The sequence below is a fragment of the Pristis pectinata genome, chromosome 3 (assembly GCF_009764475.1).
Source record: "Pristis pectinata isolate sPriPec2 chromosome 3, sPriPec2.1.pri, whole genome shotgun sequence".
NCBI lineage: Eukaryota > Metazoa > Chordata > Chondrichthyes > Rhinopristiformes > Pristidae > Pristis > Pristis pectinata.
In genome coordinates this window covers 69,058,781-69,113,368 of record NC_067407.1, presented here as the reverse complement: position 1 = coordinate 69,113,368, position 54,588 = coordinate 69,058,781, and the positions used below count along the sequence as shown (strand labels likewise).

Here is a 54,588-nt window from a genome sequence, read left to right as displayed (position 1 = left end):
GTAGAGGGCTATGGACACAGCCTTGTGGGGCACCGGTGTTGAGAATAATCATGCTGGATGTCTTGTTGCCTATCCTCACTGATTGCAGTCTTTTGGTCAAAAAGTCAAGGATCCAATTGCAGAGGGAGGTGTTGAGTCCCAGGTCTCGTAGTTTGGTGATGAGTTTGCTTGGAATTATAGTATTGAAGGCAGAGCTGTAGTCAATAAACGGTAGTCTAATGTAGGCGTCTTTACTGTCCAGATGCTCCCAAGGTGAAGTGTAGGGCCAGGTAGGTAGCATCCACTGTAGACCTGTGTTGGCAGTAGGTGAATTGCAGTGGGTTGAGGTTGTCTGGGAGGCTGGAGTTAATGCATGCCATGACCAGCCTCTTGAAGCACTTCATGATGGTGGCTGTCAGAGCCACTGAGTCAGTAGTCATTAAGGCATGTTACCTTGTTTTTCTTAGACCACTATCATCCCGGTACCTATGATACTGGCACCCAGGAGGCAACACGCCATCCTGACATCTCTTCTGCGGCCACAGAATCTTCTGTCTGTCCGCTTGACCCTACCTTCTCTTTTATTGGCTGCTGTTAAAAACCAATTAACTATTAACTATTAGCAAATTTGCCTCTTAAATTCTTGTAAGGTGAAACTCATAAGCAAGCCCTGAACCCTACCTCTTTTAAACTCTCCTGCTCTCGCTCCAAGTCTTGACTCATGTAAGGTGAAATTCCTGTAAGTGAGACAGGAGAATTTATAACAGGGAATAAGGAAATAGCAAAGGAATTTAACAAGTATGTTGCACCTGTCTTCATGGAAGAAGCCACACAAAATCTGCTGGATATGAGAGAATCAAGGATCTAGTGAGTGGGCTTGAAGGCTGATAATCTACATCCCAGAGTTTTGAAGGAAGTGACTTTGGAGACACTTAGAGTGAATGGTTATCTGGTTGTCATCTTCCAAAGTTAATCAGATTCTGGAATCATTCCTGTCAATTGGAGGGTAGCAAATGTGGTTCCGTTATTTAAGAACAGAGGGAGAGGGAAAACAGGGAACTTCCCTGTTATGTTAGTCATATATCAGTGGGAGGGAAAACACTGGAATCTATAATAAAAGTTCAAATGGAGCACCGTGAGAAAATAGGACTTCTGAAAGGAAAATTATGTTTGACTAATTGGTTAGTATTCTCTGGGGATGTGACTGGTAGAATAGACAATGGGGAACCAGTGGAGGTGGTGTGTTTGGATTTTGATACAAGGTTAGAGCACATGGATTCAGAGTAATGTACTGACATGGATAGAGAATTGATTATTTAGGTGGGATTGAGAGTATGAAGTAAGGAGGCTTCAGGGGGATATGGACAAGATGAGTGAGAGAGTGAGAACACGGCAGATGGAATGTAATGTGGGAAACGTGAAGCGTAGCTGAGGAGTCTGGGGCCAGAGGCACAGGTAGAGACTGGGGGGGGGGGGGGGGGCGCGGGGGAGGTGGTTACACTTAGGCTGAGATGAGAAAAGTTCTCCTCACAGAGCCTGGTGAATCTTTGGTATTCTCTACCCCATGAGATGGTGGAGCACAGTCACTGAGTTAGTTCAAATCCAAGACATTGTGGGAATGTGGGGAAGGTGCTGAAAAATGGCAGCACATCGGAAAATCAGCCGTGGACCTGTGGAACGGTGGAGCAGGCTTGGAGGGCAAATGGCTGGCTCCTGCCTCACTTTCTTATGTACAAATCCCTTCAGCACATCTGGATTAAAGTGTATGTGAAAGAAATCAAGTTTTACATGGACAATAAAGTGTGCTGGGATTGTGGACTGAATTTCTGTCCCTCTCTGATAAGCAGACTCAGTCTATTCCATCTCCCACTTTATCTGTGGCTCCCTAGATTCAGCTCGTCATTGAGGGTGTTGTGGGAAACCCCTGCACAATTCAACATGTGATGTTAATGTTGCTGACCTTGTCTGCTGATGCCACAGCGTGCTGTCAGATATGGAACAGGTTTAAGGAGCAATGGAATGGATGTATTTGCAGTGGATTAACAGTTTCATTTCTATATATTGCTTCAGTTATATGGAAATAGGTCAAAGTAGATTTCAACCACCCAAGCTCACCAGATTCAGAAACCACACCATGTTTGGATTCAGCTCAGCCAGGCCTGCATCAGTGGCTGGGACAGGAATTATATAGAATTGAAAACAAAAGGATTTATTAGGGCAAATTGTCTCTGAATAACTTGAGCATTTTGAGCAGATTGATGAGGTTGAGGTGGATTTGGACTTCCAATGGATGTTGTAGTTTATCTAACAGGAAAACTGAAGTATAAAAGAGACTGGAACAGGAATATGAAACCGGCTAAAGAACAGGGCAGAGGATGGTGGTGAATGGAGACGTTTCAGGCTGTGGGAAGTGTACACAGGTGCTCTCTCACCTCCCGGTCAGGACCATTGGTCATCTTGATAGAGTCCAGTGTTTTGGGCATCGCTTCCAACTCAAAATATAAACAGCAGGGCTAGTAATAAATTTCAGATCGATGATGCAATGCTTAGGCCGCATTTGGAGTATTGTGTCTAGTTCTGGTTGCCACATTATAAAAGGATAGTCATAGAGCAATACAGCACGGATACAGGCCCTTCAGCCCAACTACTCCAGGCCACCCATCTAGTCCCAATTTCCTGCATTTGACATGTATCCCTCTAAGCCCTGCACCTCCATGTACCATCCAAGTGCTTTTTAAATTATACTATTGTACCTGCCTCAACCACTTCCTCTGGCAGCTCGTTCCATATACTCACCATGCTCTGCATGAAAAAGTTGCCCTTCAGGTCCCTTTTAAATCGTTCCCCTCTCACCCTAATCTATGCCACCTAGTTTTGACTCCCTTACCTTGAGGAAAAGACTGTTACCATCCACCTTTTCTCTGCCCCTCATGATTTTATGGACCTCTATAAGGTCACCCCTCATCCTCCTCTACATTCCAAGGAATAAAGACCTAGCCAGGCACAACTCAGGCCCTCTGGTCCTGGCAACATCCTTGTAAATCTTTACAAGGATGTGGAGGTTTTGGAGGGGTTGCATATGATGTTCACCAGGATGTTGGTGAAATGGACAGTTGATGTTTCAGGTCAAGACCCGTCATTTGGAGATAGGGAGTATGGGGGGGGAGGGGCAGTAGGTGGTGGGAAAGAGCTGGCAGGTAATAGGTGGATCCAGGTGGGGTGATAAGCAGATGGGGGAAAATGAGAGTGGGAATAGTGTGAGAAGCATTAAAATGGCTCTGGTGATCCCATTTGTGGCCTCCTCTACACTGGTGAGACCAAGCGCAGACTGGGCAACAACTTCAGCAAGCACCTTCGCTCCTTCCACCATGGCCATCTGGATCTCCTGGTTGCTAGCCAGTTTAATTCTCCTCCCCATTCCCACACCGACATGTCGGACCTCGGCCTCCCCCACTGCCAGGTTGAGGCTAAACACAAACTAAAGGAACAACACCTCATATTCCCCCGGGTAGTCTACAACCCGACAGCATGAACATTGAATTCTCCAGTTTCAGGTAACCTGCTCCCCCTCTCTCCCTGATCCAACTGACCCCAATCACCCCATCTCTTTCCCCTCCACCACCCTCTTCATCTACCACCACCCACACACTCTTCCCACCAGTTCCCCTCCCCACCTCCCTCTTTATTCCATGCTCCACCTTCCTCTCCTATCAGATCCCATCATCTTCAGCCTTTGTCACTTCCACATCACCTTCTGTTGCTATTTCCCCACTCTCCTCCCTCATCTGCTCCACCCCTTCCTTCCACCTTTATCTCTCTTCTACTCTTTCATTCCAGATGAAGAGTTTTGGCCTGACACATCGACTGTCCATTTCCCTCCATAGATGCTGGGTGACACGCTGAGATCCTCCAGCATTGTGTGTGTTGCTTCAGGTTCCAACATCTGCAGTCTCTTGTGTCACCAGGATCGCTGAGGGTATGGCCTTCTCCTGAATTAGGACAAACTTGGGTTGTTTTCTCTGGAAAGTCAGATGCTGAGGGGAGACCTGATAGAAGTTTATAAAAATTATGAGAGGCATAGAGAGAGTCTTTTTCCCAGGGTGGAAATGTGAAATACTAGAGGGCATAGCTTTAAGGAGAGAGGGGGAAAGTTTAAAGGAGATGTGCAAGGCATTTTTTTTATACACAGAGTGGTGGGTTCCTGGGGAAGTGGTGGAGGCAGGTATGACAGCAACATTTAAGAGGCATTTAGATGGACACAAACAGGTAGGAAATGGAAGGATACAGACCATGTGCAGGCAAATTGGATTAGTTTAATTTGGCATCATAGTTGGTACAGACATGGTGGGCCAAAGGGCCTGTTCCTGTGCTGTACTGTTTTATTTAATGGGTTGAGACATCAGATAACATTTGCAGCTGAGAACTTTGAACCTGTATATGTTAGCAATGAGAAAGAGATGTAACTAAGTAAATACTACATAGAGTGGATGAAAAATACGAACTCTGAGAAGCCACTTGAATATTGAGGTTGTTTTTTAAAGTAGTGGATCTTTTTTTCAGAAGGAGTTGTATTGGTCAGTTATGACTGTTTAACAGCCTATGCTGGAATTCAGCTCTGGCAGCACATGGTGAGAGTGAAGAATGAAGCTGTGCTACCCGGGAGACTGTGGGACAGGAGAAGCTGAGGATGTCCTCAGAGCAGAGAAGGTGAAGGGGAGAAACCACAAGAGGCCTGAAAAGTGTCAATAACAATTTGCTTCCATTTACAGAAGGGGCAGTAAACTAGTTGTAAGGTTATAGGCAAAGCAACCAGTAGGAAAACTACTAATGGTGAGTTGTGGTCTGGGCTGCTGTATTACTGGAGAGATTCAATGGTAATTTACAAGAGGAACATGACAAATCCCCACAGGTCTGTGCTGAGACAGCCAGGAGGCAGCAGTAATTGGGAAGGTTACCATGGGCTGGCAGAAGAAGGATGGGCTGAAGTGGTTCTTCTGTGACCGAGCTGCCTTTGGGAATTTCACTCTCATTGATAGTTTCTGGGAGATTTGCAGAAGTAGACAATCGCTGAAAACATCCTCACCCTTGGCAGGTGCCCTCAGGTCTTCACAAGTCCACACAAATGGCTGGTCAGTGACTTCAGCGGTTCCCCACACAGTAGTATGTTGTCTTCCTGCCCCTTGTGCATGCAGGTGAAGCTCTGACACCATGACTGTCTCAACTTTCACTCAAAAGTTGACTTTTTACATCACAACTTTATTTTTATTCTGCAAGAAGAAAGTCATCTCGACACACAATCTGGACATTACAACAGTTTCAGTTAATCATGCATCACAAATAGGCTCTTGGTTGCTCATAGACTGTCCTGGTTTTCAGAAGCTATCTCAGTAATTTCCACAGTACCTGTTAGCAGGTGTCCCACATATTCACATACATCCACCACTGAGTACATCAGACAAATGTCCCCCTCCACATTGACCCAGAATTTGCCAGCAGGCCACTTTCTGGGAGGCTGGGTTGGATTGTATTTTCTGGACATCATCTTCATCAGTAACAATGAGGTGGCTGGGTGTTACCTGACCTGTTGCTTTTATCTCCAGTACCTCACTGACCTCCCACTTCACTGTACAGCTCACCCAAAAGGTCCCTTCCCACTGTTCTCACTGACAACTGGCTTTCTGCCCAGCCACCTTTGTGTTTCAGAAATGTCCCCTCCTTTTCAAGTCTCTCCCTAGCCACACGCCTCCTGCCCAACTCTCCACTTCTTGCCCATCCCCAAGTTTTCAGTGTGCGTGCCTTTAGCTGCCAAGACTCACAGCTCTGGAAACCCCTCCCTAAACCTCTCACCACAAGCCCACCTCTTCAAACAAATTTTGTTGAACTACTTTAATTGCTTGTATGCCCAGGACATGACTCCAACCAGCTGAGTGTTTCACTAGCTGACAGGAGCTGTATAACCAGGAGCTGTTGGCAATGATATAAAGTGGCAGCTTGGAGGTGTGTACAGACTAAGTGACTCAGGGATGACGGAGTTCCACGCTCTGGAAAATGACGGGCTTCATCCTGTGCTTCAAATGATGAAATAAAGACCTAAGTGAGCACGAAACGGGTGTAATTTACCACACCCTTAAGTTATGTTCCGCCTTGCTACCTGACACACTTTGTGCTTTAGCACCAGTATTCTGTATCAGAGTCATGTGAGTAAAGCACTCTCCAACTCTTCAATCACACTGGGGGCACCCTCCACAATCTCCCAGCTGAACCCACCTCCTTTTGTGTGTGTTATTGCTCACGAGCTTCTAGCATAAAACCTCTGGAAATACATTTTGGTCCATTAACGGGACCATGAAATAACAGCTCTCACTTTCAATAGGAAGTTGATTCTCTAACACAAATGCAATTCAATTTACACCAAATTAACACTAGAGCAACGCAAAGCATTTCCACAGTGGATCCCAGAGCCCAGTGTCTTTGGTGGGCAAGTGCAGGAAGATGAGGGTCATCCAAAGTATATATGAAGTTTATCCTAAGTTGACAGTCAAAGTTGGTATTGTATTTTACAGTTGAATCGCAGCAGTCTGCTTTCTGGCTAAAGGTGGCAGTTTGTAAAAAACCCACTCTTCGTCACTGTGATTGAGGTCAGGTTCAGCTGTCTGAAGGGATAAAGGAGGCAGAGAAACCACAGCAGATCCCAGAATTCAGCCTCTGGTGAGGAGGGTGATCGGTGAGCATCAATCAGGTGGGTGTCTTTCTTTAACTGTTTTAGATTGTAACAACTGGTGTTTAAGATAAAGGCCCCTCGTAAAACCAACACTTTAAATTAAAGGGGGGGGGGGTCACAAGGTGCTGAGTCCAAGGGTGTGGCAGGGAAACTCAGACTTGTGCAACTCTCCTCCTGTGATGTGTGGGAGATCAGGGAGGCTTCCATGTCCCTGGTGACCATGTGTGCAGGAAGTACGTCCAGCTGTATCTCCTGACTGACCGCAGAGCATAGCTGGAGCTGCTGCTGGACTCGCTATAGAGCACCTGCGATCCTGGTGGATGGTGCATTTAGTGAGCTGCTCACACTGTGTGCAATGGCTGCACAGGCAGAAAAGTGGTGGGTAATCAGGTGGAAGAGTAGCAGGCGGAGGCAGGTAATGCTGGAGACCCCTGTCACCATCGCCCTCTCAGGCAGACATACTGTTGGGGGACAACCTCACAGGGGAAAGCAGCAACATGTTTGTCTCTGTTGCACAGGAGGGGAGGATAAAGACTAGGAGAGCTCTAGTGATAGGGGGCGCAAGTGTGAGGGGGACAGACAGATGTTTCTGTGGGTGTGAGTGAGGATCTTGGAAGGTGCCAGAGTCAGGGATGTCTCGGAACGGCTACAGGACATTCTGAAGGGGGAGGGTAACATGGTGGTTGTACATGTTGTACCAAAGGCATGAGTAGAAAAAGGATGAGATCCTGTAAGATGCATTTAGGGAGCTGGGTAGCAGTTTAAAGAGCGGGAACTCTAAGATTGTAACCTCTGTTTTACCTCCCGTGCCACTGCTACTGAATTTAGCAAAAGGAAGGTGGGTCGGATGAACATATGGTTAGAGAGAGAGGGCTCTAGATTTATGGATCTCTGGGAATGCTGTGGAGTGGGTGGGACCTGTACAAGGTGGATGGATTGGAGCTGAACTGGAGCCAGTCCAATGTCCTTGTTGGGAGGTTTTAAACTAATCTGGCAAGGAGATGGGACAGAGCAGAAGTACAGGTGGGGGGTGAGGTTCAGTTGAATATAGAAGATAATCTTGGTCAGTACACAGGGTGGACATGGGCAGGATGAGACATGTGGGAGATCAGAAGGCTTAATGCAAGGAGTTAATGCAAGGAGTTAGCACGTGGGAATGTGATATTATTGCAATCACTGAAATTTGGTTGAAAGAAGGGCCGCTTGGAAATGAAAAAGGGGCCATCACTTTGCTGTGATTATACCACAAGCTTCCCAACAGTCAGTGAGAGATAGAGGAACAGATATGGAGGTAAATCACAGAAAGGAGTAAGCAGAATAGAGATGTAGTTGTAGGGGATTTCAACTTCCCTGATATCATCTGGGATCATCTTAATGTGAAAGGATTAGACGAGTTTAAATTTTTAAAGTGTATCTAGGAAAGCCTTTGGTACCACTGTGTAGACAGTCCTTCTGGGGGTGGGGCAGTGCTGGACCTAATCCTAGAGAATGAAGCTGAGCTGGTGGGTGAAGTGTCAGTGGGTGAGTGCTGTGGGGAGAGTAACCATCATCTTAAGTCATAGAGACAGAGCAACGCAGCACAGATACAGGCCCTTCAGCCCAATCGGCCCATGCCGACCATGGTGCCCATCTAGCTAGTCCCATCTCTCTCTAAGCCCTGCTCCTCCATGTACCCAAGTGGTTCTTCAATGATACTATTGTACCTGCCTCAACCACTTCCTCTGGCAGCTCGTTCCATATACTCACCAACCTCTGCATGAAAAATTTGCCCCTCAGGTCCCTTTTAAATCTTTCCCCTCTCACCCTAAATCTATGCCCCCCGGTTTTGGACTCCCCTACCCTGGGGAAAAGACTGTTACCATCCACCTTATCTATACCTCTCATAATTTTACACATTTCTGTAAGGTTGCCCCTCATTCTCCTATGTTCCAAGGAATAAAGACCTAGCTTGAACAACCTCTCCCTATAACTCAGGCCCTCCAGTTCTGGCAACATCCTCGTAAATCTTTTCTGCATTTAAGTTTCAAAGTAGGTACAGAAAGGGATAAGGAACTAAGTGCCTGAATTTGGAGGGAAGAGGGGTCACAAAATATCACTGGCAGATAAGGTTAAGGAAAATCCTACAACATTGTTTACGTAAATCAAGAGCAAGAGGGTAACTAGGGAGAGTGGGGCCTATTAGGGGCCAAAGCAGCAATCTGTACATGAGGTGAGAGTATGTGGGCAAGGTCTTGAATGGTGGTTTCATTTGAATTCACTCTGGAGACATTATAGTTGGATATTTCAGTTGGGATGGTGAAATTCTAGAGCACATTGAGATTTAAAAAAGTATTAGATGTCTTAGCAGATATAAAGATGCATAAATCCCCAGGACCCCATGAGATGTATCCCAGACTGCTATGGGAGGCAAAAGAGGAGATTGCTGGGGCCTTGATGGAGAGGTTTAAATCTTCACTTTCCACAGGTGAGGTGCCTGATGTTTGGAGGACTGAAAATGTGGTTCCTTTATTCAATAAGGGCAACAGGGATTATGCCAGTTAATCTCACGTCAGCTGTTGGGAAATTATTGGAAAAAAATTCTATGGGGCAGCATTAATTACCCTTGGAAAGGCAGGGATTGATCAGGGCACAGATTTGTTGGTGAGAGATCCTGTCTGACTAACTTGATAGAGTTTATGAAGAGGTAAGTAGATGTATTGAGGGCAGTGCAGTTGATGAGGTTTACATTGACTTCAGTGAGTTCTTTCACAAGGTCCCACATGGAAGGCTAGTCCAAAACATTAGAGCCCATGGGATCCAAAGCATGTTGGGAAATTTGATCCAAAGCTGGCTTGGTAATAGGAGACAGGGATGATTGTGGAGGGTTGCTATTGTGATTGGAAGCCTGTGACCAGTGGTGTACCACAGGAATTGGTGCTGGGACCCTTGTTTTTTTTTAAATATACACATTAATGAATTAGATATGAATGTAGAGATATTGATTAATAAGTCTGCAGATGACGTAAATTGGCAGTGGTGTTGATGGTCAGGAGGGTGGTCAGAGGTTACAGAATGTACATTGATAAGTTGATTAATTGGGGCAGTACAATGGCCACATGGAATTTAATCCTGATAAATAGAAGTGGTGCATTTTAAGGGGTTTATTAAGGGTAGGACATATGCCGTGAATGGTAGGGGCCCAGGGTGCAAAGCTCCCTGGAGGTGGCAGCACAGGTAGATAGGGTGGGGAAGAAGGCATAGGGGATGCTGCCTTCATTAGCTGGGGCATACAATAAATTGGATACACAATCAGCTTGATGGTAGGAAGCAGAGAGTGATGGTGGAAGGTTGTTTTTTCCAGACTGGAGGCCTGTGACTAGTGGTGTTCCCCAGGGCTTGATGTCAGGCCCACTTATTTGTAATCTACTGTACATCAATGATTTGGAAGAGAATGTAGTAACTTTGCCGATGACACTAAAATAGGTGGTGGTGTTGACAGTGAAGATGATTATCAGGAATTAGAGGGATCTTGATCAGCTGGGTAAGTGGGCTGAGGAATGGCAAATGGAGTTAATTTGGATAAGTGCGAGGTGTTGCATTTTGGGAAGACATGAGGGTAGGACTTTCACAGTGAATGGTAGGGCCCTGGGGAATGTTGTTGAAAAGAGGGACCAAAGAGTACAAGTATATTGTTTCCTGAAAGTGGCGTCACAGGGAGACAGGGTGGTGAAGAAGGCTTTTGGCATGCTCAGTCAGGGCACTGAGTATAGAAGTTGGGACGTTATGTTGCAGTTGTACAAGATGTCATGAAGCCACATTTGGAATTGTGTTCCGTTTTGGTCACCCTGCTATAGGAAAGATGCCATGAAGCTGGGAAAGAGTGCAGAGATTTACAAGGATGTGCCAGGACTTGAGGAACTGAGTGTATAGAGAGAGGTTGTGAAGGCTGGGACTTTATTCAATGGAATGTAGGGGAATGGGAGGTGATCTTTTATGAGGTACATAAAATCATGAGGGGCATAGATAGGGTCAATGTGCATAGTCTTTTTTCCCAGGGTTAGGGAATCAGAACTAGAGAGCATAAGTTTAAGGTGAGAGGGGAGAGATATAATAGGAACCTGAGGGGCAACTTTTTCACCTAGAGTGTGGTCAGTATATGGAATAAGCTGCCAGAGGAAGTGGTTGAGGCAGGTACTTGGACAGATAGATGGAAAAGTTTAGAGGGATATGGGCCAAATGGGACTAGTTTAGATGGGCATCTTGGTCAGCATGGACCAGTTGGGCTGAAGGACCTGTTTCCTTGCTGCATGACTATGACTCTACGTGGTGAGAGTCTCGGCACAACTTTATAATAAACATTAGAATACTGTGCACTACAGGAAGGCTATGATTACTCTGGAGAGGGTGCAGAGGAGATTCACCAGGATGTTGCCTGGGATGGAATGTTTGGGTTATGATGAGAGACTGGGTTTGCTTTCCTTGGAGCAGAGGAGACTGAGAGGGAAGCTGGAGCTTTACAAAACGATGAGTAGCATAGATCGCGTGGATAGTGAAAAACGTTTCCCACTGTGGAAGTCCAGAGGGCACTGGTTTAAGGTGACGAGTAAGAGGTTTAGAGGGGACCTGAAGAACCTTTTGGCCCAGAGGAAGGCTCACTGCCTGAAGGGGTGGTGGAGACAGGGACTCTCACAACATTTCATAAGTATCTGGACAAGCACTTGAATCGCCATAGCAGAGAAGGGTACAGACTAAGTGGGATTGGTGTAGATGGTTGGCATGGACAAGGTGGGCTGAAAGGCCTGTTTCTGAGCTGTGTGACTCTGTGACCTTCTGTTTGCACCTCTTCCTTACCAAGAGGTACCTTTTCCCCAAACAAAGGCATGATTGTGAACCTGCCATTAGCTCTGCAGGGTACTCTGGACCAATGTGTCATTGAGCATGGTCAGTGACTGGAATGCAGCTTGAAATCAGTCCGCTGTGTGAAATCACTGTGCCCTCCACCAAACCTGGGTCTCTGCAGCTGAGCCTCCTGCTGGATTCATTGTCTTTCAACACACATGGCTATTCCCATACCACCACCGATGCACAGAGCAGCCACCCCACGAGTTCCTCCTGTTCGCTCCAGTGCGTGCAGTAGTGTGACCAGGATACGGCAGCCAGACATTCCCAGGGGGTGGCCTAAGGCGATGGCACCACCCTGGATGTTCACCTGCAGAGAGAGGAACAAAGAACTTAGAACAGTACAGCACAGGAACAGGCTCTTCAACCCACGTTTGTGCCAAACCTTGAATACAACCTAACCAATCCCAGCTGCCTGCACATGGTCTACATCCTTCTATTCCCTGCCTGTTCATTGGCAGAATGAAGTCTTTAGAAGAGCACTGAGTACAGGCAAAGGGGGACTTTAACTTTCACATAGACTGGCTCCCGGCTGAATGGCAGTGAATTTCTGAGATTGATAATCCTCTGCAATAATATAAAATAAAAACAAAATGCTGGAAACTCTCAGCAGGTCAGGCAGCATCTGTGGAGAGAGAAACAGGATGGCGTGAGGACCTTCCAGTTCCTGAACAAAGGCCCAGCCAGTTCCCCTTGTTTACCAGGACAAACTAGAACATTTCCTTCAGCTCCATGCGCTCTCGCAAAATGAAGGGTGTTGCGATGGGAACTCACATGGGCCTCAGCTGTGCCTGCCTTTGTAGAATACACCAAACAGCTTTGTTTCAGTCCAACTCCGGCCCCAGCCTCAACATGCTTTCTGGTAAATTGATGATTGTTTTCTGCTGCTTCCTGCACCTCTTCTCTGTGGTGGAAGTAAGGACAGTTCCCAGATCCTTACTTCCACCACACCAGCTTCCACATTCAACAAATCACCCTTCACAATTTCAACCAGCTCCAACAAGATCCCACCATCAGATACCTCATCTCCTTTCAGCATTCTGTAGAGACCACTCCCCTGGTGATGCCTTCCTCTGCTCTTCCATCCCATCCACCACTTCCCATCTTACAGCACTCTCCCCTGCAACCGCAGGAAATGCAACACCTGTCCTTTCACCTCTTCCCTTCTCACCATCCAGGGACACAAACTGTCCTTCCAGGGGACTGTCCTTCACTTGCATTTCTTCCAATCTAGTGTACTGCAACGTGGTCTCCTCTACATTGAAGAACCCAAATAGACTGGGTGATTGCTTTCTGGAGGACCACAGGGGTCACCCTGAGCTTCCCATTGCCTATCACTAATTCCCCATCCCACTCCCACCTCTGTCTGTGACCTCCTGCATTGTTACAACAGGACTTGAGGTCCTCATCTTCCATTTTTGCATGTTGCCGCCTTCGGGCCTTGATACCGAATTCAGCAGGTCCAGGTAACCAGCCTTCACTGTCTGTATCTGACCTGGCCATGTCTGCTCTAAGTCATCCCACTGTGATACCAGTTCACAACTGGAATCTGACAGGCATTCTTCATATTCTTTATGACACAGGAGGCCATTTAGTCCATCATCTGTGTCAGCTTTAGAACAATCCCATTCCTGTAATTATTTCCCTGTAACCTATTCTGTCACATGACCTTCACCTCCCTGATTCCCCTATCACTGGGAGCAATCTACAGCAGCCAGTTAATCTACACCTTTGGGATGTGGGAGTTAACCAGAGCACCCAGGGTAAACCCAATTAGTCACAGGGAGAACGTGCAAACTCCACGCAGACAGCACCTGAGGTCAGGATGGAACCCGGGTCTCGGCAGCTGTGAGGCAGCACTCTGTGCTGGCCATCGCCTGCATGTTTCCTCTCTCTCTCTAACTTCCCACTTTAACCCATCAACTCAGTGGCTTCATCAATAGTTTATCGCCACGATAACCCTGGCCTCATCCCATGAGAGATATTCCCTTTGTCCTATCCATCCCTCCCCACCCTCTGTGCAAACCTTAAATTAACATTTTCTCTCTCTCAGTTTCAGTGAAGGGTCTTCAATATGAAATATTAACTCTGTTTCTTTCCCCTCTGAGTGTTTAAAGAACCATTCACTGTTATTTCAGATTTCCAGCATCTGCTGTTTTTTGATTTTCATTTTCTGTAGCAAGATGTCAGACCACCAATATAGAATTTGGCAATGTTATAGAGTTCTACAGAATAGAAAAAGGCCCTTCAGCCTAACATGTCCATGCCGACCAAGGTGCCTACCTGAGCTAGTCTGCATTTGATCCATATCCCTCCAAACCTTTCCTATTCATGTACCTGTCAAAATGTTTTTTAAATATTGTAATTGGACACACCTTTACCACTTCCTCTGGCAGCCCGTTCTATATACCCACCACCCTTTGTGTGAAAAGGTTGTCCCTCAGGTCCCCTTTAAATCCTTCCCCTCTCAACCTTAAATCTATACCCTCTAGTTTTAGACTCCCCTACCCTGGGAAAAAGGCTGTGACTATTTATCTCATCTATGTCCCTCATGATTTTATAAAGCACTATCAGTTCACCTCTCAGCCTCCTTCATTCCAGAGAACAAAATCCACAGCCTATCCAGTCTCTCCTCATAAATCAAGCCCTCCAGTCCTGGTAACAGAGAGGTGGGAGTGGACAGTTATCTCCAATATCTCCCTTTGTTCCCTTGCAGCTCTTGAAGATTATTAATTTTCTTCATTACCTCATCAGATCTCCTTGTTTTACCCACCTTTCCCATGAGCATCTCACACTTCTGAGAGGTTTTTTGTATCAATGACTCACCTTGTCTGGGTTCAAACCCAACTCCTTAACAACAGCGATCGACTGTGCTGCAAAAGCTTCATTAATTTCAAATAGGTCAACCATATCCAGCTTCCACTCGGCCTTCTCCACCTGGTGAATTGTTTAAAAATGTTAGCAAGTTTACCAAATGGAACCCAATGATTTTACATAAACTGTCTTCATCTGAGTGCTGAAAACACTCTCTGCTAAAATAACTCTTGCAAAATGCCTTGAAGACTTGTGAATTCATCATCATGGGTGCAACAGCCACAAGGAAATGTGGGTACTACTTGTGGGTACGGATTCTGGGTGGTGAGCTTTCCCCACAGTAGCACATTTATTCTCCCACACCAAGCCTGTTTACTTCCTTCTGCAAAGCTGTCTGACGACAGCACTGAGCAAGTTGGTGGCATTGCAAAGGCATCAAATCAGGAGGACAGATCAGAGGTAAGAAACTAAACAAGGGGAATCATGTATTTGCAAACACGTGGAGCTACAGAAACTGATTTTTATTAAGACAGTCTGTGACCAGTAACTGGGTGAGAACAACTGAATAGAAATTTATCTCTTCGAGCTTTCAACTTGGAATCCAGACTGATGTCAATATTTAGCATCTCGGACTGGTAGTTCTGGAAGAAAAAATGTCCCCAGAGAGAGGAGACTTGCGTGCAGCTCCCGAAGCAATCAACAAATACCCCTGTTTGGAATTATTACAGCTGAAGTCTACACCCAGAGACTGCAGTAACATTGTTGCAACCTTTTCAAGTGAACTAGCGATCTTAAGACCTGGCAGACTCGGGAGTACAGAAACCTGAAGACTCACACTCAATGATTTAGAAACAGCTTCTTCCCCTCCGCCGTCAGACTTCTGAATGGTCCCATGAACACTGCCTCGTTATTCCTTTTTTTTTTGGACTATTTATTTACTTTTATAATTTTATAGTATTTTGTGTCTTTGCACTGTACTGCTGCTGCAAAACAAATATCACATCATCTAGGTCAGTGACAATAAAGCTGATGCTGATTTTAATACTGATATTAATTGAATCTACAGGTTGTTCTGTGCTGTCTTTCTAAAAGATTACTTCAGCAAATGTCCAAAGCCTCCGGCAGTCAAGATCCAACTTTATTGATGAGAAATTCTCGCTGTGGATGAACCTTATTTAAGCCAAATCTCAGAGACTGAATCTGTGACTAAGTTTTTCCTGACGGGTATCCCAAGCCACCAATTACATGACTTCCAATTCATTACACCACAAAATTAAAATACCAAAGCATTTTCAATACATTTAACAAATAATTTTTTAAAAAATTTGTATAGCCCCCTTATAATATGGGAAAATATACCTAGACACTTCCCAGAAACATAATCAGACAAAAACTGACTGACTGAAGGAGAAATGGTTTTAGGAGAAGTGATTAAAAGATTGGTGTCATAGAGTCATACAGCATGGAAACAGGCTCTTTGGCCCAACTCGTCCATGCCAACTGTGTTGCCCAGCAAGCTGTTCCCGTCTGCCCTCGCTCGGCCCATAGCCCTCTAAACCTCTCCTCTCCATGCGGTGAAGGAATTTGTCAGAGTCCAGGATGGCTAAGATAGAATATGCCAGAAGCGAGCAGAAGTGAAGGACTGTCTCACAATGAATGCTGGTCATTTACTGATGTTCCTATAAGTTGCACCAATGTTAGTGCAGTAACAAGTCCCCAGGTACTTCACATCCACAGACTTGGATAAAACTGGAGTTATCAGAAGCGTTACCAGCATTTTGTTTTTATTTCAGGTTTCCAGCATCTGCAGGTTTTCCTTATATTTTCATTTAATGGCAACTTGATCTTGCACTGTGGGCACAGGAAGGATCTATTCTGAATTGTCAGTGATATAAGGAGCCCTCAGACACTTCCCAACACAGCTCAAAGGTGCTAGGCTGTAAGGTTTGTCCCATATGGTCCAATGCACAGATTCTGACCTGTTGTTCCATTGAACACCCACATTCCTGCAGCAATATAGTTAAACACAGAAAAACAAAGAAAGAATGATGGCATGCCCATAATTTGAACTTCTACACGGTAAATGTACCGTGTGCATCAATGACTGAGTCAGGGTGATGGTGAAATAAACAATTGCAGTCTGAAGATGATGGTTGACAGTATTCAGAATTCATAGTTCTCTGCTTTCCGATTTTGAAGAGCAGCAGGATGTGACAACCTCTTCATGCTTGCCCCAGGGCTGTGAACAGTCCATGAGGAGGTTATAGAGTCATACAGCATAGAAACAGGCCCTTCAACCCAACTTGCCTGTGTTTGGCCTGTATCCATCTAAACCTTTTCTATCCATGTACCTGTCCAAGTGTCTTTTAAATGTCACTAACGTGCCTGCCTCAACCATTTCCTCTGGCAGCTCATTGCACTCTGGGTGAAAATGTTACCCCTCAGGTTCCCCTCTTACCTTAAACCTTTGTCCTCTAGTTCTTGATTCTCCAACGCTGGAAGAAGACTGTGCATTCTATCTATGCCCCTCATGATTTTATACATCTCTAAGATCACCCCTCATTCTCCTACATTCTGATGAATAAAGTCCCAACCTGCTCAACCTCTCTATAATTCAGTCCTTCGACTCCTGGCAACATCTTCCTAAATCTCCTCTACACTCTTTCCAGCTCAATGGCATCTTTCCTACAACAGGAGCAGAAGACCATTTGACTCCTCCAGCCTGTTCCTCCATTCTAGATAGTCTTAGGCGTGGTTTAGAGGTCGGCACAACATGGTGGGCTGAAGGGCCTGTATTGTGCTGTATTGTTCTATGGTTCCATACGATTTTTTACTTTATGATCTTTTACCTCAGCGTCACCTTCCTACATTAACCCAATCTCCAACTTCCTGAAAATTTGTCTTACCGCTTTCCTTATGGCTGGGATCGGGCCTGTTCCCATAACAGAAGGATCCAAACCAGCTTGTGCCCAGGATACGATGCGTGCCAAAGGTGTCAGACTTCTCTCAAGGGCCTTTGATTTCTTCATCAGAATCACAGCTGCAGCCCCATCGTTTATACCTGGAGTACAGGAACAGGTACCAATAGCATCACTCCAGTCTCTTGGGGGACAGGCACTCTACTGGAGAGGGTGGGAAGGGAAAGGTGCTCACTCACCGGATGCATTACCAGCAGTGACACTGCCAGTCCCATCAGTTAAAAAGTACGGCTTGAGAGCTGACATGGCTTCATAGCTGCTCCCGTGACGGGGGAATTCATCATCCACCACCTCAATGCAGCCTGAAGACAGAGCAAAGACAATACTGAAAACTCAGAACAGCACTGGTCACAACAACTTCAACAAGTATCCAGGACAAAATGAAGGAAATGTACATTTGTGTCAGAGTCTTGCTGTTACAACCCTAAGTTGGTATAGATCATATTTAGCTGTGGGTTTTATCCAGGAGAATAACCTGTTAACAAGTCTGTACACAGTTCACAGCTCCAGCTGGAGGCCTGTGACTAGTGGGGTGCCCCAGGGGTCAATGTTGGGACCTCTGTTATTCACTATTTGTGTGACTGATTTGGGTATGAAAGTACATGGCACGATTAGCAAGTTTGCTGATGATACTAAATTAGGGGGTCTTGTTGGTAAGTGAAGCAGGTTACAATGAATTGCAAAGAGATTTTGATCAGTTAGGGAGATGGGCTGAGGAATGGCAAATGGATTTCAAATAAGTGTGAGGTGATGCATCTTGGACAGTTAAACCAGGCTTATTTAGTGAACGGCAGGGCACTGATGAGTGTTGTGGAACAGAGGGACCTGGGAGTAGAAGTGCACAGTTTGCTGAAAGCGGCTGCACAAGTAGACAGGGTGGTGAAAAAGGGGTTGGGCACGCTGGCCTTCATCAGTCACAGCATCGAGTTTAGGAGTGGGGACATTATGTTGCAGTTATATAAGTTGCTGGTGAAGCTGCACTTGGGGTATTGTGTACAGTTTTGGTCACCCTGTTATAGGAAAGACATTGTTTGGGTGGGGGGGGGGGGGGGGGTTAAGATAGTATTAGGTGAGTTTAAAGGTCAGCACAACATTATGGGCCGAAGGGCCTGTATTGTGCTGTTCTATTCTATGATTGTCAAGCTGGAGAGAGTGCAAAAGAGATTTACGAGGATGCTGCCTGGACTGAAGGGCAAGAGTTATAGGCAAGGTTGGCCATGCTGGATTTTTATTCCTTGAAGCATTGGAGAATGAGGGGTGACTTCACATAAAATCATAATTATAAAATCATGAGGGGTATGGATAAGGTGGATGGTCATAGTGTTTTCTCCAGGGTTGGGGAGTCCATAACCAGAGGGCACAGATACAAGAGGGGAGAGATTTAAAAGAGACCTGAGAGGTAACTTCTTTACAGAAAGGGTCGTGAGTACCTGGAATGAGCTGCCAGAGGAAGTGGTCAAGGCAGGTACAATTGCAATATTTAAGCGGCATTTAGACAGGTACATGGAGGATTATAGGCCAAACACGGGCAACTGGCACTAGCAGGGAGGATGCCGTGGTCAGCATGGACCAGTTGGGCCATAAAGCCTGTTTCCATGCTGTATTACTCCATGACTCTATGGAAGGGGACTGAAGATGGCGACAGAAAACGGAGCTTTATGCCAGGGACCAGAGGGAGAAACTCCCTTTATTAATGAAAGATCTTCTATGTGATGTTTAATAGAGGTTGAAATGTGGTTTTGATTTTATAATTGCATAAATAATCCTTAGTTTACTTAATATTATTAGTTTAATCACACAAACAATCTTTATAAATGTAGTTTTGATGTTTAAAACACCAAGAGCTGGTGCATTCAAATTACACTTGGGGTTTTCATTCAACAGGAATAATACTTATGATCTGATCACTATCCTGAACTTCATAATGTTTTCCACAGTAATGCAGCAACAATCAGTGTTGACTGAACAGGTTTGCTGCTCTCACTGTAATGTCTATACGGAGTCTGCGTGCACCTGATCTCACTGTGTACAGGCATAGTCTGGAGAGAGAAGTCCTGCAAAGAGCGGCTGTTACATGCTGCTCTGAGCATTAAGCCACATCCTGGCATACCGGCTTTAGTCCTTCTGAGCCAGGATAAGGCTCAGCCAAAATTTCTGCTTCCTGCAACTCAAAGTGTGTCAGGACTGGAAAAGTCCCAGCTACCTGAACATTACTCACAGGCAATAAGCCAGGTCCCTGATGGGCTCGGAATTATGTGGAGACAGAGGGCAACTCTGCAGCAGTCTAGCTCCCTCTCTGAAGCCCACAGCTGGCCCTTGATCAGTGGTGGAGATTGTAGCCACTACACAATGGACTGAGTCAGTACCTTTTCTGGATGGCACAGAGATGGGAACAATTTCTTTCACAAAAAATCCTGCTTTTTGTGCCATTTCAGTCCTCTCCTGAGACTGCAGAGCAAATCTGTCCTGGGCTTCCCGGCTCACACTCCACAACTTGGCCACGTTCTCAGCTGAGGAATGAAAGAAGAACAATGTAATAAACACTATCAAACAAAAAGTTACTCAATCTGGTACTAACTGTTACTGGTAGTAAAGAAGGTGTATGGCATGCTTGTCTTTATTAGTCAAGGCATTGAGTTCAAGAGTCAGTAAGTTATGTTGCAGCTTTACAAGACTCTAGTTAGGCTGCATCTGGAGTATTGCATTCAATTCTGGTCACCCCATTATAGGAAGGATGTGGAGGCTTTGGAGAGGGTGCAGAAGAGGTTTACCAGGATGCTGCTTGGATAAGAGGGCATGTGCTATAAGGAGAGTTGGATAAACTTGGGTTGTTTTCTCTGGAACAGCAGAGATTAAGGGGAGACCTGACAGAAGTTTATAAGAGACACAGAGCAGACAGGCTGTATCTTTTTCCCAGGGTTGAAATGTCTAATATTAAAGGGCATGCATTTAAGATGAGCGGTGGTAAGTTCAAAGGAGAGGATAGGTTGAGCGAGCTAGGGCTTTCTCTTTGGAGAGAAGGAGGATGAGAGGTGACTTGATAGAGGTGTACAAGATAAGAGGCATAGATTGAGTGGACAGTCAGACTTTTTCCCAGGGCAACAATGGCTAACACAAGGGGATATGATTTTAAGGTGATTGGAGGAAGGTATAAGGGGGATGCCAGGGCTAAGTGTTTTTTGTTTTACACAGAGTGGTGGGTGCGTGGAACGCAATGCCGGCAGAGGTTGTGGAGGCAGATACATTAGGGACATTTAAGAGACTCTTAGATAGACACATGAATGATAGAAAAATAGGGGGCCATGTGGGAGGGAAAGGTTAGATAGATCTTAGAGCAGGATAAAACGTCAGCGCAACATTGTGGGCCGAAGGGCCTGTACTGTGATGTAGTGTTCTATGTTCGATGAGATGTGTGGGGCAAGTTTTTTTTTACTACACACAGAGTGGTGGGTGCCTGGAATGTGCTGCCAGCGGTGGTGGTGGTGAAGGCAAATATAAAGGAGGCATTTAAGAGGCCCTTAGATAGGCACATGAATGTGCAGAGAATAGACCATATGCAGGCAGAAGGGATTAGCTGTCTGAGTTCAATTAGATCAGTACAACACTGTGGGCCAAAGGACCTGTTCCTGTGCTGTACTGTCCTATGTTCTATGTCAGAAGGGGACTAGGTGAGTGGCTGGACCTCAGGCAGCTGATTCAGTTACCTGTGAAGATCAGACTATCACCCACAGGCCTTCTCTCATCTGGGAATTCAGTTCTGATGTGACAAACCTCCAGTGACCAAATCACCCAGCACAAAGGAAGACACTTCTGCTCAGTGGATCGCAGAAGTCTAGGGGGCAGGCTTCGGAAAGGGAGTGGGCTTCGTGGAGGAGGGTCTTTGTGATGTGGGTCTCTGGTGAGGAGGGTCTCTAGTGAGGAGTTTCTGGTGAGGGAAAGGTCTTTGGTGAGTAGCAACAGGTGGAAACCTTTCTTTCCTGCTTTAATTATCAAAGTAAAGGTAGGGTCTTCAGATTGTAGTTGGTTGTGCTCAGAGAGGAATTAGGCCCGTAGTATATTTTTTTTTAGTTTTATTTACAGCGTGGTAACAGGCCCTTCTGGCCCAACGAGTCCGCGCCGCCCATTTTAAACCCAAATTAACCTACCCATACGTCTTTGCAATGTGGGAGGAAACTGGAGCACCCGGAGGAAACCCACGCAGACACGGGAGAACGTACAAACTCCTTACAGACAGCGACGGGAATCGAACCCCGACCGCTGGCGCTGTAATAGCGTCACGCTAACCGCTACACTACCATGCCGCCTGGTAGAGTACAAAGGCAATTGAAGGTTATCCATGGCAGGTAAACTCAGTCCTGCAGTATGCTCCTCCTGCTCTATGTGGAAGATCAGGGACTCTTCCAGTGACCCTATTGACAATGTGTGCAGGAAGTGTGTCCAGCTGCAGCTCCTGACTGGTTGTAAGGCGCAGCTGGAGTTACAGATGAATTTGATATGGGGCATCCATGAAGCTGAGTATGTCATGGAGAGCATGTTTAGTGAGCTGGTCACTGCACAGTTATTGGCAACACAGGCAGAAAGGTGATGGGTGACCTCTGCACAGGTCAGGAGCCGCAGACAGTTAGTGCAGGAGTTCACTGTGGCCGCCCCCCTCTCAGACAGATATCCCGCTCTTCCGATGGGGAATGGGAGAATGGCTTCTCGGGCGAAAGCAGCAACAGCCAAGTTTGTGATACCACGAATGGCTCTGCTGCACAGGAGAGGAAGAGAAAGACCAAGGGAGCTCTTGTGATAGTGGACTCGACGGTATGAGGAGCCAACAGGTATTTCTGTGGTGTGTTGCCTCCCTGGTGCCAGGTTCAGGGATGTCTCAGAGTGGCTGCAGAACATTCTAGAGGGTGAAAAGCCAGAGGTTGTGGTATTAGTGACATAGGTTAAAACTAAGGGATGAGGTCCTGCAAAAAGAATATTGAGAGCTGGCTCAAAAATTAAAGAGTTCTGGATTACTTCCAATGCACATGCTATGAGTATTGGAACAGGAGGATGGGCGAGGGGAATATGTGGTAAGGGATGGTATAGGAGGGAGGACTTTAGACTTCTGGATCACTGGGAACTGGGCAGGTTGCACCTGGAGCAGAGTGGGTCCAACGTTCTTGCAGCAAGGTTTGCTCGTGCAGTTGGGGAAAGATTAAACTGATTTAGCAGGGAAATGCAGAACAGGGCAGATATTGATGAGAAACTAAGTTGTTCCTACAGAGAGAGCTGGTCTGGGTGTGATGAGGCACATGGGAGGGATGCAAGTGGATGCTGCATTTATTTAAGAGGTCTGACTGGTAAGGCAAAACATTGATCAGGACATGGGAATAGTGTTGCCATTACTGAGATCTGGTTGAAACAGGTACAGGACTGGCAGCTCAACATTCCAAGGTGTGGAATCTTCAGCAATGCAGGAGGGTTGTTGAGGAGGAGTCACGTTGCAACACTGATTAAGGAGTCCATCACTGCGGCAAAGCTCTTCGGGTGAGGCACAAGGGTAGAACTTAGGAACAAAGAAGGGGCAATCACTTTGCTGGGAGTGCCCAACAATACTCCCTACAGCCAGCAAGAGATAGAGGAACAGATAAGTAGATAAATCACAGAGAAGTGTAAGAGGTATTGGTGAGATTAACTGGGATCACCTGATTGTGAAAGGCTCAGAGGGGGTGGGCTTTTTAAGATGGATCCAGGAGAGCTTTTGGAGTGAGTATGTTGATAGTCTGACAAGGGAAGGATCAGTACTGGACCTAAACTTAGAAAATGTAGTGTTTGGAGTGTCAATGGGAGAGCGTGTTGGAGAGTGACCACAATTCAGTCAATTTCAAGGTTGTAATGAAGAGGAATGAGGATGGTTTGGAAATTGAAGTCCTGGATTTGGGAAAGGCCGATTTCAATATAAGACCCTGCAATGCAGATTCGGTGCAGCTACTTGCAGGGGAGACTACATCCGACCACTGGGAAGCACTTAACTGTGAAATAGTAAGAGCTCAGGGTAAAGGTATTCTATAAGGGTGAAAGGAAACGACAGCAAGCCAAGGAACCCTGGATAGAACATAGAAAACCTACAACACAATTCAGGCCCTTCGGCCCACAAACCTGTGTTGAACATGTCCCTACCTTAGAAATTACAAGGCTTACCCATAGCCCTCTATTTTACTCAGCTCCATGTACCTATCCAACAGTCTCTTAAAAGACTCTATCCTATCAGTTTCCACCACCGTTGCTGTTAGACCATTCCATGCACTCACCACTCTGAGTAAAAAAACTTACCCCTTACATCTCCTCTATACCTACTCCCCAGCACCTTAAACCTATGTCCTCTTGTGGCAACCATTTCAGCCCTGGGGAAAAGCCTCTGACTATCTACCTGATCAATGCCACTCATCATCTTATACACCTCTATCAGGTCACCTCTCATCCTCTGTCGCTCCAAAGAGAAAAGGCCGAGTTCACTCAACCTGTTTTCATAAGGCATGCTCTGCAATCCAGGCAGCGTCCTCAAATCTCCTCTGCACCCTTTCTATGGCTTCCACGTCCTTCCTGTAGTGAGGCAACCAGAAATGAGCACAATACTCCGTGGGGTCTGACCAGGGACCTATATAGCTGCAACAATACCTCTTGGCTCCTAAATTCAATTCCCCGATTGATGAAGGACAATACACCATATGCCTTCTTAAGCAGAGTCAACCTGTGCAGCTGCTTTGAGCGTCCTATGGACTTGGACCCCAAGATCCCTCTGATCCTCCACACTGCCAAGAGTCCTACCATTAATACTGTACTCTGCCATCATATTTGACCTACCCAAATGAACTACTTCACACTTATCTGGGTTGAACTGCATCTGCCACTTCTCAGCCCAACTTTGCATCCTATCTATGTCCCGCTGCAACCTCTGACAGCCCTCCATACTATCCACAACACCTCCAACCTTTGTGTCATCCACAAACTTACTAACCCACCCCTCCACTTCCTCATCCAGGTCGTTTATAAAAATCACAAAGAGCAAGGGTCCCGGTACAGATCCCTGAGGTACACCACTGGTCACCGACGTCCATCCAGAATACAACCCCTCAACAACCACTCTTTGCCTTCTGTGGGCCAGCCAGTTCTGGATCCACATTGCAATGTCCCCTTGGATCCCATGTCTTCTTACTTTCTCAATAAGCCTTGCATGGGGTACCTTATCAAATGCCTTGTTGAAATCCATATACATCTACTACTCTCCCTTCATCGATGTGTTTAGTCACATCCTCAAAAAATTCAATCAGGCTCATAAGGCAGGACCTGCCCTTGACAAAGTCATGCTGACTATTCCTAATCATATTATACCTCTCCAAATGTTCATAAATCCTGCCTCTCAGGATCTTCTCCATCAGTTTACCAACCACTGAGGTAAGACTCACTGGTCTATAATTGCCAGGGCTATCTCTACTCCCTTTCTTGAATAAGGGAACCACATCCGCAACCCTCCAATCTTCCGGAACCTCTCCCGTCTCCATCGATGATGCAAAGATCATCGTCAGAGGCTCTGCAATCTCCTCCCTCACCTCCCACAGCAGCCTTGGGTACATCTCATCCAGTCCTGGTGATTTATCCAACTTGATGCTTTCCAAAAGTTCCAGCACCTCCTCTTTCCTAATGTCTACACGCTCAAGCTTTTCAGCCTGCTGCAAGTCCTCACTACAATCACCCAAATCTTTTTCCGTAGTGAATGCTGATGTAAAGTATTCATTAAGTACCTCCGCTATTTCTTCCGGATCCATACACACTTTCCCACTACTGCACTTGATAGGCCCTATTCTTTCACATCTTATCCTCTTGCTCTTCACATACCTGTAGAATGTCTTGGGGTTTTCCTTAATCCTGCCCACCAAGGCCTTCTCATGTCCCCTTCTGGCTCTCCTAATCTCCTTTCTGTTATCCTTATACTCTTCCAGATCTCTAACTGCTCTGTACCTTTTGTAAGCTTTTCTTTTCCTTTTGAATGGATTTATTATAGCCTTTGTACACCACGGTTCCTGAATCCTCTCATGACTCTGTCTCATTGGAACATGCCTACGCAGAACTCCACCCAAATATCCCCTGAATATTTGCCACATTTCTTCCGTACTTTTCCCTGAGAACATCTGTTCCCAATTTAAGCTTCCAATTTCCTGCCTGAGAGCCTCATAATTCCCTTTACTCCAAGTAAACACCTTTCTAGTCTGTCTGTTCCTATCTCTCTCCAATGAAGGAGATAGAATTATGATCACTATCTCCAAAATGCTCTCCCACTGAGAGATCTGACACCTGACCAGGTTTATTTCCCAATACCAAATCAAGCACAGCCTCTCCTCTTGTAGGCTGATCTACATATTGTGTCAAGAATCCTTCTGAACACACTTAAACTCCATCCCATCTAAACCCCTCACTGTACTGAGATGCCAATCGATGTTTGGGAAATTAAAATCTCCCGTCACAACAACTCTGTTATTCTCATACCTTTCTAGGATCTGCTTCCCTATCTGCTCCTCAATATCCCTGTTACTATTCGGTGGCCTATAATAAACACCCAGTAAAGTTATTGACCCCTTGCTGTTCCTAATCTCCATCCACAGAGACTATGTAGACAGTCCCTCCATGACAGCCACCTTTTCTGCAGCTGTGACACTATCTCTGATCAACAATGCCACTCCCCCACCTCTTTTGCCTCTTTCCCTGTCCTTTCTGAAACATCTAAAACCTGGCACTTGAAGTAACCATTCCAGTCCCTGAACCATCCAAGTCTCTGTGATGGCCACCACATCATATCTCCAAGTATTGATCCAAGCTCTAAGCTCATCCACCTTGTTCACAATACTCCTTGCGTTAAAATAGACACATCTCAAACTGGTCTGGGCACGTCCCTTCTGTCACCTGCCTATCCTCCCTCTTGTACCTACTACTAGCTTTCTCTATTTGAGAGCCAAACACCTCTTCCCCAGTCTCTCCAGTTCGGATACCACTCCCCAACAATTCTAGTTTAAACTCCCCCCAGTGGCCTTAGCAAACCTCCCCACCAGGATATTCGTCCCCCTGGGATTCAAGTCATACCTGCCCCAAAAGAGGCTCCAGTGATCCAGAAATCTGAATCCCTGCCCCTTACTCCAATCCCTCAGCCACGCATTTAACCTCCACCTCATTCTATTCCTATACTCACTGTCGCGTGGCACCGGCAGTAATCCTGAAATTACTACCTTTGAGGTCCTGCTTCTCAACTTCCTTCCTAACTCCCTATAGTCTTTTTCAGGACCTCATCCCTTTTCCTACCTATGTTGTTGGTACCAATATGTACCACGACCTCTGGTTGTTCTCCCTCCCTCTGCAGGATATCTTGGACGTGATCTGAAACATCCCGGACCCTGGCACCTGGGAGGCAAACTATCTTCCAAGTTTCTTTCCTGCGTCCACAGAATCGCCTGTCTGCCCACCTAGCTATAGAGTCCCCTATCACTACTACCCTCCTCTCTCCTTCCCTACCCATCTGAGCCAAAGGGCTGGGCTCTGTGCCAGAGACACTGCCACTGTTGCTTCCCCCAGGTAGGCTGTCTCCCCCAACAGCACTCAAGCAGGAGTACTTATTGTCAAGGGGTACAGCCACAGGGGTACTCTCTAGTACCTGACTCCCCTTCCCCCTTCTGAATGTGATCCACTTGCTTGACTCCCATGGCCCCAGTGTGACCACCTGCCTATAAACTCCTGTCTATCACCTCCTCATTCTCCCTGACCAGACACAGGTCATCGAGCTGCATCTCCAGTTCCCTAACACGGTCCCTTAGGAGCTGCAGCTCGACACACCAGGTGCAGATGTAGCCTTCCCGGAGGCAGGAGACTCCAGGAACTCCCACATCTGACACTGAGTGCAGGAAACCGCACTCATACTACTTCCTTTCCTCAAGTCACCTACCTTTCCTCGCCCCTTTACGCCTAAGCCCCTTGAGCCAAAGCCCAACCACACTGCTCCCTCTCATTCCGCTGCCCGCTCCGACGCGCCTGCGCAGTCCTGCCCCACTATCCCCGATGAGAATTATATAAAAAAGAACTTAGCTGTTCCAAAGTCCCGAAGCCTGCCGAAACAAAACCAACGAAACCACCGAAGTTTTATTTTTAAACTGCCCGCGCGTTACTTGCTGACATCATGTGCCTGTTGGATGTTGAGTGATATCAAGGGCTGGATAAAGAAAGAAATGGAAGCATACAACAGGCATTGGGAACTGAAAACTGGGGAGGCCCTTTAGGAGTTTAGAAAGTATAGGGAGTATTTAAAAAGGAAATTAGGGCCAAAGGGTTAGAGCCCATGGGATCCAAGGCAAGTTGGCAAACTGGATCCAAAATTGATTTGGTAATTGGAGGCAGGAGGTGATGGTGGAGGGTTGTTTTTGTGATCAGAAGTCTGTGACCAGTGGTGTGCCACTGGGATTGGTGCTGAGAGTCCTTACTCTTTGTCATATACATTTATGATTGGATATGAACATAGAAGGGAATGATTAGTAAGATTGCAGATGATACAAAAATTGGTGGCAATGTTAATAGTGAGGAGAGAAACAAAGGACTGCAGATGCCAGAATCTAGATGAAAAACATTATGATGCTGAAGGAACTCAGCAGGCCAGACAGCATCCGTGGAGAAAGGCAGACAGTCAACATTTTGGGTCAGGAGGGAAAAGCAGAGCAGTGATATGTGGACAAAAGAGGGGAGGCTGGGTGGAGACAAGGTGGTGATAGGTAGATGCAGGTAAGAGATAATGAAAGGCAGGTGCAGGGGTGGAGGGGAGAGCAGATCCACCAGGGGATGGGTCCAAGGTAAGGAGAGAAAAGGGGAGGTAGAAAAACGATTCTCCACAGATGCCGCCTGGCCTGCTGAGTTTCTCCAGCATCATAGTGTTTTTAATAGTGAGGAGAATGGTCTCAGGAAGATATTGATCAGTTATTAAAATGGGTAAAGCATTAGCAGATGGAATTTAATCCTGATAAGTGTGAGGTGATACAATTTGGGAGGTCTAATAAGGGTGAGGGATACGCAGGGATGATAGGTCCCCAGGAAATAGAGGAACAGAAGGACCTTGGCATAAAAGTCAAAGAATAATAGAAGGTGGCAGCACAGGTAGATAAGGTGGTAAAGGCGGCACATCAGATACTTGCCTCATTCACTGGAGCAGGGAGTATAAGAGTAGAGAGGTTATGGTACAACTTTTGATTAAGTCATAGCTGGAATACTGTGTGAGGTTCCGGTTGTCACACTACAGAATGAATGTGAAAGCTCTGAAGGGAGCTTCCCTTACATTCCCTTAAAGCTGCACTGAATTCTGGCCTGGATTATCCAGTCAAATTCCTCAAGTGGGATTGAGCAGTGAGAGAGATCAACTTCTTAAAGGATTAAATTCCTCTCGTTTTTCCCTGATCACGCCCTGAGTCACTCACATGGTGGTAAAGTCCTGTTTGTGTCTGAAGCAGCAATGACAGTCTGCACTGACTACTACAGGAAGTGGTGGCGGATTTACCTGTCATTCCCATGTGGTAACTGTGAAAAGCATCCGTCAGCCCGTCACACAGAATGCTATCGTGAAGGGGCACGTTGCCCATTTTGTGTCCAGCTCTCATCTGCACCACATGTGGAGCCTGGTGAACAAAAGTGCAGCAGCTTTTACACCCACACCGGCACAGGTCCGTCTTGTACAGAAGTTTGTGACACACACTTGGTGAAAGGGCAGTGACCCAGCACCGGGCAGTAACCTCATGACCCCTGGCATTGATCCCGTGACCCCAGCACTGGGCAGTAACCCTGGGCAGTGACTATGTGACTCCAGTGACCTCATGATCCCAGCACCTAGCAGTGACCTCAGCACCCTGGGCAGTGACCCCATGAACCAGCACTGGGCAGTGACCCTGTGACCCCAGGCAGCCGGACCGTGTGCTGACTGACTGCAGCCCTTCAGTGCTCTTGGTCTGTGTTCACCACCTGACCCTCTGCCTATTTTTCCTCCCTGCCCTGGACCCCAGAAGTTCCAGCTGTAGACACCCACCTACAAAGTGGTACCTTACTGTAACTGAAACACCAACTTCAGCTGTTACATCCCAGGGGTAGGTATTTCTCTCAACAGCCTTCAAAAAAATAATTTAGGCAGGTCAATTATTACACTCACTGTTGACACCAACCCTCCCTCAATCCCCAGCGCCAGGGTCCTCCCACTCCCCAAAATGGTCCCATCACATCACCCTGCTTCATAAGGAAACTGGTTTATATGACTGAGGATCCCACAGACCACATAGTGTATCAGCATCTGCCAAAGACTGGGAGCATAGCTCACCACTGCCGACCCCGGACACTCCAGAGGAGCAGCACAGGCGGCCGATTCCAGTGACATGTGGAGTTAATGTTCACCAGTCTTCATTCTCTCCAGAGGTAAGGATGCTCATACCTTGCTCATGCTCTCCATGCCTCCAGCGACCAAAATGTCGGAGCTCCCGGTCAGGATGGCCTGTGCAGCCAGACACACTGCCTTCAGTCCGGAACCGCACACCATCTGACAGCTCCATGCCGGCACCTGATAGGGGATTCCTGCACCAACACTAGCCTGGCGAGCAGGGTTCTGTCCTTGGCCTACAATGGAAAGGAAGGTTAAAGCAGGAACCTACAGCACATTGTAATAACCAAAGCAGAATGTCCCACAAAAACAAGTGATTCTCTTGAGCTTGGAAGACTATTTTGTTGCCAGTGTTTAAACATTTTCTCTCTCCTGAGTCACTGGTCCTGAGTACTGGTTCTTTCTGTGCTTTCTCCTAGTAACCAGGATATTCTCAGACCATTTATCATTGCATTGGGATGGCCATGGTATACAAAATACAGCAGTAGATCTTCAAAGTCAAAGACAGCGCTGACTGAGTGTTTAATAAAACCAGAGTGGGCATCACATTTAGAGTCACACGGCATGGAAACAGGCCCTTTGGCCCAATTGGTTTATGCTGACCAAGATTCCCATCTAAGTTAGTCCCACTTGCCCACATTCAGCCCATATCCCTCTAAACCTTTCCTATCCATGTACTTGTCCAAGTACCTTTTAAATGTTGTTAATGTACCTGCCTCAACTACTTCCTCTGGCAGCTCATTCCATATACAACCACCCTCTGGGTGAAAAAGTTGCCCATCAGGTTCCTATTAAATCTCTCCCCTTTCACCTTAAACCTATGCCCTCTAGTTCTTGATTCCCCAGTCCTGGGAAAACGACTGAGTGCCCCTCATCTGTCAGGTTGAGGATCGCCACAATCACATGATCAGAAAACCAGTCAGGAACGAGTTGCTCAGTGGTTCAAGCTGTTTGTGTCCAGGGGAGAGAACAGGTAGTGGAACCGTTCATCCAGTTCACCTGTGGCAGCTCAAAAGACAACAGTTGATCTTCCTTAAACCCTTCCTTTCTCACCATTTACCCAGTCAAATTAGTTTGACTCCACTTGAGTACTCCAGTCCAAAACAACGCAGTACAGACATTTCTACATCTTCCAGGTCCTTTAACAGGATAGTCTCAGTGAGACAAGAATGTAAGAAATAGGAGGATTAATCCATTTGGGCCCTCATTGTTCATTAAGATCATGGCTGATCAAGCTCAGCACCATTTTGCTGCACTATTCCTTGCTTTTAACATCCAAAATTCTTCAGCCCATGATGACTCTGCTGACCTATCCTAATCCCACTTACCAGCACTTGGTCTGTTGCCTGCTATCCTGTGGCCATTCAAGTGCTCATCAAGATACTTCTGAAATGTGAGAGAGTCTCTGCTGGCTGTTGATGGAATAACAGCTATTTGCTGTTCTTACTATATCTAACCTTTTCAACCCGATTTGAAATCCTTCCTTTTCACCCTCTGTAGTAAATTTAAACATGACTTTATCTTATCAAGGGGTGCTAAGGCTATGAAAACCACTAAGGAAGATGTTCCTCCTGAAACTCTGGAAGCTATTTTCAAGCAGCTTCAACAACTTAATGCCAAATTCGATTCTTTTCAAAGAAGCCTGGAAGATCATGAAGGACAAATTGAAGTGAACGAAGCCTCTTTCGGTTTTGGATGAGAAAATTGATGACTTACAGAACCTTTGTAAAAAGCAAGCCAAAGACAACGAAAGATTAAAGCTGAAGATTACTGACTTAGAAAACAGGAGCAGAAGATCCAATCTTCAAATTCTAGGATTACCAGAAAAGACTGAAGGTAATCAGCCTATGAAATTCTTTGCAAAGTTTTCTATTCTAGAACCTTCGCCCAAGATTGATCGAGCACACAGAATACCTTTTCTCAAACCTCCTACACAAGTTAAACCCAGATCAATTATCATCTCTCTCCACGACTTTCAAATTAAAGAGCTTCTAATTCGGGAGGCACGTCGTAGAGGAATGATTAATTACCAAGATTGTCAAATTAGAATCATTGAAGATTACTCACCAGAGGTTATGAAGGAACGGGTTAAATTTAAAAAGGTTATGTCGGATCTATATCAGAAAGGGTATAAGCCGTCACTTCGATTCCCGGCAAGACTCAGTATCATACTTAAAAATGGCTCGCAAAAATGGTTTCGATCGTCAGAAGAAGCCTAGATTTTTCTGGAAACTCCTACTGAATGATTTCATATTCCTCGTTATGAACACTTTGTTTTCTATTTTTTTTCTTCTGTTTTTTTTTCTAGTAATCACTTACTAATACTTGGGATGATTATGTTTTTTGATTCTTTTTTATTCTGTTCTTTTAAGTCGTTTTTTTAATAGTTTGAAATAAGAAAAAAGCAACATTTAAAAGCTGTGTTGAACTAAGAACACTTGTTTATTTTACATTTGTAACTGTGGTTTCTTTGTTTATCTCCTTTTTTTGAATTTTTTTTACTACATTTTGAAATAAGAAAAAAGTAACATGTAAAGGAGAAGCAGAGTACAGGCTACAAAAGTAGTAAGGTGGATGGGCTAAAGTGCATTTACTTGAATGCGAGAAGCATCAGGAATAAGGGAGATGAACTGAGAGCTTGGATAAGTACATGGGACTATGATATTGTGGCTATTATAGAGACATGGCTGACACCAGGGCAGGAATGGATAATGAATATTCCTGGTTTTCAGTGTTTTAAAAGGGATTGGGTGGGGGGGGGGGGCGAGGAGAAGAGGAGGAGGGGTGGCGATACTGGTCAGGGACACTGTTCAGGCTGCAGAAAAGGTAGATAACGTAGAAGGATCCTCTCTAGAATCAATATGGGTGGAAGTTAGGAACAAGAAAGGGGCAGTTACCCTCCTGGGAGTATTCTATAGGCCCTGCAGTAGCAGTAGGAATACTGAGGAGCAGATTGGGAGGCAGTTTTTGGAGAGATGTGAAAATAACAGGGTTATTACAATGGGAGACTTCAACTATCCAAATATTGATTGGCACCTACTTAGTGCCAAAGGTTTAGATGGGGCGCAGTTTGTTAATTGTGTACAGGACGGATTCCTGACACAGTATGTTGACAGGCCGACTAGAGGGAATGCCATATTAGATCTAGTTTTAGGTAATGAACTGGGTCAGGTGACAGATCTATCGGTGGGTGAGCATTTGGGGGACAGTGACTATTGCTCCATAACCTTTAGCATTGTCATGGACAGGGATAGGACCAAAGAGGACGGGAAGATATTTAATTGGGGAAGGTGAATTATGAGGCTATAAAAGGCGAGAACTTGGGAGTGTAAATTGGGACAACATTTTTGAAGGGAAGTGTACTGTGGAGATGTGGTCGACGTTCAGGAATCTTTTGCAGGATGTTGGGGATAAATTTGTCCCGGTGAGGCAGAGAAGGAATGGTAGGGTGAAGGAACCATGGGTGACGAGAGAGGTGGAACAACTAGTTAGGAAGAAGGCAGCAGCATACATAAGGTGTAAGCAGCAAGGATCAGACAGGGCTCGTGAGGAATATAGAGTAGCAAGGAAGAAGCTTGAGAAGGGGCTGAGGAGAGCGAGAAGAGGACATGAAAAGGCTTTGGCGAGTAGGGTTAAGGAGAATCCCAAGGCTTTTTTTCTCGTATGTAAAGAGCAGAAGGATGGCTAGAGTAAAGGTAGGTCCGATTAAAGACAAGGGTGGGAGGATGTGCCTGGAAGCTGTGGAAGTGGGGGAGGTTCTCAATGAATACTCCTCTTCAGTATTCACCAAGGAGAGGGGTCTTGATGATGCTGAGAACAGTGTAGGTGAGGGTAACGTTCTAGAGCATGTCGATGTTAAGAGAGAGGATGTGTTGGAGTTGCTAGAAAATATTAGGACAGATAAGTCCCCGGGGCCTGACGGAATATTCCCCAGGCTGCTTTGTGAGACAAGGGAGGAGATTGCTGAACCGTTGGTTAGGATCTTTGAGTCCTCGTTGTCAACGGGGATGGTACCAGAGGATTGGAGGGTGGCGAATGTTGTCCCCTTATTCAAAAAAGGTAGTAGGGATAGTCCAAGGAATTACAGACCGGTGAGCCTTATGTCTGTGGTGGGTAAGCCATTGGAAAGGATTCTAAGAGATAGGATCTATGAGCATTTGGAGAAGCATGGACTGATTAGGGACAGCCAGCATGGCTTTGTGAAGGGAAGATCTTGCCTCACAAGCCTGATAGGGTTCTTTGAGGAGGTGACCAGGAAGATTGGTGAGAGTAGTGCAGTGGATGTGGTCTACATGGATTTTAGTAAGGCATTTGACAAGGTTCCACATGGTAGGCTTCTTAAGGTCAGAGGCCAAGGGACCCGGGGAAGCTTGGCCATGTGGATTCAAAATTGGCTTGCCTGTAGAAAGCAGAGGGTTGTGGTGGAAGGAGTGCATTCGGATTGGAGGACCGTGACTAGTAGTGTCCCACAGGGATCAGTTCTGGGACCTCTACTTTTTGTGATATTTATTAATGACTTAGACGAGGGGGTGGACGGCTGCATTAGCAAGTTTGCAGATGACACAAAGATTGGTGGTGTTGTGGAGGGCTGTTGAAGCTCGCGGAGGGATATTGATAGGATGCAGAGCTGGGCTGACAAGTGGCAGATGGAGTTCAATCCAGAGAAGTGTGAGGTGGTACACTTTGGAAGGACAAACTCCAAGGCGGAGTACAAGGTAAATGGCAGGATTCTGGGCAGTGTAGAGGAGCAGAAGGATCTGGGGGTTCATATGCACAGATCACTGAAAGGTGCCTCGCAGGTGGATAGGGTAGTTAAGAAAGCTTATGGGATGCTTGCTTTCATAAGTCGGGGGAATCGAGTTTAAGAGCTGCGAAGCAGTACTTAGAGTACTGTGTCCAGTTCTGGTTGCCTCAATATAGGAAGGATGTGGAGGCGTTGGAAAAGGTGCATAGGAGATTTACCAGGATGCTGCCTGGATTACAGAGTATGGATTATGAGGAGAGACTAAAGGAGCTAGGGCTTTACTCATTGGAAAGAAGGAGGATGAGGGGAGACATGATAGAGGTATACAAGATATTGAGAGGAATAGATAGAGTGGACAGCCAGTGCGTCTTTCCCAGGGCACCAATGCTCAAAACAAGAGGACATGGCTTTAAGGTATTGGGTGGGAGGTTCAAGGGAGATGTCAGAGGGAGGTTTTTCACCCAGAGAGTGGTTGGTGCATGGAATGTGCTGCCTGGGGTGGTGGTGGCAGCTGATACATTGGACAAGTTCAAGAGATTGTTAGATAAGCATATGGAGGAATTTAAGTTAGAGGGATATGTGCGAGGAAGGGGTTAGATAGTCTTAGGTTTGAAGGGCAGCACAACATAGTGGGCCAAAAGGCCTGTATTGTGCTGTATTAAAAGTTGTGCTAATCTAAGAACTCTTGTTTTCTATACTTCTAATTGTGGTTTTCTCCATTTATCTTATTGTTATGACTGGGTTGGAACTTTAACCTTGAAGTTACTGAGCAGAGATAATTGGGGTTATACTGTCTTTAGCTAGGGGTCAGATGTTTCTTAACTGGCTTGTTTTCTTTGGGTGTTGGGAGGGGGTTTCCTGGGAAGCTGTTTAGGGCTGTCAGCCAAGTCTGTTGCATAGATACCTTATTTGGAATCCTACTGTAGTACTTTTTGATGATACACTCCAATGGTTTGTTCATCATTCTCTTTTTACCTACATTTAAATACTATAATGATCAAATTATTAATTTGCTTAGTTTTAATGTAAAAGGCTTAAATCATCATCTGAAGCAAAAGAAGATTTTTGCCTATATTAAAAAATTTAAAGCCACTATTATCTTTTTACAAGAAACACACATTTGTAACCGTGATACTTCACATTTTTTTAATTGATGGAATGGGTTCCAATTTCATTTTTCTTTTCAAGCCAAATCTGGAGGGGTTACAATTCTTATAGATAAGACAGTTCCATTTGATCAACACAAGGTAATAACTGATACTAATGGTTGTTTTGTTATAGTATCAGGTAAAATAATAGACCAATGGTATTGGTTAATACCTATGCTCCAAATATGGATGACCCAGGATTTTTTGAATGATTTTTTTCATTTCTACCAGATTTGAATTTTTACTCTTTGATGTTAGGGGATTTTAATTGCTGGTTAGATCCCAAATTAGATAGGTCATCTATTAAATTAGCTGCTCCTAATAAATCAGCTTTATTTCTTCAATCATTTTTAATGAAAACTGTTGTCATTGACGTCTGGCATTTTTTGCACGCTGAAGATAAGGAATATTCTTTTTTCTCTCATGTTCACCACACATTCCAGGATTGACTACTTTTTTTTATTGATGATTCCATCAATTCGATCCTGTGACTATAAAGAGATTGCCCTTTCAGATCATGCTTCTGTGTTTCTATCTTTACATCTCCCTGGGCTTCCTCAAACAGATTTTGGTGTTTTAACCTAACCTTGTTATCTGATAAAAACTTTAGAATTTCTGGAGAAACAAATTACTCTTTTTAAAAAAAAATTCTTCAGAAGAGATTTCTAGTCTTATCATTTGGGATGCTTTTAAAGCCTTTTAGAGGTCAAATTATTTCTTATATGGCAAACATTAGGAAAAGCTAACAAAGGAAGAGCCAATCTAATTAATCAACTTAAACTATTAGATCAAAAATATGCTTTGGATCCAGATCTGGCTTTATATAAACTGAGTTGAAATTAAAACTAATTATGATCTTTTAACATATCCAAATGAAAGTCAACTTTTAAAAGAGTCAATTTTACACTCATAGAGATAAAACAGGTAAATTACTGGCTAACCAGTTAAAAACCTCCAGAGCTAAATGGCAAATTAAAGAAAATGAAAGCCAATGGTGAGAGGACAACTGATCTTTTGGAAATAAATAATACTTTTAGAGAATTCTAACTTTATAGTTCTAATTTTCCTAAAGATAATTCTGTAATGAGTAATTTCTTTGACCAATTAGACATTCCTATACTTTCTACTGAAAACCGAAAACGGATCAATCTATCACATATAAGGAAACCGCCGAGGTGGTGCGATCCTTACACTCTGGAAAGACTCTGGGTCCTGATGGATTTCCTGGAGAATACTATAAAGCCTTTTCCTCTTTGCTTACACCTTGTGCTGTTTTTTCCAGATTCTTTTAAATTGGGTAGATTACAACAATCTTTATGAAGCCTCTATTTCACTTATTCTTAAGAAAAATAAGAACCCAACAGAATGTGCTTTGTACAGACCAATTTCGTTACTTAATGTGGATGTTAAAATTTTATCTAAAGTTTTAGCTCAGATTGGAAAATATTTTACCTTCAATTATATCTGATGATCAGACTGGTTTTATTAAAAATTGATATTCTCATTTTAATATTCATCATTTATTGAATATTATCTACTCTCCCTCTAAGGAAATATCACAATGTGTGACCTCTCTAGATGCTGAGAAGGCCTTTGATCGGATTGAATGGAATTACTTATCTAAAACTTGAGAAATTTAACTTTGGGCCCGACTTTATCCAATGGATTAAATTACTTTATCTATCCCCTTCTGCTTGAGTTCTTACTAATTTTCAGAATTCTAAATCTTTTAAACTTCAACGTGGAACCAGACAGGGATGTCCTTTGAGCCCTTTGCTTTTCGATTTAGCCTTAGAACCTTTGGCCATTTCTGAGAATCTAGAGATATCGTTGGTATCTCCAGAAGAGGCATCAACCATAAAGTTTCATTATATGCTAATGATTCATTACTTTTTATATCTAATGTTGAAGCCTCGTTACCTCCTTTACTTTTTTGCTTTAGTCATTTTTCAGGATACAAATTGAACTTACATAAGAGTGAACTTTTCCCTCTGAATAATGTGGTACCATTTGATATTAACATTCCTTTTAAAATTGTAAGAAATCATTTTACCTACCTGGGGGTGTCAATTACTAAAAATTATAAACATTTAAAGAAAATTTTCTCACCTTATTGCTCTATGCGAAAAGGGTTTTATCAAGCTGGTCACCTCTTTCTATATCATTGATTGGCTAAATTAATACTATTAAAATGAATATTTTACCTAAATTCATAGACCTATCTCAGACTTTAGGTGTTTTTATTACTAAATCTTTCTTTGACTCTCTTGATTCAATTATATCTTCTTACATATGGAATAATAAATATCCCAGGCTAAATAAAGTTCATCTTCAGAAGCTTAAAAAGGACGGAGGTTTAGCTTTACCTAACTTTAGATTTTACTACTGGGCAATCAATATGAAATCTTACATTTTGGCTATATTACATTCATCAAGAGGCTCATCCAGTATGGGTTTCTTTGGAAGCTAACTTTTAAAAAAATGTTCTATTATTTCTCTGCTTGGTTCTTCACTCCCTATGTCACTAAATAAATTAACAGACAATTTAGTAGCTAAACATGCTTTAAGGATTTGGTTACAATTTAGAAAATATTTTGGTTTATTGAGTTTCTTTGTCCAGTCCCACTTTCTTTTTTTTTGAAAACTGCATCAGTCATAGAAGGTTTTAAAGAGTGGGACAAATTAGGTATTACTTGTTTTCAGGATCTGTTTGTTGGAGGAAACCTTTCTTCGTTTGAACAATTGTCTATCAAGTATAATTTACCAAAAACTTTTTTTAAAAGATATTTAGAAATTAGAGATTTTCTTCAATCTCAATTACATTCTTTTCCTTTGAGTCCTGATAAAAATTTAGATGTAATTTTTAATTTGGAACCCTTTCAGGATGGCTCAATATCTAATATTTATGGCAGATTACTAGGAATGAGTAAGGTGCCACTAGATAAAATTAAAAACACTTGGGAACAAGATTTGCAGATGTCAATTTCCGAGGAAACTTGGAATGAAATTTTCAAGTTGATTAATACTTCATCATTATGTGCTCGTCATTCTCTCCTTCAATTTAAAGTGGTCCATAAAGCTCATTTGTCTAAAGTGAAACTATCCCGTTTTTATTCCGATATATCTCCTTACTGTGACAAATGCAATAACGGAGTGGCTTCTCTAATTCACATGTTTTGGATGTGTCAGAGTCTTAAAAAATATTGGACAGAGGTCTTTCCACACTTTTTCTGTACTTTTCAAAATAAATTTTAAACTTAATCCTTTGACTGCACTATTTGGGATCGTTGGAGAAAAAGATACAACTTTGAAGGCTTCTGATTTACACATTCTGGCTTTTATTTCTCTTACAGCCAGGAGAGCCATATTGCCTAAATGGATGGAAGTTACTCCACCTACTCATGCTCAATGGTTACGGGATGTTATGTCATGCCTGAATCTAGAGAAGATTTGCTGTTCAGTTTTTGAATCTAACTTAGACTTTCAAACCTTGTGGGGACCTTTCTTGAATTATTTTCAAAATCTGATTTGGTGTCTAAAACGCAGATATTGGCTGACACTGTTACATTTAAGGTTCTTCCTTGTTTTTTTCCATCAAACAGCTTCAGTTTTTGGTAGTGGGGAGTAGATTTTTTTTATAATAATATTTCAATTTTTTTCCTTTAACTATGTGATTGAGAGTATTGTGATCTTAAGTATGATTTAACAATGTATTCAGTAGTATTTTTACACTTTTTGATGCATATATTCTGTATTTTTTTCATGGATTAATAAATATTGTAAAAAAGAAATGTGAGAGTCTCTGCCTCCACCACCTCCTCAGGCAGTGTGTTCCACATTCCAACCCTTTTGATGAAAAAAATTCTTCCTCAGATCCCCTCCAACCTTTCTACTCCCCACCTTAAACCAATGCCTCCATTATGGGGAAAAGTTTCACTTTCCACCCTAATCAATGCCTCTAATAATTTGGTATACTTCTATCTAGCCACCACCCCCCCACCCCCATTCAGCCTCCTGTGCTCCAAGGAAAACAAACCCAACCCCTGCAGTCTCCCCTCATTGCTGAAACGCTGAATCCCAGGCAACATCCTGGTGAATCCCCTCTGCAACCTCTCCAGTACAATCATGTCCTTCCTAGTGTGCTGACTAGAACTGCCCACAATAACCCAGCTATGGACTAACCAATACTTTATAAAGTTGTACCATGACCTCAATGCTCTTCTATTCTATGTCTCCACTAATGATGGCAAATCTCCCAGATGCCTTCCTCACCAACTTCACTACTTGTGCTGCCATCTTTAGGGATCTAGGGACTTGCACACCAAAGTCCCATTGTTCCTCACTACTCCATGGGGCCCACCCACTCATGGGGTCTTACCCTTATGAGAAAGTGCATCACCTCACACTTATCAGGATTAAATTTCATTTGCCAGTGCTCTGCCCAATTTAGCAGCTGATTGATGTTGCTTTGTAACCTATGACTACCTGCTCACTATCAACAACTCCACCCATTTTTGTGTCATCTGCAAACTTACTAATCATGCCTCCTGCATTCACATCAATTGTATGTGGCAAACAGTAAGAGTCCATATGATCATAAACATGATCAGTTTCACAGAAAATGATGGACAAGATGGAAACCAAGTCTGAGTAAAATTTCACATTTACAAACAGTAATGATCAGCAATGAGACAGCCATTTGCAGGGGCAACATGTAATACCACATTACAGGGAGCACATCGCAAAAGAAATTGGAATGCATGGAAAAGGGGCTTGTTGCAATTTGTTGTGGGTTTTAAAAAAAAATAAATTTGAATTTACTTACTTTTTTCAAATCTGTAAGAGTGAATTTTATTCTGTACCTCAAATTTTGGGTAGTGATTATTGAATTCTGTAAGGGTAGGGATCACCTGTATTGAGAACTCCCAGATAATCCAGGTGGTAAATGCACCATCACAGCTGATTATTGGGAATTGGAGGGGAAAGGGGAACTCAGGAAAATAACATCCACAGGGCAGTGGTCCTGAGCAAATTGTTGGAGCTACAGGTTGAGAAGTCTCTAGTTCCTGATGGATTTCATCCTGACATGTACGTAAAGCTTGCACAATCTGCTATCCAATTGTTTAGAAATCCCAACAGTTTGGCAAGTGACTCAGTTAGTTGTTTTACCCCCCTTTTTTGAACTCACCAGGAACCTGATCCCACACGCCCTACACACTCACTAGGGACCTGATCCCCTGATCCTTACCTCTACCTCACCAGCCTCCACACTCATCCTTCTCAATTTCCATCAGCTCCAACAAGGTTCCATCACCAGATACATTGTATCACCCTTTCAGCATTTCAAAGAGATCATTCCCTTCACAATTCCCTGGTTCACTCTTCTGTCCTGCCCACCACTTTCTCTTGTATCACCCTTTCCTGTGGAACTACAGGTGCAAACCTGTCCTTTCACCTCTTCCCTTCCCACCATCCAGGACCCAACAGTCCTTTCAGGTGAAGCAGTGATTCACTTGCACATTGGAGAAACCAAGCTTAGATTGGGTGATAGGTTTGGAGAGCACCTGTCTCAGTCTGCAGTAGTGACACTGAGCTTCCTGTAGTCTATTACCTTAATTCTTCATCCCTCTAACTTCTGCCTGTAGCCTCCTGCACTGTTATAATGAGGCCCATTGTTAGCTTGAGGAACTGCACTTCTCCTTCTGCCTGGGCATATATGCAGCCTTTGGGACTCAGATTTGCAATTTCCTACTTCAGGTAACTTGATCTGTATCGGAATGGGCCATTTCTGCTCTAAACCATCCACGAGTCTGGCTCGGTTCTTTGCTTGCTCCTGAGTACAGCCTGACCCACTGGCCATGTCCCACAGACCTGCTGTTAGCAACACATTGTCCATGCTATTGACCAGATGGCACATCCTCATGGCAACCTTTTGTCCTGTCCATTCCTCCCACCGCCTTCTCTACAACTTCAAATATCTCTTCTATTTTCCAGTTCAGACAGAGGGTTGCTGATCTGAAACATTGCCTGTTTTTCTCTCCACAGATGCTGCCTGTCCTGCTAAGTGTTTCCAGCATTTTGTTTTTAGTTCAGATTTCCAGCATCTGCAGTTTTTTCTCCTGATTCAAGCATGTTATTGAATTTCTTGTATGCAACCTCCACCTTTGTTACAACTCACTTACTGTACCTGCAGTTAAAACCTGCCCTAAAATCACTTCAGACACATCTTCTGGTTGTATATTTGCCTTCTTCAGGGCTTCCTTTATCACCACTGAGGCTAGTTGATGGGCAGCCAGGCTCGATAAACAGCCATTGAAGGAACCTACAAAGACAAACAAGTTCATAGCATCCAAACTTGCTCAGATACCACAAGAAAATGCAATGCAAAGAACATGGACTTTACAATGAAACTTTTAACAAGTGGTTATTTTTTCTGCTTATTTGCTGGTTTCTCAAATTTCAAAGTGGAGCAGGGGTTCTAGTACAGTTACAACAGTGCAGAAAATTGTCCAGGTGCTCCTATTCACAAAAAAAACAGGACAAATCCAATCTGGCCAATTATCACCCAATCAGCCTCCTCAGCACCCTACTTTACTCCCGATACACTCGTAACTGTGGCCAGACTCTGCACTAACTCCATCTACAAGTTTGCAGATGACACCACCGTAGTGGGGTGTATCTCAAATAAAGATGAGATGAAGTACAGGAAAGAGAAAGAGCCTGGTGGCATCATGTCATGATTAAAACCTTTCCCTCAATGTCAGCAAACAAAAGAGCTAGCCATTGACTTCAGGAAGCCCATGCCCCTGTATGTAAAAATGGTGCTGGGACAGATGGTTGAGAGCTTTAAGTCCCTTGGTGTAAACATCACCAGTAGCTTGTTCCAGTCCAACCATGTACCATGTAGACACTGTGGTCAAGAAAGTACAGCAGCACCTCTTGTTCCTCAGAAGGCTAAAGACATTTGTCATGTCCCCATTAACACTCACCAATTTTTATATATGTACCATAGAAAGCATCCTTTCTGGAGGCAAGGGATGAGATTGCTGGGACCTTGACCAAGATGGAAGGTGTCATCAGCAGTCCCATCAAGCAGAACTTGCTCACCAGTAAGCGCCCACCAATGCCCAGTTTGGATTTCACTAGGACCAATCAATCCCAGGTCTCATCACAGCCTTGGTTCAGAGACGAGGGGAGTGTGACTGCTTGAATGCAAGGTGCCCTGGTAAAACTAAGGTCAATGAGCCAGCAATTGGAGTCATTGACTCGCACGAAGCAAAATGGTTGTGGATGTCACAGGTCAATCATCTCAGACCCAGGACATCACCGCAGTCCTCAGGACAGTGTTACAGGCCCAACTTGTTTCAGCTGTTTCACCGATGACTTTCCTTCCATCTTAGGGTCAGACGTGAGGATGTTCACTGATATTTGCACTATGTTCAATTTCATTTGCATCTCCTCAGCAAATGAAGCAGCCCATGCCAACATACAGCAGGACCTGGACAACATTCAGGTATGGGCTGATAACTGGCAAAAGACATTCATGCCAGAAGAATGCCATGTAATGACCCCCTCAAACAATGCCACATACCCCTGACATTCAACAACATTACCATTGTTGAGTACACCACTGTCAATATCTGGGGGCCAGCACTGACCAGAAGCTCATGTGAGCCAGCCTTACCCACAAGAGCAGGTCAAATGACTCACCTCCTGACAACTCAAACCTCTCCAACAGTTGCCTACAAGGGACAAGAGCAGTGTGTGATGGAATGCGCTCCATTTGCCTGGATAAGTGCAGCAACAAGAAGCTCAGCACCATCCAATACACCCCATTCATCGCCAATGCACAGTGACTGCAGTGTGTACTATCTACAGAATCCATTGCACTTACTTGCCCATGCTCTTCTGAAAGCATCTCACAAGCCTGCAACTTTTACCAATAATAAGGACAAGGTACATGTCCATGGTACATGGGAACACCACCACTGGTGGTTCCTGCACCAAGGTTCGCACCATCCTTTGACACTGCGTCTAAGTCCTGCTGTTAGTGATAGTGAAGGAACAGTGATATATTTCTAAGTCGGAATGATGTGTGGCTTTGAGAGCAACTTCCAGATGTTGGTGTTCCCATGCTTTTGCTGCCCTTGTCCTTCTAGCTGGTAGAGGTGGTGGGTTTGAAAGGTGTTGTCTAAGGAGCCTTTGAGTTGCTGCAGTGTATCCTGTAGATGGTACACACTGCTGCTTCTGTGCATAGGTGAAGCAAGTGAATGGTTGTGCGTGGAATCAAGTGAGCTGCTATATCCTGTATGGTGTCAAGCTTCTTGAGCATTGAAGCTGCACTCATCCAGGAAAGTGGAGAGTGTTCACATTCCTGACTTGAACCTTGTAGATGGTGGCCTTGGCGAGTTACTCACCAGAGGATTCCTAGCCTCTGACCTGCTCTTGTAGCTACAGGGTGTATATGGCTACTTAATTCAGTTTCTGGTCAATAGTAATCTCCAGGATATTGATAGTGGGGGATTCTGTGATGGTAATTCATTGAAAGTCAGGGGGTGGCAGTTGGATTTTCTCTTGTTGGATATTGTCATCTCTTGGGCAGCGTGAATGTTACTTGTCACCTACCAGCCCAGGCCTGGATATTGTCCAGGTCTTGCTGCATTTGGATGTGGACTGCTTTGTTATCTGAGGAGTTTGAATGGTGTCAAACATTGTGCAAACATCAGTGAACTTCTCTATTTTTGACCTTGATTTAAGGAGCTGAAGATGGTTGGGCCTCGGACACTATCGTGAGGAATGTCTGCAGGGGTGTCCTGTGGCTGAGATGACTGACCTTCAACCACCACAACCATCTTTTATGCTGAGTAGGATTCCAACCAGTGGAGGGTTTCTCCCCCCGCGCCCCCCCCCCCCCCCGATTCCCTTTAACTCCAGTCTATCCAGGGCTCTTTGATACCATTTTCAATCAAGTGCTGCCTTGATGTTAACAGCAGTCACTCTCACTTCACCTCCACAGTTCAACTCTTATGTCTATGCTAGGACCATGAGATTCAGGGTCTCGGCCCAAAATGTCAACAATCCCTTTCTCCCACAGATGCTGCCTGACCCGCTGAGTTCCAGCAGTTTGTCTTTTGCTCCAGGTTCCAGCATCTGTAGCTTGTCTCCAACTCATCCATGAAGGCAGAGGAAGTGGATAGGTTTCTGAATGAACACTTTGTAGCTGCCTTCATACAAGGGAACAACTTCAATGTTCATAGAATCAAATGTACAGCCCAGAAATGGGCCCTTTCGGCCCACCTTGTCCACGCTGACCACATTGCCTATCTCCACTAATCCTATTTGCCTGCATTAAGCCAATATTCCTCTGATCCCTTCCTATCCAAGTACCTGTTCAAACACTTTTTAAACATTGTAATTCTACCTGCCTCCACCACCTCCTCTGGCAGCTTGTTCCATATATTTACCACTGTTTGAAAATTTTACTTCAGATTTCTTTTAAAATTCCCCCCTCTGACAAACCTATTGTATCTAGTTCTAAACTTCTCTGCCCTGGGAAAAAGTCAAACTCCTATCTATGCCCTTCATAGTTTTCTAAACCACTATAAGGTCATTCCTCAGCCTACTATGTTCCAGTGAGAATAAACCCAGCTTATCCAATCTCTCCTTACAACTAGAGCCCTCCATTCCAGGCGATGTCCTGGTGAATCTCTTCGGCACCCTCTCTATTGCTATAAGTGCAGTCTTACCAATATTTTGTACAACTGCAACATGTGCCAACTCTTAATGCCTTTGGTGTATGAAGGCAAGCTTACCAAATGCCTTTTATATTACCATTTCTGCCTGTGTCACCACTTTCAGGGAGCTATGTATTTGTACCACAAGATCTCCCTATACATCAATGCTCCAAAGGTCACTGCCATATGTCCTACCAGAATTTGGAGTGACATGGATCATATACAGGCAGAAGAGATTTTGCTTAATTCTGCATCATGTTCAGCACAGACATTGTGGGCCAAGGGGTCTGTTCATGTGCTGTGCTGTGTTCTATTTTCTAATTTGACTTCCCAAAATGACCTTGCCCATGACTAGATTAAATTCCATCTGTCAGCACTCTACCTACCTTTCCAGTGGATCTGAATCCCACTGTATCCTTCCCTCTTTGCTATCTACAACTGAAGCAATTTATGTGCCATCTTCAAACTTACTAAGACTACATACATCCTTATCCAAATCATTTATCAAACAGGTCCCAGCACCAGTCCCTGTGGTACGCCATTTGTTACAGACCTCCAGTCAGACAAACCATCCAGTCAGACAAGCACTATCCTCTGCCTCCTGTCAGCAAGCCAATTTTGGATCCAGTTCACCAACATACTTCAGATCCCTTAACTTTCTGGACCAACCCATCATACAACTTGGGATAAAGAACAAAAAGCAACAAACTAGCTCAAATGGCATATTCCTGAAGGGTTATGTAGAAACAAAGGGACTATGGTTTACATCTGAAAATCTTTGGTGTGTTGAGAGAGATTGGTTAGCAAACATAAACAGAGGCCCAGAGGATTGTTCAGCCATGATCTTATCAAATGGTAGAGCAGGATTGAAGGGCTGTGTGGCCTTTTCCTGCTCCTAATTAATTTGTAAAAGTACAGAGGTTATGTTGAACCTCTAAAACACAGATTAGGTCCCAAATGGAGTTTTGCATGCAATTCTGCAGGACCTTGTCAAAAGCTTTACTGAAATCCATATTGACAACATCCACCACCCTGCCTTCAATCTTCTTGGTTACCTTCTCAAAAAACTCAGATTTGAGAGATATGATTTCTGCTGTACAAACTCGTGCTGACTCCTAATCAGTCCCTGCCTTTCCTAGTGTACATAAATCCTGTCCCCATGCATCTCTTCCAGTAACTTTCCTACCACTGACACAAGGCTCACCAAGCCTGTAGTTTCCAGGCTTATCTCTACTGCCCTTTCTGAACAAGGGGACAACATTAGCTATCATCTGGTCTGCTGGTACCTGTGGCTAACAACGATGCAAAAATCTCTGTCAGAACCCCAGCAATCTCCTCCCTTGCTTCCCTCAGCATCTTGGGATAGATCCCATCAGGCCCTGGGGATTTATCCACCCTAATGTGCTCCAATATATCTGGCACTTCCTCCATACCAATACAGACACGCTCCAGAATATTAGTGTACCCGTCTTAACTCTGCAGCCTCCATATCCTTCACCATGGTGAATACCGATCAGAAGTCATTAAGTAGAAACAGTGTGAAATACTGGAAGGGATGAACATGGTAAACAATGAAGTATAAGGGGTTTAATTTGAATAAACACAGAACATAGCACAGTATAGCACAGGAACAGGCCCTTCGGTCCATGATACTGTGCTGAACTAATTAAGCTAATGACACCTAATTAAACTAATCCCTCTGCCTGCAGGTGGTCCATATCCCTCCATAAAATACCTGGGTCAGATGAAATAAGTTCTGGGCCATTAAAAAAAACTAAGAGGAGATTGCAGAGGCTCTGATCACAATTTTTCAATCTGTCAGAGGGTTAGAGGGCTGCTAAAATTGTACTATTGTTTAAAAAAGGATGGGGAAACCTCATTCGGCCCAGTGGGCAAATATCCAGAGTCACAGATGCTGCCTGACCTGCTGAGACTGTCTGATGAACGACTGAGTTGTTTGAGATGGTAACGAGGAGGGATGATGAGGACAGTGAGCTGATGCAGTCTACATCCATTTTCACCACACAGCAGAGGGTCAGTGAAAATTTATGGCACAAGAGACCACTGACCAAGCAGGTTTTTATCAGTTGAATAAGCTGTCCAGCCCCATCAGCCCTTCCAACAGTCCACTTTTACCCCTGAGAAACAAAGGACTGCAGATGCTGGAATCTAGATAAAAAAAACATGCTGAAGGAACTCAGGCCAGGCAGCATCTGTGGAGAAAAACATATGGTCAACATTTCAGGTCAGGACCCTGGTCTGTTTTTCTCCACGGATGCTGCCTGGGCTGCTGCGTTCCTCCGGCATCTTGTTTTTGCACACACCTTTAACCGCTGTTCACGGCTCTTCCAATTTATATCATGTATGAGTATTTCTGCTTCTCCCACCCTTTCAGCGGTGACTTCCATTTCTGGTTGTGAACAGTTTTCCTCATTTTTCTAGCCATTTCTTAAAATCTATGCCCCTGGTCTTTGACCACTCTGCTTCCTGCTAATTCTGTCTATGCCCTCATTTTATTTACATCAACTGTCTTCAACTCCCTATTTGTTCCAAGAAGTCAGCCCTAGACCCTCACAACTATAACCCCCAGCACCATCCTCATGAACCTTCTCCACACCCTCTCCTGACTGGAACAGCACTTTTCTCAAGCAGACCGAGTTTAGTTTCCTGTTCTCGCATAACTGCCCTGCTCTTACTCTGTGCCTAAGCCAGTAGCCTTTACATCTTTTTGACCTGTCCTGCTACCTTTAAGGATCTGTGCACATTCACCCCACCTCCCCATTCCTCCACTGCTCACCATCCTCCCATTCACTGCGGATTTGGTGCCTTGTGGCATCTCACCCAATGCATCACCTCCCACTTCTCTGGATTAAATTCCCCACATGACCATTTATAACCTCCTGAAATCAAAAGCTTTCCTCCTCACTGTCAAATTCATGGCCAAGTTGTTCTTTTGTCAGTCTGCATTATTAACCCCTTCATCATTCAGACACCTGCCCTCCACTGAAGTCTCACCTTTGTACTAAGAAGATCCTCTTTTGTATTATGCTGCACTACCATTGTGGTGAAACAGACCTGAGCTCAGAGCTGGGCTGTGTGGGCCATCAGTTCGTGTCTACTGCAACAACCTGTTGCCTCATGGCCTGGCATATCCCTCATACATCAGCATTATGCAGCTGGGGTCAACCCTGGTTCAATGGGGAGTGTAGGTGGACTCGCTGAGAGTCAAGCAATGCCACAGGTCCTGCCACTTATGAATAGTGGTGGACAATTAAATGGCAAATTGGAGGAGGCTCCAAGAACATCCCCATCCCCACTGAAGGCAGGGCCCAGCAGATGAGCACTAATGCCAAGGCTGAAGTGTTAACAGAGGTGCTGAGTGGGTGATCCATCTCAGCATCCTTCCGAGATCCCCACCAACACAAAAGCCAATTCAATGTACTTCACATATCACATAACAGCTGACAGCAGTGGATACAGTTAACACCATGGGTCCAGACAATATTCCAGCTGTATTTCAAAAGGACTGTCCTCCAGAAGCCATTCCCTTAGCCAAGCTGTTTCTGTACAATACTGGAATTTCTGAACACTACAGAAAATTGCCTGGGTATATCCTGTTCACATAAAAGCAAGACAGAGCCAATCAGGCTATTTACTGGAGCAACAAACAATCTGGCTGGGGGAATTCAGTGGGTCGAGCAGCACATCTGGGCATTTGGGGGGGGAGGGGGGAAGAGGAGGAATTGTCAATGTTTTGGGTCAAATCCCTGAATCAGGATTGAGAGTGGAGAGGGAGAACATTGAACTCTCTGGCTCCAGGTGACCTGCTCCCCCTGTCACTTTCTCCTACACATACCCCCAGCCCACCGTCTCTTTCCCCTACACCACATTCTCCATCCACCCATTACACACACACCTCCCACTGGGTCCCCCCCCCCCCCACCTCCCTTATCTGGTTCCATGCTCCACCTTCCTCTCCCATCAGATTCCATCACCTGCAGCCCTTTGTCACCTCCACCAATCACCTCCCAGCCTCTGTCGCCATCTCCACTCTCCCCTTCACCTTTTCATACAGGCTATCTCCTGTTGACTGTCCATTTCCCTCCACAGATACTGCTTAACCTGCTGAGTTTCTTCAGCAGTTTGCTTTTTGTTCTTAAACTGTCTTGAGTTTAAAAGAATTGAGAGGTGATCTCATTGAAACATACAGAATTCTTACAAGGTAGATGTGAAGTTGATGTATCCCCAAGCTGAAGTGTTTAGAACTAGGGGTCACTCACTTGATATCAGGAGTCAGTCATTCAGGACAGAGATGGGATGAAGTTTCTGTGGTTGTTTCTGAAGGCTGTGAATCTTTAAGATTCTTTACACAGGAAGGCTGTGAAGGTTTAGTTAATGTGTATAATCTGACAGACAAGGGGAATTGAGGAACATGGGGTTAGTGTGGGAAGGTGGAAGATCAGCCATGATCTCACTGAATGGCAGAGCAGGCTTGGAGGATCAAGGGCAATCACCAGTGCTTTCACTTCTGATCCCATGGTGAAGTGGAGGTGGAGATGAAACAGCTGAAGATGGTTGGGCCCAGAGATCCCCTGAGTAACTCCTGCATTGATGTCAGATGACTGACCTCTCATCTGAGTGCTTCAATATTTTTATATTCTTACGTACAAGGCAGGGAGTGGGAGCTTGATGGGAAAATTCTCCACCTGCCTGGATGAGTGCAGCTCCAACGATTCTCAAACCCAAAACCATAACAGGAGATGGCTGGTTGATTGTTACTGAACAGTAATAGATTGGTAAAGCTGGAGGTGCAACAAGACCCGTGTCCTTGAGTCCTAGTCACTGAAAGTAAGCATGCACTTGCAGGAAGCAGTTAAGGCAGCAAATATTGTCCTTCACAGGGAGAAAATTTGAGTACAGAATCAGGGGCATCTTGCTGCAGTTGGACAGGACTTTGGTGTATCCCCACCTTGAAGTGGGGTTTTGATCTCCTAATCTGAGGAAGGATGTTCCTGCTTTAATCAAAAAAGTCAACAGTTCCCAGTCAATGGGAATTAGAAGAACAGATATGCAGGGAGATTGTGGAGAATGGCAAGAATAATAGGGTGGTCATAGTGAGGGATGTTAACTTTCCTAACAGACTGGGACTGCCATACTGTTAAGGGTTTAGACAGGGTGGAATTTTTTTTTAAAAAGTGTGTTCAGGAACATTTCCTCAGGCAATATATAGAGGGCACTACTACATAAACTAGTTATGGAAAAGGGACAGAACTCGTCTACAGGTTCAAGTACTAAATTGGGGCAAGGCAAATTTTGACAGTATGAGACAGGAGCTGGCAAAAGTTGACTGGAGTAAGTTGCTTGCAGGCAAAGGGACCATAGGCAACAGGGAGGCTTTTAAAGGTGAGATTGAGAGAACTCAAGGTCTAGATGTTCCCACAGGAGTGAAGGGCAAGGCTGGTAGGAGTATGGAACCCTGGATGAAGGATATGGAGGCCCTGACCACGAAAAAAATGAGGTATGTATCAGGTACAGGCAGCTGGGATCAAGTGAATCCCTAGGGGTTGCAGGAGTGTACTCAAGAAGGAAATCAGAAGGGCAAAAGGAGGGCATGAGATAACTTTGGTAGAGAAGATTAAGGAGAATTCAAATAAATTTTATAAATATATTAAGGGGAAAATAGTAACTACTAGAGAGAGAATAAGGCCCCTCAAGGATTAAAGAGGACTTTTGTTTGGAGCTGCAGGGAATAGGTGAGGTCCCCAATGAATGTTTCTCCTGTTTTTACTGTGGAGAAGGACAATGAAGACTTTAGAACCAGGAAAAGGTAAAGGGGAGATCTTGGGGATAGCCTGCATTACAGTAGAGGGGGTGCTGAACATCTTAAAATGGATGAAGGTAGACAAATTTGCAGGGCCTGACCAGGTATATCCAAGAACAGTGGGAGGCTAGAGAAGAAATTGCAGGAAGCCTGGTGGAGATACTGGCATCGTCGTAAGTGACAGGTGAGTTGCAGGTAGACTGGAGGGTAGCAAATGTTGTGCCTTTATTTAAAAAAGGCTGCAGATAAAAACCTGGGAACTATAGACTAGTAAGTCTAACATCTGTGGTAGGTAAGTTACTGGAAAGGATTCTGAGGGATAAGATATACATGCATCTGGAAAAAACAGGTTAATTAGGGGTAGTTAGCATTGCTTTGTGTGTGGAAGATCATATTTTATGAACTTGACTGAGTTTTTTATGATGTGACCAAAAGGTTGATGAAGGCTGGGTGCTGGACATGGTCTATATGGACTTCAGTAAGGCCTTTGATAAGGTTCCACATGGTAGGCTACTATGGAATCCAGGGAAAGCTATCTAATTGAATACACTATCAGCTTGATGGTGTAAAGCAGAGGGTGACGATGGAAGTTTGTTTCTTGGACTGGAGGCCCATGACTACTGGTGCTGGGCCCATTGCTGTTTGTCACCTATATCAACGATTTAGATGAGAATGTACAAGGCATGGTTAGAAAGTTTGCAGATGACACTAAAATAGGTGGCAGAGTGGACAGTGAGGAAGATTATCAAAAATTACAGGGGGATCTTGATCAGCTGATTAAGTGGGTCAACGATTGGCAAATGGAGTTCAATTCAGATAAGTGCAAGGTTTTGCATTTTGGAAAGTCAAATCAAAGTAGGACTTTCATAGTGAACAGTAGGGCCCTGGCGAGTGTTGTAGAACAGAGGGACCTTGGAGTTCAAGTACATGGTTCACTAAGAATGCAGTCACATTGTAGCCTTCATCAGTCAGGACATTGAAAATAGAAGTTGGGAGGTCACAGTGAGGTTGTACAGTTTTGGTTGCCCTCTTATAGGAGAGACATTATTAATTTGGAAAGAGTGCAAAGAAGTTTTATGAGGATGCTGCTAGGACTTGAGAACCTGAGTGACAGGGAGAGGATGAGCAGGCTAGGATTTTATTCCTTGGAATATAGGAAACTGAGAGGTGATCTTAGAGGTGTATAAAATCATGAGTGGCATAGAGTGGGTGAATGCGCACAGTCTTTTTCCCCAGGGTTGGGGAAATCAAGAACTAGAGGCCATAGGTTTAAGGTGAGAGGGGAGAAATTTAATAGGAACTTGAGGGGCAACTTTTTCACCCAGAGTGTGGCCAGTATATGGAATGAGCTGCCAGAGGAAGTGATTGAGGCATATACAATAACAACTTTTAAAAGGTGTTTGGACAGGTACATAGATGGGAAAGGTTTAGAAGGGGTATGGGCTAAACATGAGCAAATGGGACTTGCTTAGATGGGGATCTTGGTTAGCATGGACTAGTTGAGCCAAATGGCTCAACTAGTCCATGAGTGCAACAAAGGTTTGCTAGACATTCCTGGTATGGCAGGATTGATGTACGAAAAAAGATTGGATTGAAAAGGGCATTATATTTACTAGTTTATAAGAATGGAATGGGGGGGGGGGGATTTTGTAGAATGACAATTCTATCAGGGCTGGACAGATCAGATGCAGGAAGAGTGTTCTTGATGGCTGCAGAGCCCAGGACCAAAGATGAACTACAAGGGACAAGCCACGTAGGACTGAAACAAGAAATTTCTTCACTTGTAGAGTGGTGAACCTGTGGAATTCTATCACAGATGGCCGTGGAAGCCAAATCATTAAATATATCTAAAAATTCGATGGAACAAGGGATATGGGAGAAGGCTGGAACAGGGGACTGAATGTGGATAGCCTGGCCATGATCATATAGAATAGTGGAGAGAGTGGAAGGGCCAAGTAGAGTGGCCCTCCTATTTTCTGTGCTGCATCCAGGGTAAAGCAACCACCTTAATGAGTTCCCATGACAATCTTCACTGCCTGCACCTCGAGTTCCGACTCCAACCTGCACCCATGAGAACCTTCACTACCTGCACCCCGAGTACTCCAACTACATCCTGCCCCGCAGTCCATGAGCTCTGACATGCCTTCCGGATAGGGGCCAGACCTCTGGCCGGCAGGCTCTCCGCCAATCACCGTGCTCCAATTCCCACCCAGCCTATTGGACACAACCAATCCCAGACAGCCGGACGTCTTGTAGCCAATCACAGAGCGGATTGAGAACATACGAGATGTGCCACGGGGTCTGATTGGTTGAAATTACCCTCAGAGCATCGACCACGGGCCTTGGCGAAGCGGCTGAAACGCCGGTCGGGCAACGCAGAACAGCGGCTGGTTCCCTGCCGCCTGCCCGCGGGAGCCGTGGTTCAGCTCCCGCTTCCTCTGCCGACGGTCGGCCTACTCACCGATTGGACTGCGCACGGCCGAAACAATCACCACTGCGTCCTGTTTGTTCATGGTGCTGAAGCCGAGTGGGTGGGGCTGGCGCTGTCCCGCCCCCTACGCTGACCCCGCCCCAGGGTCCGGCCTCCCGGCTGTCCATCACCGGTGGAACCCTGCGCGCTGTGGTGCAGACTCTGGCGCTGGTTGAGGTCACTTCTGAGTTTTTTTACATCACCGAGGTAACATGCTGGGGCGCTGCGTCGCCAATCAAGTCCGCCCCAGCTCTGAACATCCCGGTTGTCCCGATCTTTCTCAATTCCCTTGCACTGTTTCACCTTCAGGTAACTAATGTGGGCAACAACACATCACATCTTCCCCTGCCTATGGCTCAGAACGTGTGGAAATATCGCTCCACCTCAAAGGGAGGTGAAGCAGAGTCTTCCAGTAGTTTAAACGCCGAGTTAGGTTGATACCTGATAAGAAAGAGGTAGTAGCGGGTAGATGGAAATAGGAAGCCGAGACCATAATCTAATCAGCCATGTTTTTCATTGGTGGAGCAGGCTCGAGGGGCCAAGTCACCTACTCCTGTTCCTTACTCATATGTTTGTACACAATATAATAGATATCGTCAATGTAGTGACTGTCTGCACAGGAACTCTGGTGGTCAATCGTTTATTGGTGGTGTTATAGACCCATACAGCGTGGACAGGCTCTTCAGCTCAGAGTCTGCACCAACAAACGAGCGCCCATTTGCACTAATCCTATTGCTTCTATCCAAATACCCATCAATTCTTCCCAAATTCAAGTCAAGTTTATTGTAATGTGCACAAGTACAGTGAGGTACAGGTACAATAAAAAACATGACACTGGCCAGATTCTGCTCTAACTCCATCAAGAAGTTTGGATATGATACCA

The 54,588-nt window shown here is 44.8% G+C and overlaps 1 protein-coding gene across 2 annotated transcripts; it reads right to left on the bottom strand.

The window, feature by feature from the left end:
- Positions 1-10,589: 10,589 nt before the first annotated feature.
- On the bottom strand, positions 10,590-53,771 carry acat2 (acetyl-CoA acetyltransferase 2). 2 transcript variants are annotated; one of them, XM_052011394.1, is made up of 9 exons: positions 53,697-53,771; positions 41,868-42,002; positions 29,843-30,024; positions 28,925-29,042; positions 19,737-19,880; positions 17,550-17,672; positions 17,299-17,453; positions 14,405-14,515; positions 10,590-11,888 (listed from the first exon to the last, which is right to left on the bottom strand). In XM_052011394.1, exons 1-9 carry the CDS (start codon positions 53,746-53,748, stop codon positions 11,718-11,720), a joined length of 1,191 nt encoding a protein of 396 aa, XP_051867354.1. In that variant the 5' UTR covers positions 53,749-53,771; the 3' UTR covers positions 10,590-11,717. The 2 variants fall into 2 exon arrangements, with proteins under 2 accessions (XP_051867354.1, XP_051867356.1); XM_052011396.1 differs by lacking the exon at positions 41,868-42,002 and having other exon boundaries at positions 53,697-53,757.
- Between the last annotated feature and the right edge of the window lie 817 nt (positions 53,772-54,588).

Coding starts and splice junctions, on each gene's coding strand:
- acat2 (XM_052011394.1), bottom strand. CDS start 53,748: ATGAACAAACAGGACGCAGTGGTGATTGTTTCGGCCGTGCGCAGTCCA. Junction 30,025..41,867: donor AGGGCAGGTTTTAACTGCAG/GTACAGTAAGTG, acceptor TTTCCATTGTAG/GCCAAGGACAGAACCCTGCT. Junction 17,673..19,736: donor CTCTGTGCCATCCAGAAAAG/GTACTGACTCAG, acceptor CTCTGTCTTCAG/GCTGCATTGAGGTGGTGGAT.